Here is a 72,089-nt window from a genome sequence, read left to right as displayed (position 1 = left end):
GGCCAGGATTTGGGGGTCAAGGATCTTACCAGCAGGAACTCCGAGTGGACCCCGCAGAGATAGGCGGATCTCTGGGAGGGGCCCGGGACTCCAGCAGAGGACTGGAGGTGGGGTCAGAGACCAAGCCTGTGGAAATTACGGGTGGTCCTGCGTGGATAGTCAGGTCTCCTTTGTTCAGAATTACTCTGAGAATTCTCCGAAGTAGGGTGGACTGTTGGCTCCACCCTCTGTCCCAGTGCTCAACCAGAGCGGCAGGACCGTGGGTGGGGTAGGACACAGGGTGGGGGGGTAGGCTGGCAGTGGGGATGGGTGGGGGTGTATCAGAGCTCCAAGGGTGCTCTTGATGGGGACCGGAGACAGGAGCATCATATTACTTTTTCATTAGCATATTAAGTATCAGAGACAATAAACTTACAAAGAGGACAGTTTTGCTTGATCTCATACTTCTGGAGGTTTTGATTCATTTAACTGACTAGTGTATTCAACAGATATTTATTAAGGATATAGCATATGCTATACTGGGGACAGGGGACATGGTGGTTAAATTAGTAAACATCCCAGCGACCAGGTACTTTGGTAAGTAATGGGGAAAGAACGGGAAGACAAAGGCAGAAAAGATACAGACAACCTGTGTAAATAAAGACTAGATATAGACAACACAAGACATGGAAGAGAACTTCAGGAGTGGTGTTTAGAATGTGACTTTAAGGAGGCAGCACAATATAAACAAACAGTCCAGGTATAGGGATGTGAAAGAGCATCATACATGAAAAGGTCTTGAGGCCATGAAGAACTTGGTGTGTTCAAGGAATTGAAAGATTAGCATAACTGTTAGATTTCCAGAATAGGAAGGTTGTGCCTTATTATCTAGGCAAGCCTGCAAAGTATGTGCAAATGGAAAGACAGGGAGAGTCTTAATATTGGTAGCCATGTAAAGATGGATTTAATGGGTATAGTTGAGGATGAGGGCACCATTCAGCAGCTCACCCACGATCCAGTTGAGCTGTCATGTTTGCCTGGCATTTAGTGGTGAGTGCCAGGCTCCTTGCACAAAGATGGGTAGAAGGAGATGTAGTTCAGAGGTAGTCTGTGAAAATAAGCTTTCTGATGGAGTGCTGGGCTTTAGGAAAGGGAGGAATCAGTGATGACTCTTTGGTTTCTGTCTTGAGAAACTCAGAAGAAAATGGGTGTGGGGATGGACAGGTTACAGGTAGTATTAATAGCTTTGCTTGGCACATATCTATTTGTTTTTTTAATTGATTTTTATTTAAATTAAAAACAATCTTATTTTACATACTTATCCAAGTTCCCTCTTCCTCCTGCCTCCTAACTCACCCATCAGCCCCCCATCCCATGCCCCATCCACTTCCCAGGGAGGACGAGGCCTCCTATGAGGGATCATCAAAGTCTGTCCCATCATTTGAGGCAGAACCAAGGCCCTTCCCCGTGTAAGGCTGAGAGAATAACCCTCCATAGGGAATGGGCTCCCAAAGCCATTCATGCACCATGGATGAATACTGGTTCCACTGTTAGAGGCCCCATAGACTGCCTAAGCCCCTCAACTGACACCCATGTTCAGGGGGCCTGTTTTGGTCCTATGCTGGTTCCCTAGCTGTCAGTCTGAGGTCTACGAGCTCCCAGTTGCTCAGGTCAGCTGTTTCTGTGGGTTTCCCCAACACTGCTTTGATCCCCTTTGTTCATCACCCCTCCCTCTCTACAACTGGATTCCAGGAGTTCAGCTCAGTGCTTAGCTGTGAATCTCTGCTTCTGCTTCTATCAGCTACTAGATGAAAGCTCTAGGATGGCATTTAAGGTAGTTATCAATCTTATTACAAGGGAAGGACATTTAAGCTAGCCTCTCCACTATTGCTTAGATTTCTAATTGGGGGTCATCCCCAATTAGATTTCCCTAGTGCCATATTTCTTGTGAAGCCTATAATGGTTCCCTCTATTAAGGTATCTCTTTCCTTGCTCTCCTCTGTACTTTCCCCAACTCGACCTTCCTGATCCCTCATGTTCCCCTCCCCACTCCCTTTCTCCCCTCTTTTTTCTCCTCCCTCCCTTCCTCATACCCCCATGCAACCAATTTACTCAGGAGGTCTTGCCCCTTTCCTGTTCTTGGGGTGGGGAGGGTGTTCATGTATGTCTCTCTGGAGGTTCCTCCTTATTTCCTAGCTTCTCTGGGGTTGTATTTTGTAAGCTGATTATCCTGTGCTCTATGAGAGCCCTATCCACTTATGAGAGAGTAGAGCCTTAATAGCACACCTGAAACCTCTACAACAAAAAGAAGCAAACTCACCCAGGAGGAGTAGGCACCAGGAAATAGTCAAATTGAGGACTGAAATCAATACAGTAGAAACAAAGAAAACAATACAAAGAATCAATGAAACAAAGAGTTGGTTCTTTGAGAAAATCAACAAGATAGACAAACCTCTATCCAAACTAGCCAAAAGGCAGAGTGAGAGCATACAAATTAACAGAGCCACATATCTATCTGTAAGCTATGAGACAGTACAAATGAGCACAGTTCCAATCTGCAGTTTAATAGAGAGTTCCAGCCAAAGATCATCTGTTAGCTTACACCTAGAATTTAAGTTAATAGAACAAATAGTACCACCCAGAGAAATAATATGGAAGAAGGAATAATCAAGTTGACTTCAGAGCAGCTTCAACCATTGGAAGTAACTTGAGGTAGAATCAGCAAGCAGGATTAAGAACGGACACCTAGTCGGGTTGGGAAAACCAAAACAGGAGCAATGAGGTGTGAGGGGAGTGGAGCTGTGTTTAACACTGTCTGTGGTGAAAATACAGTGTCGTCTAAGTTAGGCAATGGACAGAGGTATTACCAATGATGCTACAAAGACAGGTTTGGGTGGAAAAATCAGACAGAGTTTAGACTAGAGAGTCCTGAATAGTGAATGGCTTATTAATAAGTGATGAACAAATTACAATAACAATGAGATATATGTCTCTTAAACTGAACTAACAAAACTCATAATCCAAAAGCAAGTATTAGGCAAGGAAGAGTAAAGACAGCTTAGAAGTGTTTAAATGGGAGAAGCCATATCAAAGACAGAGATTTCTTGAAAATAATGTCCCTACTCTCTTACCCCTCTATTTACTCTTCTGTTCTAAAGAAGGCCTTGCATGTGTATGCAAGCTATGCAGATTTTCAAGGAGGTCTTCAGGAATATACTCATTGCCACACTGTTTATGAAACAATCTCCCTGTCTACCTCTGAAAGAATGACAACTGACAACAAAACGAGTTTGTTGGAAACTTGGCAGCAGCAGCAGAGAATGAGCTAAAGTTATCCATACCAGGATAGACCTCTATTCAAACACATGGTTGGGTGGGAAAGTACATGAGTACATGAGTCTATCATACCAATCATAGAAATATATGTAAATAAGTAATACACACACTTACAGACACACAAAGGCAAACAGAGAAAAGCACTGCATATTTTCTTTTTTGTTGTTGTTTTGTTTTATTCAAGACAAAGTTTCGCTGTGTAGCTTTGGAACCTGTCCTGGAACTAGCTCTGTAGACCAGGCTAGCCCCAAACTCACAGAGATCCAGCTGCTTCTGCCTCCCAAGTGCTGGGATTAAATGTGTGCACCACCACCACCTAGCATCATATTTTCATACTGAATGAACCAGAACAATATCAACATATAATAGTGGCTACCTCTGAGTTGAGGGGAAGAGAAATTAGCCTTTTGGGGGATACAACTTAGATTTATTTGCTGAATGCATTCTAATAAAAACTTTCAAAGAGATATTACATTTATTTGTACATGTATGTACATGTGCATGTGTGCAGTGAATGTTTGTGCGTGCCTCTCTCTCTCTCTCTCTCTCTCTCTCTCTCTCTCTGTGTGTGTGTGTGTGTATGTGTGCACCTGCCATACATATGTGTGAAGGTCAGAGGACAACTTGCAGGAGTCAGTTTTCTCCTTCTACCATGAGGGTATTGGGGGTCAAACTCAGGTCCTCAGACTTGGCAGCAAGCGCCTTTACCCTCTGAGCCATCTCACTGACCTGACAACATTTTTAAAAGTGGAAAGAATGAATAGTGTATAAAGAAATTAGCTTTAGCAGAGGTTTGCATTTTCAAAAACTGAGATCCTTGCCATGTGCTTGATGATTGAACATTTTCTAGTAAGATAACTAACACACGGTTACCTAAGCAAGGTACTGGGCAATCATTACACAAACAAGAAACAACAAATGACGATGAGGATGTGGAAAAGTTACACGTTATGCACTGCTGATGGAAATGTGAACTAATCCAGCCACCATGGGAATCAGTATGTAGGGTCTCCAAAAAGTTAAAAGTAGTTCTACCATATGACCCAACTCTGCCTCTCCTGTAGGGCCTAAGTCAACACATCACAGAGACACTTGTGCACCAGTATTCATTGCAGCAATAAGCACAGTACCTAAGTGAGGGAACAAGCCTAAGTGTCCATCAACAAAGGTGTGGACAAATAAATGGAATAAACACACACACATGAATTTTTCAAACATCAGGAATAATGTTATATGATTTGCAGGAAAATAGATACATCTTGAGATAATCATATTAAGCAAATTAAGTCTGTTTCAGAAAGACAAATATTTCTCTAGTTTGTGTTTCCTAGATTTTTATAGCTACATACAGCACATTGCAATATATGTCATGAAAGTAGATGTGAAATAGCCCTTTGAGAAAGAGGTCCAGGAGCAGGTAGTTAAGAAACAGGAAGGCAAGAGAGTAGAGGCAGCATATGACCAAAGTAGATTATATACTTGAGTGAAAGTGTCCTTTTGTAGTGGAGTGCTGTGAGTAATGAATGTATGCTAATAAGGAAAGAAGAAGAGCCATCACTATTCCATTATGCAAGGATTTGACGATCTTGCCTTAGAGAAATAGCATTTTGTTATCACACGTTTTAAGTTGACATGCTCTAATATTCATCTTTATGAGAACACACTGTGATGTCTACATGCATTTGTGCCTTGTGTTATGCCCACTTGTTTCTGGGGCTACTTCTCATCCCTAAAGGTGACCCAAAGGTGGCTTATATCTCTTCAGCATATCCACTTTTCCTCATTCCTCATCAATAGCACAAATGTTTTCTTTGCCTGCTGTTTATATTAGATCATAAAAAAATTCCAGATGCCCTTTCTGGCCCATATGAGTGACAGAGGTGTTCAGTTTTAAGATATAGAGGCTTTAAAATGTATTTTCCAAGTAACAAAGGAAATCAGATCTGAGGAAATGGAAAAGTAGATATAGCGTATGGCAGGAAAGAATAGATGGATGGGAATAAAGAAGCCTATGAAACAGATTAAACAGATTTGCACTCAAGTTGCTGAATAAGAGAAATTCAGGGGGGAACTGGAATATGAGAGTGAAATTCCTTTCTAAACACCCTTGAATAACCAACCATTCAGCATTCTTATGCTTGAATATGGTCACCTTCCTCCAGTTTAAGAAGGCAAAATAGCATCAGCTTTTTTTTTGCAGTATTAAACTATTCCGGAGACTACAGGAAAAAGTTATAAGGACTTGTGATTCGGAGATTAGAACAGGAGAAATTACACCATGCTGTATTCTTTTTTTCATATTTTTTTCCTTGTGCACAAGTACACATACACTAATTCTCTACATGCCACAGGCATGTCCTTCTCCTGCAAATCTTGGAACATAGCTTTATGGAATTGCTTTCAGATATTAACCATGCAGAAATCCATTATCCTTAAGCCTCCTTCTCTGGTCTCAAATACTGAATACATCAACCCAGTAAGGCAAATGGGACATCTGAACACTTTGAGTCTGATGCTGCTTCTTTCTTTTTTCCTCCTTCACCATGGCACTACCCTCACCTCCTGTATCAGACATCAAAGATAGTTCAAGGGGATGGGTTGTCTCTCTCCCATTTATGTCCAATGCCTATGGACCTCCTGGACTATTTATAAGCACAGTCCAGGACTACATTATGTTTTCAGTACCACTGACCATTCTTTCTCTGTATCTCTATGCTTACAGAACTCAGAATCTTTATAGCATGCCCTACTTGCTTTGACCTTCATTGTTGGAAGTCCCTCCTGGTCAAACTTGTTCTTAATCCTTGCTATATCCTAGAAAAATAATGTCTCAATAAATTCTTTGAACTCTTCCTCCTATGTCACTCAGATGCTGTGCATGTACCTAAAGGTATGTGATGGAGGGCGTGTATTTGAACAAAGCAGTCTGTGAGGCAGACAGTGAGCACTACTGCAGGGGGAGGGGCTCCAGGAATATTCAGTTCTGTTCTGTCTGCACCCACCTCTTCCTGAGTGGACATCCTTTCATGGCCACAGTTCCCTGGGGCCACAAGTATCATATGAAAAGAGGAGGGAAAAAATGAAAAGAGGAGGAAATGAGATGTTACTAAGCAACCTTTCTGTGCTTTTCAGCTCCATGTTCGTCGAGGGGTTTAGTATCCACTTAAACACTGCTTGGAGTTAAATGCTGCCCCTGCCCAATACTGCAATGTAAGATCTTGCTGGCAAACGTGAGTGTTGCTTCGAGGTGCACAGTATGCAGTGATAATTTATTTTAGCAATATTTATTGAATTATTGCTCAGTCAACAATAGTGCAAAGCCAAACAGAAGAAATCTGCCATAAGTAAAATTGCTATGACTTCAAAGAAGAAAAGAAACAAAGCACGGCCTCCAAACATTTCAGAGTTAGGATGTTAAAAAGACATAACAGACATTGCAGAACAAAGCAAATGTGTCTTAAAAAGCATAGTGTAGGAGTCTCTTCCATATTCTCTTCCATGTATCCTGCACCAGGCCACAGCTGATGACTTGAAGCAGCCATACAGGCTCAGGGCTTGGTGCACAGATGAGAGATGCTGCTGCTGAGCCAGCGCCCCCTTCCTCCCATTCTCATGCCTGCAATTAGCATTGAGGGGCCAAGATGCTGCTGTCATCACCCAAGCCCCAGCCAGAGCTCTGCCCTGCTGCAGAGAAGAGCATCAGAGAGAAAGGCTGTACCTCCGGAGATGGTGGCTGTCACAGCACCAGTAGGACCACAGAACAATTTGTAGGGAGGATCCTCAGTCCCAACCTTGGGTCAAGGGACCCAACCTGCAGCATAGAGCCTCTACTGCTGTGTTGCTGCATAAGGGCTGCAGGCATGATGGTCATACCACGTGAGCCAGCAGCAGCCTGGAGCTTTAGTGGATCCTGTTCCTGGATGCCCTGCCCAGCCAAAAGTTCACTCAGACTCTGAGCAATAATAGGATGTTCAAGAAGAGTCTTGGCTATAATTCAGTATTTATGTTTCAGAATCCAGAAACCTTGAACTACACCAATGACTCATTATAATGACTATTTGCATATAAAACTGTTTGGACAAATACGTGTGTGTGTGTGTGTGTGTGTGTGATGTGGCACTCTACAGTTTGAAATGCCACTTCAATAAATAATGGTGCAATGGAGAGGTGGGAAGAATGAAAGAAGGGAGCAGTGTGTGCTTGGCAGGAAGCGACAGAACTAGAGATGCAGCAGTGACAGACCTTGGGAGCATGGTTACAGTGGAACAGAGAGCATGTAGTTGCCAAGTAGGGCAGGTAGGATGGGGGGCTGCAGCCCCTAAACACACTTCCCAACCCTGTGAACACCCTGGTTCTAAACAACGAAAGGGCATCCGAGATGGAGAATGGTTCATTTTGTGGATTGGGCCTTCTCAAAAAAACTTCCATGGTCCATGTTGCTACCAGAGGCCATACATGGCCCATGGTCCATGTACATGGTCCATGCTACAGCCTAGGCTGTGCTATTGTTTGTGGTCTAGGCCACCACAGTAGGGTATATTGATGCCTATGTTCCTACCCAAGGCCATGCTAGTGTCTGTAGTCCAAGATATCATCTGGTGCCATGTTGATGTCCATGGTTCCTGTTACTGTCAGAGGACTTGTCAGTCTCTGTGACCTATGCTACAGGGGGAGGCCATGTTGATGTCACTTGTCTGTGCTGTTGCCAGAGGTCATGTTACACAGTTCATGGTCCATGCTGCCACTATGGTCCATGTCAATGTTTGTGATTTGTGTTCCTGGTGGAGGCCATATTGATGTCCTTGCTCTGTACTGCCACCAGAGGTTATATTAGTGTCCCTCATCAGTAATGCCACTGGGGACCATTCTGATACCCATGGTTTGTGTTACTGCAAGGAGCCATGTTGATGTCAGTGATCCCTGCTACGCCAAGAGGCTTTGTTGAGTCCATGGTCAGTGTTTCTACCAGAAACCATGTTGCTGTTCATCATCAATTCTAGGACTGTGTTAATGTCTGTGGTACATGCTGCCTCTGGAGGCCAGAATGAGGCCTCCATGTTACTATTGGAGACTGTATGGATGTCTGTGGTCCATGAAGACATGGAAAACCATGTGGAAGTCCATGAGCCATGCTGCCACTCGCTGTTATGAACAAAGAAGCATTTGTTGCAGTGGTATTGATGACCACAGACTCATAATTGAGAATGAAAGACATCAAAATCTTCTGCAACAACCTCTCTCCCTTTCCAAAGAAAACAGAAAGTATAGACAGGAAACCAAGGAGGAGAAGCCTATAAAATCATAATAAAGATGCTGACTCATGGCTTATCACAGTTATTGGCTTCTAGTAAGAGGATGGTAAAGGACTCAGATATCTTTAAGGGGCTGGCCACTGAGAATTTGACCATGCTCCAATAAGTATGTGAGCAACACAAATGGTACTTGGTGTATTGGGAGAGGGGCACAAGGGTGGGGGGGCAGACCTAGGTGGAATGGGAAGTGAATGGGAATGGGATACATTGTATGAAATTCTCAAATAATCAATAAAAATAGTATGTTAGGTGGGGAAAGAAGAAGAGCTAATAGACCAGGAAGTACTGGCACATACCTCTAATCCTAGCACTCAGAAGACAGAGGTAAGCAGATTTCTGTGAATTCATTGCCAGCCTGATCTATAGAGCAACTTCTAGGTCAGCCAAGGCTACACAGAGAAACACTGTCTTGGAAAAAAATAAAAGACATAATAATTGGACTGTGCAGTGATATATATGCTAGAGTCACTTATGAAGACATTAACAGAAATACAGACAGAAGAAATCCAACACAGGTGCGGATAGTAGAAAAGAGAATCTGCTTTTCCAGGACAGATCCTAGGGTAAAGTTGTGCATGTGTGGAGATGAAAAGTTACTCCAAGGAACAAAAGTTGGAGCTGGGGAGGAGAAGAAGGAAAATGAGAGAGATCAACATGGGGAAGAATTCTTGAGTTCACTGTTTGTGACTCCATCTTACTCCTGCTGAGACCTTCTGAGGAGCAACACAGAGCACATCACAGAATTGTGCTGGTGAGAGATAGAAGAGAATTGCTTTCCCTGCCTTCTCCCACATAAACTGGTCTCTCTCAGATCTATGTTTGTGCATATTTGAGCACCAAGCAGAGCCTGCAACTGTCCTTCCCAGATGTCCTAGGGGAGAGCAAGAGATGACCAATGTGACTGACATAGCAAGCTTCTGTGGTAGGTAGTTTGAATATACCCCATAAGCTCATAGGGTGTAGCACTGTTAGGAGATGTGGCTTTGTTAGAGAAGGTGTGGCCTTGTAGGAGGAAGTGTGCTACTATGGGTGGGTGGTTGAGGTCTCCTTTGCTCAAGCTACATCTAGTTCAGTTCACTTCCTGTAGCTTGCAGGTCAAAGACATAGAATGCCCAGTTCATTCTCCAACACCATGTCTGCCTGCACTCTACCATGTCCCACCATGATGATAATGGTCTGAATCTCTGAACTATAAGCCACCCCAATTAAATGTTTTCCTTTATAAGAATTGCCATGATCGACAGAGGGTGGAGCCAACAGTCCAACCTACTTCGGAGACTTCTCGGAGCAAATCTGAACAAAGGAGACCTGCCTATCCACGTGGGGCCACCTGTAATTTCCACCTACTTGGTCTCTGACCCCACCTCCAGTCCTCTGCTGGAGGCCCGGGCCCCTCCCAGAGATCTGCCTATCTCTGCGGGTCCACTCTGAGTTCCCACCAAAGATCCTTGACCCCCAAAGCAGGGCTTCTGCTAAAAAAGAGGCCTCAGCTGGAGAGTGCCAGTTTCCAGTGAGATCAGACTATCATGCAGAAGCTTCCCAAGTTTCAGCACAGCCTTTGTCCTCTTCCACCAGCCATTGGCTAAAGCCATTGGCTAAAGGCATCTTCTACTGGATCCTCAGCCCTGACCCCATCCCTGGGTCCCTGTCTGCAGAAAGACCTCCTATAGAGCTTGGACCACGGAGCTACATATATTGAACCTCTGACCCACATAAGCTCACCGGGGAAGGACCATAGAGAGAGGGGAAGACCCCATCAACACTTACTGGAAGAAGCTATGGGAAGAAGGCAATACAAGAAAACACCTAACAACAGAAAGACAAGCATGACAACACCAGAATCTAGGGAATCTACACCAACTAGAATGGAACACAGCAACAAAGCAGAGGAAGCAGAAGGGAACGACTGAAAAATTACTATCATAAAAATAATAGAGGCCCTAAAAGAAGATGTGAGAAAATCCCTTAAAGAAATGGAGGAAAAAAAAAACAATCAAAAAAAGTGGAAGAAATGAACAAATTCCTTAAGGAAAGTAAAGAAAGTACAGAAAGCCAAGAAAAAAACAATTAAGCAGGTGAAGGAAACAGTTCAAGACTTGAAAACTGAAATACAGAAAATAAAGGCAACACAAACGGAAGAAATGCTGAAAATGGAAAAACTGAACAAAAAAAAAATCAGGAACTACAGACACAAGCATAACCAACAGTATTCAAGAGATGGAAAAGAGAATCTCAGGCACAGAACATAAACTAGAAGAAATAGATTCATTAATTAAAGAAAATCATAAATCCAACAAATCCTTAACACAAAACATCCAAGAAATGTGGGACACCATGAAAAGGCCAAACCTAAGAATAATAGGCATAGAGGAAGGTGAGGAAGCCCAGCTCAAAGGTGCCGAAAACATATTCAACAAAATCATCAAGGAAAACTTTCCCAATCTGAAGAAGGACATGCCCATGAAAGTACAAGAAGCATACCGAATCCCAAATAGGCTGGACCAAAGAAAAAAGACCCATCGACATATAATAATCAAAACACCTAGCATACAGAATAAAGAAAGAATATTAAGAGCAGCAAAGGAAAAAGGACAGGTAACATATAAAGGCAGACCTATCAAAATTACACCTGACTTCTCCATGGAAACCTTCAAGGCCAGAAGGTCCTGGATAGATGTTCTAAAAGTATTAAGAGAACACGGATGCCAGCCTAGGCTACTATATCCAGCAAAACTCTCAATCAATATAGATAGAGAGAACAAGATATTTAATGAAAAAACCAGATTTTCCCAATATGTATCTACAAATCCAGCCCTACAGAAAGTATTGGAAGGAAAACTCCAACACAAGGAAGGTAACTACGCCCACAAAAATGTAGGCAACAGATAATCCAACTACACCAGAAACCAAGGGTGAAGCAGAACAAATATATTCACAATACCACTGCCAACAACAAACCTAAATCAAAGAAGCATCAACAATCAATGGTCCTTACTCACTCTCAATATTAATGGTCTTAACTCACCTATAAAAAGACACAGGCTAACAGAATGGATACGAAGACAGAATCCATCCTTCTGCTGCATACAAGAAACACACCTTACCTTCAAAGATAGACATTACCTCAGGGTAAAGGGTTGGGAAAAGATTTTCCAATCAAATGGAAATAAGAAGCAAACAGGCGTAGCTATCCTAATATTTAACAAGTTAGACTTCAAAACAAAATTAGTCAAAAGAGATGAAGACGGTCATTTCATATTCATCTCAGGAGAAATCCATCAACACAAAGTCTCAGTTCTGAACATCTATGCCCCTAATACAAAGTCACCCACATTCGTAAAAGAAACACTACTAAAACTCAAAGCTCATATAAAACCTCACACACTTATAGTGGGAGACTTCAATACACCACTCTCAATACTAGACAGGACCACAAATCAGAAACTCAACAAAGAAACAAAAGAATTAACAGAAGTTATGTCTCAACTGGGGTTAACAGACATCTATAGAACATTCCATCCAAAGACAAAAGAATATACCTTCTTCTCTGGTCCACATGGAACCTTCTCTAAAATCGACCACATACTAGGTGACATAACAAACCTCAACAGATACAAGAGAATAGGAATAGTCCCCTGTATCTTATCGGACCACCATGCTTTAAAATTGGAATTCAACAACAACACAAATAGCAGAAAACCTGCAAACTCATGGAAACTGAACAATGTGCAATTGTACCACTTGTGGGTCAAAGAAGAAATAAAGAAAGAAATTAAAGACTTTCTAATATTCAACGAGAATGAGGATACAACTTATGGGACACCTTGAAGGCAGTGCTGCGAGGGAAGTTCATTGCACTAAGTGCCCATATGAAGAAAACAGAGGATAGTCACATAAGAGAATTAACAGCCCAACTGAAAACCTTAGAACAGAGATAAGCGAATTCACCCCGCAGGAGTAGACGCCAGGAAATAATCAACTTGAGGGCTGAAATCAACAAAATAGAAACCAGGAAAACAATACAAAAAATCAATGCAACAACAAGTTGGTTTTTTGAGAAAATCAACAAGATGGACAAACCTTTATCCAAATTAACGAAAAAGCAGAGACAGAACATGCAAATTAACAAAATCAGAAATGAAATGGGGAACATAACAACAGACACAGTGGAAATCCAGACAATTTTCAGGTCATACTTTGAAAATCTGTATTCCACAAAAATTGAAAATTCAAAGGAAATGGACAAGTTTCTGGATAACTATCATTTACCAAAATTAAATCAAGAACAGACAAACAACTTAAATAGACCTATAACCCGAAATGAAATAGAAGCAGTCATCGAAAGCCTTCCAACCAAAAAAAGTCCAGGGCCAGATGGATTCAGCGCAGAATTCTACCAGACAGTCAAGGAAGAACTAATACCACTACTCCTCAAACTGTTCCACAAGATAGAAACAGAAGGTTCATTGCCAAACTCTTTTTATGAGGCCACAATAACTTTGGTACCCAAACCTCACAAAGACACAACTAAGAAAGAAAACTACAGACCAATATCCCTGATGAACATCACAATAAAATACTGGCAAACCGAATTCAAGACTACATCAGAGAAATCATCCACCATGATCAAGTAGGCTTCATACCTGGAATACAGGGATGGTTTAACATACAAAAATCTATCAACATGATCCACCATATAAACAAACAGAAAAAGAAAAACCATATGATTATCTCCCTAGATGCTGAAAAAGCCTTCGAGAAAATTCAACACCCTTTCATGATAAAGGTATTGGAGAGGTCAGGGATAACAGGAACAAACCTAAACATAATAAGAGCAAACCAACTGCCAACATCAAACTGAATGGAGAGAAACTTAAGCCAATTCCTCTAAAATCAGGAACAAGTCAAGGCTGTCCTCTCTCTCCATATCTCTTCAATATCGTACTAGAAGGTCTAGCTAATGCTATAAGACAACAATAGGAGATCAAGGGGATCCAAATTGGAAAGGAAGAAGTCAAACTGTCTCTATTTGCAGATGATATGATAGTTTACATAAGTGACCCAATAAACTCTACCAGGGAACTCCTACAGCTGATAAACACCTTCAGCAAACTAGCAGGATACAAGACAAACTCAAAAAAATCAGTAGCCCTACTTTTTTCAGACGACATAGAAATCAGATAAACATCACCCTTTACAATAGCCACAAGCAACATAAAGTATCTTGGTGTAACGCTTACCAAACAAGTAAAAGACCTATATAATAAGAACTTTGTCACTCTAAAGAAAGAAATTATGAAGATACCAGAAAATGGAAAGATCTCCCATGCTCTTGGTTAGGTAGGATTAACATAGTAAAAATGGCAATCTTACCAAAAGCAATCTACAGATTCAATGCAATCCCAATTAAAATCCCACCACAATTCTTCACCTACCTTGAAAGGATAATAATGAACTTTATATGGCAAAACAAAAGACCCAGGGTAGTCAAAACAACCCTGTACAATAAAAGAACTTCAGGAGGCATCACAATTCCTGACTTTAAGCTCTACTACAGAGCTATAGTTCTGAAAACAGCCTGGTATTGGCATAAAAATAGACAGGTAGACCAATGGAATAGAATTGAAAATCCTGATATTAATCCACGCACCTATGAACACCTGATTTTCGACAAAACAGCTAAAATTATACAATGGGGCAAGGACAGCATCTTCAACAAATGGTGCTGGCACAATTGGATGAGGGTGTGTAGAAGACTGCAGATAGACCCATGTCTGTCGCCATGCACAAAACTCAAGTCCAAATGGATCAAGACCTCAACATCAATCCAGCCTCATTGAACCTCTTAGAAGAGAAAGTAGGAGTTACTCTTGAACAAATTGGTATAAGAGACCGCTTCTTGAACATAACTCCAGGGGCACAGACACTGAAAGCAACAATTAATAAATGAGACATCTTCAAACTTAGAAGCTTCTGTAATGCAAAGGACACAGTTGACAAGACCAATCGGCAGCCCACAGACTGGGAAAAGATTTTCACCAACCCTATATCCGACAAAGGGCTGATCTCCAAAATACACAAAGAACTCAAGAAACTAGTCAACAAAACACAAATAACCCTATTAAAAAATGGGATACAGAACTGAAGAAAGAATTCTCAATGGAGGAAATCAAAAAGGCTGAAAGACACTTAAGAAAATGCTCCACATCCTTAGCTATCAGGGAAATGCAAATCAAAACAACTTTGAGATACCATCTTACCCCTGCCAGAATGGCTAAAATTAGAAACACCAGTGATGACTTATGTTGGAGAGGATGTGGAGAAAGTGGAACACTCCTCCACTGCTGGTGGAAGTGCAAACTCATACAGCCATTTTGGAGATCAGTATGGCGGTTCCTCAGGAAAATGGGAATTAGTTTACCACAGGACCCGGCAATCCCCCTCTTAGGCATATACCCAAATGATCCACATCCATGCAACAAAGACATCTGTTCAACTATGTTCATAGCAGCACTATTTGTAATATCAAGAACCTGCAAGCAACCTAGATGCCCCTCAATTGAAGAATGGTTAATGAAGATGTGGCACATCTACACAATGGAATACTACTCTGCAGAAAAAAATAATGGTATCTTAAAATTCACAGGCAAGTGGATGGCACTTGAAGAAACCATCCTGAATGAGGTAACCCAGTCACAAAAAGAGGAACAAAGTATGTACTCACTCATATATGGATTTTAGACCTAGATCAAATGATCACCAGCCTATAATTCACATCATCAGAGGAACTAGGATACAAGATGTATTCTAAGAGATTCATATAAAGTCCCTCACAGAACTGGGAAGGGACAAGTCCCCCAGAGCTCAGGTGAAGTGGGGGGGGGGGACAGCGAATGGAGAGAGAAGTAGGAGAAAATGAGGGGGAGGAAAGGAAAACATGTGTGACCAGGAAGATTGAGCCTGGTTAGGAATAGAAGATAGGAAAGAGACAGACAGAGAGAGAGAGAGAGAGAGAGAGAGAGAGAGAGAGAGAGAGAGAGAGAGAGAACATAAAAGAAGGATCCAATATTGGTTTGAAGATAAAATTGAACACAAAGAAAGGTTGAGAGAATTATAAGACTGCTCCCAACTAACAATCTCAGCTTCCATGGAAAGGCTATCATAAATGCCCTTCCCGGAGAGTGAGATCAACAACTAACTTCTCCATGGAGCCCTCAACTAATGCCTGTTGAAAATACGAGCAAACACCCATACATAAACACTGAGTCGAACTAGAACCCAGAAGCAGATGGAGAGGACAAGACCATGTGGCAGAAGCACATAGAGTCAGCTTAACTGAACAAGGAGGAGTTAATGGCCACTAGCCTGATAGCTGGGAAGCCAGCATGGGACTGACTCAGGGCCCCCTGAATGTGGGTCTCAGCCAGAAAGACTGAGCAGTCTAAGAGACCTCAGACAGTGGAGCCAGGATGTATCCCTGGTGCACAAAAGGACTTAGGAACATATCCCCCATGGAGGGATAACTGCCTTAATCTAGAGACAGGAGAGAAGCCCTAGTTTCTACTTCACAGAACCTGTCAGATCTACATGATCCCAACTGGATGGCATTCCCCTACATATGGAATTGTGGTGGGGGGATGGGAGGGGAGGGTGTTTAGAGTGCATGTGAGAGGGCAGAGAGGGTAAAAAGGAAGGAAGGAGGGAGGGAGGGCTGGGGGGAGGGAGGGAGGGAGGGAGGGAGAGGGAACTGGGATCGACACGTAAAATAATAAATTAAATTAAAAAAATGCTTTGACTCCAAAATTTAAGTTGAAGGACAAGTTACTGGGGAAAAGGATTTCTATTTTTGTTTCCACAGAAAATGAAAAGATGTGGATTCCTTCCAGACTATTGTGGTTTGTCAAGCCAGACCTCCTGAAACAGAGTACAAGCTAATCCTACATTCAAAACAGCTGGACAAAACAGCCCTACAGATTACAGCCAGGATTTCTGAATCTTCTTTGAATCCCCCCAAGACAGCAGCCCTTACCAACAGGAAGTTTGGAAAGAATGATGCCCAAATTCCCAAATATTGTGTATAAATGTTTGTTTTCATTTAATTGGACTTTGTTATATAAAATTAAACAAAATAAAAAAAAAGAAAAAGTAACATGACTAGCTCTACTTAAAGTAAAATCGGTCACCCTGCTCCCAGACTTTAATCTCACAGAGAACAATGGAGTTGCTATCTGCACACAGCTCCTTTGTAATTACTGACTGATGTCATTCTCAAATGTACACATTATGTGGTCTTATGAGAAACACATTGCATGGCCCAGCTGCTGTCTACCTACTTCCTACTGAGAACCAGATGACAGGAAGACATTCTCCACATTATATTGCTCCTTCATTATTTCCAGTGTTATGAGCACCATCCTCACAAGGCAGAGCACATAGCCCTGCAAAGCCACACAAACGGGTGTGGCTGCTAGCCCCACAGTCTTTCTAGAATAAACCCATATCCTCCATATTAAATTAGTCTATAAAAACTAGCCTTTGTCTTAATTCTCATTTGGTATTTAACTCGATGCTGGGGGAAGGATTCCTACCCCTTCTCAAAAGACTAGAAATTAACATAGCAAAATTCTTGGTCTACTGCACAACTCACTGGTATTAGTGGATGCTTCTCATTCTAGATAGACTTAATATTTGAGTTCAGACTTATGTACCAAGTAGTCATAAGGATCTTGTCAGTGCTGGAGAAGGAGAATGGACTATCAGTTGGGGCAGCAAATGTGGTTTAATTATTCAGATAAAATATCATGGTGCATATTTAGAGTGCCACCAGGGCCCAGTTGTGACAGGCTCATGTCTGATTATCACACTGTCCTCCCAGTAGGGATCTAAAGTCATCAGAAACACCTCTGAAGACCAGCAAAGTCTAACTTTTTGACTTACTGCTGGAAGACATTCATCAGAGGACTTGGAGAACGGTGGGATTTAGGTGAAACTATGTTTAAACACCAAAGCACAGAGTGTGCTGTGGACAGGGTTTGCATCAGGGTAGGAATGTGAAGTTGATGCAGGGACAGTGTTTCCTGAAAGTATAAAGTTAGGAAAGTCATAGAATGCCCTTATCTGGTACTCTAGGCCCAGGATGGACATACTGACTGTGATTGTTTGAAAGAAAATGCCCTCCCCCAAAGTGGCACTTTGGCACTATTAGGAGATGTGGCCTTGTTGGAGGAAGGGTGTCAGTATGGGGGCAGGCTTTGAGATCTCTTTTGCTCAACCTTTCCTCAGCATGACGTTCAGTTGGCTTCCTGTTGCCTCTGAGTCAAGATGTAGCATTCTTAGCTCTATAACCATGTCTGCCTGCATGTTGCCATGCTCTCCACCATGATGATAGCAGACAGAACTTCTAAAACTGTAAGCTAGTCACCTTAATTAAATGTTTTCATTGGTAAGAGTTGACACGGTCATGGTGTCTCTTCACAGCAATGAAAACCTTAACTATGACAGTGGCTGCTTCTCTGTGACTGATTATTATCCTCCAGCAAATTTGGGAACAGATGCCTTATTCTTGGGGCTCCTAAGAATCCAGGCAGTTCTAGTTCTGACTGTCCATAGTGGAAAGGAATAAAATCTCTGTGTGAATAAGACAGTAACAGTCATTCATCATGCTGTTTTCCATGAATAATTAAATCATGTGCTTATTTTTTTTTTTTTTTTTTTTTGTGTGTGCCATTCTCCTCTTCCAGTAAATCCTTGGATGAAGAAATATGGTTTCTGATACTTTGCAGCTAGCTTTATCTGTACCTCGTCAATATAACCTCATAATTAGTGTGCTGATTTTTACCTTGTCCCTAGATGACACAGGATCTTCAGTCTTCCTCAGCCTTAGTCTTGCTATGAGGAACAATGATGATGGCCCCACTAACTCTCTGCTCAATGAGAAACTGTAGTTCTCTTGAAGTCAGAGACTTATCCATGGCTAGAGTTGATTTAATGGTAAGCTTTTTAAGAACAGGCACCAGCTGCCTCTTGATGAACAGAGCTTAGGGGACCAGATAGAGATATCCATGCACTTTGATCTTGATGACTTCTCTTACAGCAAACACTCTATACTTTGACTGCTAAGGTAGAGCTTCTGGCTTTTGGCCAAAGAATCATGTGCAGGCCCTTTCTCTAGAACACTTATTCTTGGCAAGGCTTTAGGAGGGGACATGACAGTGGCAGGTCAGAGAACATCAAGGGAAGAAGATGAGGGAAATCCCCATAATAGGGAAACCAGAAGTGAGACAGCAGAACCATTTGGCAGATTCTACCAAGCCAGGTGCCTGGAAGTTTTCATTTCTGAACATGGGATCTCCTTGCTGTCAGATAAGATATTTTTTTTTTTTTACAGTGAACAGTGAAGTCTTGGTAAAAATGGCTACTTCCAGTAAGTTTCACTTCCTTAGAGCCTAGGGCAGGCCACCAGTGCTCACCCTAGTGTCTGATGATTCCCTCAAATCCCCCTTCCAAGAATCCATAAAGTTCTTCAACCTCTGGTTCCCAGCTCTTTCCAGTTCTTGTTCTTTAAATTCCATTGACTGGAAATAAAAGTATTTCAATGGAGTATGGAATTGACATGAAGCATCTGTGAAACTCCAGACTTCTCTGAATTTTAAAAAGTACCCTGAATGCTGTTTTCAATGAAGACTGATGATTTGTTTTGGTATAATTTGGATAAAAAGAGTCAACTCAAAATTTTTGTTTTATCTCTAATAGGAGTTACTGGAGTCAAAGTTACTCCTAGTCAGACAAAAGGCCACAGGGCTTCTAGGAACCATTAATTCCTGGGCATTTAACATTTGGAATTTGAGTTCATTAATTAGAGTTTTTATGTCTGGTAGGTGTGGTGAATTCTGTGCTATGACACCTAGCCATATGTATAAGAGAAAAATAGTCATCAGGATCAGTGATATGAAATACAGGTAGCTCTAACAGATTAATTCTGATGTCTATAACTTTGTTATAGTTTGACATTTTAAATATCAATAGCAACACAGAAATCAAGTTGGTTGAACCAGTTAATGCCCGCTTTCTATAGGAAGTGTTATTTGTGGCTCTAGGAGTTTGGCTCTAAAGTAGGAGGGCTTCAAAAATGAAAGTTTTTGGGGAAAGGCTTACAATAAGGCTCTGTTCACCTAAAACTTGTATGTTTTATATAGTCTATATTGAATGATAACAATTTTATGACAGTAACAAAAACATGAATTTTAAAAATGTAAAATCTTGGTTTAAATACAGTAGACTGTTGTGTGATATTAGTTTACACTGTGTGAAGATGTGTCACTGTGATTGATTTAATAAAAAGCTGGATGGCCAATATCTGGGCAGGAGAGATAAGGCAGGACTTCTGGGCAAAGAAATGAATTCCTGTTGAATTTAGGCACACAAGAGTGATGCCAGCAAGGATCCTACATTCCAAACAGCTGGACAAAACAGCCCTACAGACTACAGCTAGGATATCTGAATCTTCTTCGAATCCCCCAAGACAGCGCCCCTTACCAGCAGGAAGTAGTTTGGAAAGAACGACGCCCAAATTCCCAAATATTGTGTATAAATGTTTGTTTTCATTTAATTGGACTTTGTTATATAAAATTAAATAAAAAAATTATATATATATATACATATATATATATATATATATATATACATACATATACATATATATATATGTATATGTATGTATATATATATATATATATATATATATATATATATATATAAAGAATCACAATACCTAGTCGGGCATTGGTAGCACACGCCTCTAATCCCAGCACTCGGGAGGCAGAGGCAGGCAGTTCTCTGTGAATTCGAGGACAGCCTGGTCTACAGAGCCAGTTCCAGGACAGCAATACAGAGACACCCTGTCTCAAAAAACCAAAAATAAAAAATAAAAGAATCACAACACCTACGTTGACGATCCACAAATGCCATCTGGATCTTGAAGGACAGGTGAGGCCTGGAAATGTCTGTTACCAGCTTGCTTCCTGTGGCAACAACAAACAAACCTGATCCAGGATCCAAGACCACTTCAAAGCCCAGAAGAAGGGAGTAGACAGCACCTCCCAGGTCAGCGGTAGTTAAGGAGGCCACCATGAGACGCTGAAACACATGGACAAGGCCGCCACCTCCCTAGCTTCTTTCACCAAGACTATTTGCATTCCTCCACTTAGTGACACACTTTGGCCATTCAGAGGACAAGACAAATTCGAAACTGGAAATCAGAGCTCAGACCTCAAGAAACCTTGAGGCCCTCAGTCTACTCCAAAGAGCACATGTCCTGGAGCATACCATATGGGAAAGTTAATTGGACTGCCTGGGAGGGAGAGGCCACATAAAGAAGAAGAAGAAGAAGAAGAAGAAGAAGAAGAAGAAGAAGAAGAAGAAGAAGAAGAAGAAGAAGAAGAAGAAGAAGAAGAAGAAGAAAAGAGTGATGCCAGCAAGACATAGAGGGAGTTGGATATACAGAATGGAGGAGAAGTAAAAAGCTTCATGGTAGAACATAGGTTAATAGACACAGGTTAATTTAAGTTATAAGGCCAAGCTTTCATAATTAATAATATGTTTCCATGTCAATATTTGGGGGCTGGCAGTCCAAAAAGAAAGATAGTCTGTCACGAAAGACCTGTTAGAGTAGACAATCAAGGTAGGAAAGCAGTCATGGGAAAATCTTGACTAACAGATCATATTTGTTGGGCTGGTCCAGATTTTTGGCCCAAGAAGGAGTCACTTAAGACACCAAGATGGGTGACCCATGTGGGATTCAGCCTCTTCAGGGCAATGAAAACGGGCTAAACTACACTTCTTAAGATGGGTGACCCCTGTGGGATCCAGCCCATTAGGCCACTGAAAACAGATTGGTTTGGTTGAGGCTGCAGCAAGCTGGGCTTGTTGGGCGGCTTGCTTCGTTTGAAGCCATTCATGCCTGTTGGGCCAATTCTGCTTGCTGCTGTCTAGCTTTTGCAAATAATTCCTGTTGTCTCAACAATTCTTCTTCAGGAATGCCAAGGCTTTCCAAACGAGAACTGGCCTTCTTTTTGGTGCTACTATATTGCATTCTTGTAAGACTTCTTTTACTTCACTGATGTAAGAGCCAAAAGCCTAAACTTTCTAGTGCTTGTATGACATGTTCTGGTGAAATTGTCTTCTTTTTCGACTTGTTGCAAACCTCATTGGCTTCCGAAGATATAAGGTGAATGAATTCGGTGCAACAGTTCACTACCAGCTCTTGGGAATTGCTGGCCACCAGGACGTTAGGGAGAGTCTCTTTGATCATCTTATTTATAGCAGCTCCAGGAATAGTGAGAGCATCATAGTTGCCAAACGAGGAAGCTATGGTACCTTCCTGTCTTTCAAGCCCCAACTTTGTAAACTCCTCGACTCCGATTCATTACTCTACGAAGATTTCTCAAAAGGTTGCCCTCAGAGAGGGATGTCGGAGTCAGGAAGCTCAGAAAGAGGGTGTAGAAACGAGGAAGGAGCAGGTGCGAGGGGCGGAAATACCCATTGTGTGAGAAATTTTAGTATGAGTCTGAAGGAAAGGTCAGGGTCCTGAGGGGTATGGGAACATCACTCCCAGGACTGGACGTCTAAAGGAATGGAGAGCCACCCTCCATGTGGCTTCAAACGGACTGATGCTGTCGTCTAACCTGACCGAAACAGCACAGGAAAGCACACAAAAGATGCAGAAGTATCTCCTACCCCCTGGGCTCAGTATAGGACAGAAACCCAGCAGACCTGGCCCTACAGAGCTGGCCCTTGTGGCCCCGCCATCTGGGTCAAACCATCCTTCAGGCACCTGCGCTGCTGCCTCACAGCTTGTCTGCCACTGCTGAACCACTGTGGCTGTCACAGTATAGAAAAGGATAAATCTTCAAAAACGAATATGCTCACCATACACAAAAGCCAAGTTAGTTTATGGTTGATGAGTTTGAAGGAAAAACTCACAAGATGCTTACAGAAACTCATTCCAGGGTGGGGCTGGAGATTTTCAGTCAGTTATTTATCTACATCATGCATTGAAATATAGAATACAATTTTTATTAATGGAGCCCTGTTTGCCTAGCCACCCTATATTTGGGCCTTGAAGAACCTGGTTTTAGAAAAGACCACCTTCCTAAGGAATCTTGCTAGTTCTAAAAGAGACTTGGGACTAAGGAGAAGGAATAGAGGGTAAAGTAGTTGCTGCTTGAGTGTGAGAACCAGAGTTCAAATCCTTACACATGTAAGGGCTGGGCAGGCATGGTGGCTGAGTTAGTTTGCTGTCTATTGCTCTTATAAAGATTATGGCCAGGCAGTGGTGGCTCACACCTTTAATCTGGAAAAGATTTATTTGTTTATATATTCTGGTCATAGGCTATTACTGAGGGAAACTATCTTGGTTACTGTTGTATTACTGTGAAAAGACATCATGACCAAGGTGACATTTACTAAGAAAATCATTTAATTGGGTACCTGTTTCCAGTTTCAGAGGATTAGTCCATTATTATCATGGTGGAAAACAGAGAGATATGGCTCTAGAGCAGTAACTGACAGCTTTATATCCTCTCAGATCCTCCGGTAGCAGGCAGAAAGAGTGACACTGGGCCTGGTGTAGGTATTTGAAATCTCAAACCCTATCTCTAGCAACATACCTCCTCCAACAAGGACACACCTACTCCAACAAAGCCACACCTCCTAATCTTTCCAAACAGTTCACCAACAAGGGACTAAGCATGCAAATATATGGGTCTATGGGGACATTCTCATTCAAATCACCATGGAAGCCAAGGCAAGAACCAAGCAGGTCAGGAACCTGGAGGCACACTGAAACAGAGACCATGGAGGGGTGTTGCTTACAGACCTGCTCCTCATGGCTTTCTTATACAGCATAGAATCACCAGCACAAAGGTGATACTTCCTAGAGAGGATTGGACCCCTTCCCCCACATTGTCATTAATCAAGAAGATGCTTTAAAAACTTAGCAATCTATTGGGGGGCATTTTCTCAACTGAAGTTTCTTCTCAGATAACCCTTACTTGTGTCAAGTTGTCCCATTTGTAATTCCTGCCCTCTGAAGGTAGAGATAGGGAGTGTAAGGGAAGCAGCAATAGCTGGAAGGCAGATTAACAAGGGAGTTCTTCATGAGCAATCTGGCTGGCTGCACTAGCTGAACTGGCAAATGAAAGAGCCTACTTCAACATAAAAGGTGGGGATGATTAGGGAAGACACCTAGCAACAACTTCTGGCCTTCACATGCACATACATGCACATGTGTACATACATATGTACATACATACATACACACTCATACACCCAAGGAAAAGAGAGAGAGAGAGAGAGAAACTTCATGTCAACCTGATTTACAAACTATAACTTCTTATAAATGCAGAAATAACATGGCTATTTTATTGCACTAAAATGACTGTATTCAACAAAGCAAGTGAGATAAATGATTTTATTCCACAAAGTTCACTCTTTATAAAATCCAGCAGTAATGCTATGGATGAAAACATGGTAAGATGTTCTGCATCTGATTCAGCTGTCACAGAGAGGGAAGCCAGCCACTGAAGGGCTCAGCTTTCTTTTCAGTCTTTTACTTTGTTGGGTGTATATGGTTGCTTCTTCTTGTCAGGATCTGAGAGATCTTGAGAGAGTGCCACAGAACAATGTGTCTGAAAACCCAGAAGCATGGACACAGGTGGTCACCATTCACATTTCTTAGTTTACATATTAGCAGCTATATAACAGATATATTATATTTATATATACTATTTATATATTACATAGCTAGAGCTCACTTTGTCAGTTTTGTGATGGTGTTATGATTTAACGATACCACTATGGCAAAGACACCCAATATACCTCTGCCATTTCCCCAAAAAATGTACACCAGCATTTAGATCAACCTTGAGTGAAAAACCCAGCAACAGATTCTTTCTTCATATTCTAGGCTCAGACTCTATCACCTTTTAACCTGTACTTGGATATGTGTGTTAGTTTGTGTCTTTGTTGTCATGATAAAACATTTACCAAAAACAATTTGGCAAGGAAAAGGTTTATTTCATTTTACACTTCCAGGTACCAGGTACCAGTCCATCACTGAGAAAGTCAAAGCAAGAACTTAGGACAGGTACCTGGAGTCTGGAATCGAAGCAGGGACCATAGAGGAAAGCTGCTTTCTCTATGTGGCTTGCTCAGCTTGCTTTCTTATATACCCCTGGACCCCCCACCCAGGTGTGGCATCAACCACAGTAGTCTGGGCCCCTCCCACATCAATCACTAATCAAGACATGCCCCACAGACTTGCTGATAAAGCAATGTAATGGAGGCATTTTCTCAACTGATTTTTTTTCCTTCCCAGCCGAGCCTAGCTTGTTGTAGGTTGATGAAAACAAACCAGCATAGCATGAGCAAACCTGCCTCTGTGTAGAAGATGGGCCAGGATGACATTGTTCATGAAAGGAGAAAGAGCCTTGAGGCAAAGGCAGGGTTCTCTGCGTGGTAAAGACTGACATTATAAGACTGACCTTAATGCACCATAGTCATCTCAAAGTCAGTGATGTGGGTTTTCCCCAGTTCTTGGGTCAGAAAAAGTGGACAACTTCCTTTGGAGCAGACAGCAATGAACCAACCAGGGAAGGCTGCAGACTCAAATGTTGAGGTTGTGCCACTCTTGTTGTGATAGAAGAGGGAGGGTTTTACAGGCTCCCTTTGGCGGTACAGTTCCAGTACATTTCCTTTCTGGTGGGTGAAGAGAACCCAGGAATCAACATCACCACCTCAACCGTTCACTTGTCTCTAAAACCAGTCCCCATCTGTTAAGGCAGGCCTGGAGACTTCTGTTTCTTACTACACCCTAAATACGTGTTAAGAGTACAGTAGAAACATTAGGACACAAATTTCAGTTTTGTTTGGTTGTCTGTAGTTTGGTATTTCTAATATTTTGAGACAATTCTCTCTGTGTATCCCCAGTGCTGAGATGAGAAGCAGGCTCCTCAATGTCTATGTGTTACAGTCATCCTCCTCATCCCCCCTCAGCCAGCCTAGCCTTGTTGGTGAGTTCCAGATTTAGTGAAATCCTGTCTTAAAAATAATGTAGGGATGGTGGTGGCACACACCTTTAATTCCAGCACTTAGGAGGCAGAGTTGGGTGGATCTCTGAGTTCAAGCCCAGCCTGGTCTACAAAGTAAGTTCTAGGCCACCCAGGACTATTTCACAGAGAAACCCTGTTTCAAAAAGTCAACAACAACAACAACAACAACAATAATGTGGGGAGGGGCAAAGGAAGATATCCAGTGTCAACTTCTGACCTATATCCACATGTGCACACACATACACATGGTCCTGCAAATGAACACACACATGCATATGCACACATGCATACACATGCACATGCATACACACATGCATATATACATGCTACACAGGCACATGCATACACACACACACACACACACACACACACACACAACTCTTAAAAACCTTCTTCCTTGACAAAACTTACTTTTGTAAATAAAACAAAAAGTTATTTTGGAAAGCTACTTTCAAATACTGTTACATTTTTTTTCTTATTCTTTGGTGCTGCATGCACCCTTAGGGGAACAATAAATTGGTATGAGGACAATCTGTGAGTTGCCCTTTAAAAGATTTGGAAATCAGGGTTTCTGTCAAGTGGGAGCCTTATGGGCCAGATGGGCTCCTCACCCATGGCCAATCAAGAGCAGACCCTTCCTTCCTGAACTCACCTTAAGGTGCAGCACCGGCTGCTCTCCTTGTCTTGTGCAGACCAGGCAGCACTGAGGCTCTCTCAGTCCCATATACATGGGATCCCCCCTGTCCTTCTCAAGAATCTCTGGATATTGGTATGGGAGTAAGGTGACAGTGACTGGGAATGCAAGGGCAGAAAGAGGGGTTCAGTTCATACTTCCAAAGCAACACTAAACTAGAGACAAAGAAACAGTGGCTGGAATCTCCTTCATGTCACCTGTCACTCATCACCTGGCTCATATAGGCATCGAATTTGGGTGACTATTTCCATTAGAGAAGTCAGCCTCTCATAGATTCAAAGATTAATCTCATAGAGCTTTCTCTGTTATTTGACTCTGAAACTTCTCAAATAAAAAGTTTTCCATTTCCTCAACCTCCCACTCCCCCCTGGACCCATCCCACAGGTATCCAAGCCTATGATGACCCTCTATTCTAAACTGCCCATGGAATTCTATCCCTGGTAAGGGCAGCTAACACATGTGAAATGAAAGACTCAGGACAGACCCACAACATTAGCCAGAGGGGCTGCCTCAAAGGGCCTGGGCTACTCACCTGGAACCGTCTGTTCTTTCCTAGGAACTACAGTGAGGATATCGTTATGAAGAACCCACACACGACTACTAAGGTCCTGAACATGTCTTAGCCATGGTGTTACTGTGCTTAGTTCTGTAAAGAAATTAAAAATGCGGATATGTAAGGACGAAGGCACAGACCCCTCCCCCACTCCCACTTTCCAGTCTTCTATAAAGATATTTACGTTTGCCCTTATCCATTATGGTGACGTTGTTTCTGAACTTCCAACCTAGCTCCAGTGTCATATAAGTGTAGACTGATCCTAGGGGAGAAACAGAGTTAATCCTAAATTCCAGGTTGACCCCAGGTCAGAGGAACTGCTGATCAGCCTAACAGCCAGTCACACTCTCCTAACCCAAGTCTCACCAAGATTCCTCTACATCCTTAGACTCACTCAGCTTATTTCCTAAGAGAAGAAGCTACTCTAAACTTCCATGCAGGCCTGAGGTCTGGGAGGACCAAGAGTACCAAGGCCAGGGTTAAAACATCAAGGGATCAGGGTGACTGAAAGCCAGAGGCTGCCTCTCTAACCTGATTTCAGAGGAACTGTGTCTGCCCACCACAGTTCTATGGCTGCTGCTGTACTGATGCCTACCAACTGTGGAAGGAACTGAAGTTCCTACTGTGCTCAGCTTCTCTGACAGGCTCGCTGGGGCCCATGCCTTTTTATCCACAACATGAAGGAAGGAAGTTCTGCCTCAGTGGATCTGGGACTGCCCGGCACCCTAGATAATTGTTGGTTCCTTGTGCTGGAGGACTTGCTAAGTATTTATTTGGAGTAAATGTCAATGTCAGCACGTTTGTGACTTATCAGAGTGCCTTGGAATGGGAGGGCATGCTGAGCGACAAGCAGGAAATACAGTTACAGATTCTGACAGACTGAGGAAAGAAACATGGGATTTCCCCAGGGTGGATGACTGGACTAGGAGATATAACATGAGGTACTAGAATATTGCTCATACAGTAGGAGCCTGTAGCAAGTGCAAGGGTCAGTGGGGAGAAGACCATGTCCTAAGTCCTATGTAGCTTCTAACCTGGTACAAGTCACCTTGGCTGACAGGAGGGGGTGCTCCACTTTCTCCCAGCCCACATGCATGCTGCTTCTCCACCAACACACTTTACCCAAAGCATTGCCAGCTCCTGGACTGCCTGCCCACACCTCAGCATATTTAAGTCATTACCTTGTTATAGGATAAGGAAGCCTGAAGGAACCTGCACTTCTTGGGATGCTCCCTTCCAGACCCCGGATTAGGCACAGACCACACCCAAATACCGATTCCCAATACAAAGAGATTCTTTATTAAGCAAGACAAGTTGACAAGGCAGATGATGGAAACAGTAGTAAATGGTTCTGCAAGGGTGATTTTTTAAACAGGAAAAAGGGAAGGTCTGTGTTAAGATGAGCTAGGAAGAGTTGTTAGGTTCTGATTGAGCATGGTGGTCAGTGTAGCTAAATAGGAAATTCCGATAGCTGGAAGGAGGCAGGCATAAGGAAGTGGCCAAATAAGGGAATGGACTTTGATGGCCAGCTTTAGGAATGCAGAATTGCCTAAATAAGGGAATCTAATGGTTTAGCAAGAGAGAAGGAAGTGGGGGAGGGGTGGGGTGGCAGGGCCTGACTATGCCACCTTTGTCATGTTTGGGCCTGTTAGAGTCCTTCAAAGCATAGTTGTCAGATGGTCGGAGACAACAGTGACTGTCACTAGGTCTTTCCTAAAGGAAACCGAGGCAATGATTTTGATGCTTTGTCCCAATTCTGAGTTCACAGTCTGACTCCAACAGGCCTGGCACATGTCACCTTCATATCTCATTGGCTTCCATCTCAGGGACAAATGCTACTGATGAGTTAAAGAATAAGGTTTCAGTCTCTCTGTGCCCTGGTGGGGCAATGTTCAGGCTTCTCAGGGGGCCCCTACTTGCCCCCCCCCAGCCAGTTACCTGTAAAAGTAACTAGTATGCACTGCATTTCCTGGAGTCATCTCCCAATTAAGTCAGTAGTTCAGTGTTCAAAGGGAAAATATTTGTATTCAAATGATAAATATTCAAAATAAATATTTCAGCATTCCTAATTGTGCACACACTGAAGTGAAGACTATTGGTGATGTTTTGGCATCATCTGGCATCTTGTCAGAAATAGAGAAACTTTACTCCAACCTATGGATTTAAGATCTGAAAGAGAAGAACATTAAAATTGCTATGCCACCGAGAGCGGTGGTATATGACTTTAATTCCAGCACTCATGAAGTGGAGGCAGGTAGATCTCTGTGAGTTTGAGCTCAGCCTGGTCTACATGGTGAGTTCTAAGGCAGCAAGGACTATATAGAGATACCACCACACCTTCTGTGTTTATAGCCCACAACCATGGTTAGTAACACGATCAAATCAACACACAAAAAAAAGAGTTGGGGGTTCTGGGCATGCCTTGGGCTGGGAGGGAACATGCTCAGAGCCCTGAAGCCATTTTCTTCTCTAGTCTATGAAAACTATGCAAACAGGAGGGGAGAGAGGAAGACGAAAATAAGCCATTTCTGGAGAGTCATGGGCACAGGTACAAGGATTTTGGATTAGACAAAAGAAATGCACTCATAACTTCATCAGGATGAGATTTCATAAGATTAAAACAAAAGCCAATTAGTAAAGCTAACATATATAAAAAAATGTATCTCCTTTAAGGAAACACAGGCCTGACAATAATGGGAGTGAGAAGACAGTACAATGACATCCCCAATGCTGAATTCAGCTGGACTTTTGGGTAAGATGGCTGATTACATACAGGCTGAATCTGTGTGAGGCAGGAAGGAGTCACAATTTGAAATAATAAACTTTATCTCAAAGAGAGAAATAGAGGAAGAGCCTTGGGAATCCAAGAAGGAAGTAAAAGGATTCCTGAAAAAGCAAAAACAAAGAGAAGATGTAAAAGTAACCTGAGTACAACCTCAGCCATAGAGTTCCACAACCAGGGAAGGGGAAATAGAAGCAGTTTCCAAAAGGTAAATGATCCTATGCTTGGGACAAAGCACAGTCCTCACGAGCTTCAAGTGCAGTTGCAGGTTTCGGTGAGAAGTTGAGACAGCAGGGGAGAGAAAAGCCTAGGATGTGAGCTATGTTTCTTAGAGATCCTTTAGCCATATCAATTTCTGTGCTGTTTGCTTTTCATACTTTTAATACACTTGGGAGACATCCCAGCTAAAATCTTAGCCAGACCCCACAATCTGGGGAGAATTAGGAGACAGTATGCAAGACCATGCAATGCAAAGCTAAGCACTGCCAGTAGAGGCTCCTGTTATATGGAGAAGTAACGCTTCCACTGTAATGACAACTCAACTCTGGTGGACACCAGACACTTGTATATAAAATATTTATAATAAATAATTTAGAAAAAGGGAGTGTCATTATAACTGGCTCCAAAGAATACAGAACATCTGTAGACATTGCTATTAGAATTTATATGCCAGAAAGCTGGCTAAACCAGAAAATATGGAAGAATTTCTATGTGCATATCACCTACAAAAGCTAAGCCTTGAAGATATAAACAACTTAAACAGACTCACTACAAGCAATGAGATTGAAGCTGTTATTAAAAATCCTCCTCCTTTCAGAGAAAATTCCAGAACCAGACAAGATTCAATGGAAAAAAATAAAAATGCTGAAAATGAAAAATTTAATGAACCAAGTAAAAGACAGAGTAGATAGCATCACCAGTGGTCCATATAAGCATTGGAAAAAAAATATCAGGGATGGAGGGGATTTATAAAATGCTACATTCTAACAACAATAAAGAAAAATAAATAAACTAGCATGACTACAATATCCATGAAATTGGAGTTACTGTCAAAAGACCACATCTGATAGCCACAGGGTAGAAGGAGCTGACACAAACACCAAAGTCATGAAGACTATGTTAAACAAAAGAACAACAGAAATTTTCTCAAATCTAGAGATATAAGCAGACATTCAAATGTAAGAGGATTTATAAATCCAAATAGACAAGACCAGAGAAAAACCTCCCCATAACATATTATATTAGGATGTCAAAAATACAAAGTAAAGAAACATTAAAAGCTGTGAGAGCAAAATGCCAACTCATCTATACAAGACAGAGACATAAGAATAGCAACATTTTTCTCATCACCGACCTCCGAAGACAGAAAACCATGGGATGATACACTTCAAACCCTGGAAGTAAATAGCTGTCAACCAACAGTGCTATATCTAACAAAGACATCCTGCTGTTATTGAAAAATAGACTCTTTTCTCATATAAATGTATCCTATTTAGAGTTTGCCTTTCCTCTACCACTTGCACCTCTCCTGCTCTCCCCCTTTCCCCTTCCTCGCCTCCCATATGGATCCACTCACTTTCTGTTCCTCATGAGAAAAGAATAGGCTTGTAAGAGACGACAACAAAAATAACAAAATAAAGCACGTAAAATAAAACAAAAGCCACCACATCAAAGTTGGACAAGGCAAACCAAAAGTAAGAAAAGAGCCCCAAGAGAAGGAGCAAGAATCAGAGACTCTCTTGTTCCCATACTCAGGAGTCCCATAAAAATACAAGACTGGAAGGTATGATACCTGCTGAGAGGACCTGGTACAGACCTGAGTAGGCCCCATGCTTGCCGCGTTAGTCTCTGAGTATATATGAGCTTTGCTCAGTTGGTTTAAAAGGCTTTGTTCTCCTGGTGTCCTCCAATCCCCTCTGGCTCTTATACTCTTTCTGTCTCTTCTTTTTACAGAGTTTGGATATGCTCTGTATAATTTTCATTCAATTCTTGAAAGTCTTTCATTGCAGTCTTGACCCATTTTTCATTCAGTAGGGTTATTCGGTTTCCATGAATTTGTAGGTTTCTGTTCTTTCTGTTGTTGATATCCATCCAGCTTTAATGCATGGTGGTCTGATAGGATGAATAGTTATTTCAATTCTTGTGTCTGTTCAGACTTGCTTTGTGTCTGAATATATGATCAATTTTGGAGAAAGTTCCATGAAGTGCAGAATAGAAGGTATATTCTTTAGTGTTTGAGTGAAATGTTCTATAAGCATGTTATGTCCATTTGGTTTATAACATTAGTTAGCTCCAGCATTTCTTTACTTAGTTTTTGTCTGGGTGATTTGTCTATTGGTGAGAGTAGAGTATTGAAGTCTCCCACTATCATTATGTGAGGGTCAATATGTGATTTAAGATATAGTAGTGTTTCTTTTAAAATCTTAGGTGTCCGTGTGTTTGGGCATAGATGATAAGAATTGAAATGTTCTCTTGGTAGATTTTTTTCCCTTGGTGGATTAGTTTTCGTTTGAAGTCTTTTTTGTTAGATATTACAGAGGCTATACCAGCTTCCTTGTTGGGTTCATTTGCTTTACCTTGAGGTAGTGTCTGTCCTTGATATTGAGGTGTGTTTCTTGGTTGCAGCAGAAAGATGGGTCCCATTTTTGCATCCATCCTGTTAGTCTGTGTCTTTTCATTAGAGAATTGAATATACTGATAATGAGAGATATCAATGACCAATGATTATCTATTCCTTTGTTGTTGTTGTTTTGTGTGTGTGTGTGTGTGTGTGTGTGTGTGTGTGTGTGTGTGTATGTGCATTTCCCTTCTATTGATTTTGCTGGTCTGAGATTATTTATTTCCCATGTTTTCATGATTGTAGTCAAACTCCTTAGGTTGGAATTTTTCTTCTGGCACCTTCTGTAGGGCTGTATTTGTAGATAAATATTGCTTAAATTTCACTTTGTCATGAAATGTCTTATTTTTTCAGTCTGTGGTGATTGAAAGTTTTGCTGGCTATAGTAGTCTGGGCTGACGTCTGTGTTCTCTTAGAGTCTGCAGCACATCTTCTGTTCAGGCCCTTCTGGCTTTTAGAGTTTACATTGAGAATATAGGTGTAATTTTAACAGGCTAGCCTTTATATGTTACTTGGCCTTTTTCCTTTGCAGCTTCTAATAGTCTTTTTTTCTTCTGTGCATTTAGTGTTTTGATTATTATGTGCTGAGGAGATCTTCCTTCCTTTGTTAAATTTATTTATGTGTTTTATTTATTTATGTATTATGAGTGTTCAATCTGCATGTACTCTTATACAGAAGAGGGCATCAGATCCCATTATAATGGCTGTGTCACCATGTGCCCTATGATTGCTGGGAATTGAACTCGAACCCCTGAAAAAGCAGTCAATGCTCTTAACCACTGAGCTATTGCTCCAGCTCCGGGGGCCTTTCTTTTCTGGTCCAATTTATTTGGTGTTCTGTATGCTTCTTGTACATTTACAGGCATCTCCTTATTTAGGTTAGGATTTTTTTTTCCCCTAGGATTTTGTTGAAAATACTTCCTGGGCCTTTGAACTTGGTTTCTCCTCCTTCCTCCATTCCTATTATTCTTAGATTTGGTCTTTCCACAGTCTTACAGATTTCCTGGATGTTTTGTGTCATGAGTCTTTTTTATTTAACATTGTCTTTGACCAATGTATCTATTTCTTCTAGCGTGTCTTCAATGCCTGAGATTCTCTTTTCTATCTTGCATTCTGTTGGTGAAGAAGTTTGTTTCTATGGTTCCTATTCAAATACTAACTTCCCTCAGTTTGGGGGTTCATTATTCTATTTAGATTTTCAGCTCTTGAACAGTTTCTTTCAGTTCCTTCCACTGTTTGTGTTTTCTTGGATTTCTTTAATGGATTTGTTTTCTCTTTATGGCCTCTACCATCTTCATACAGGCTGTTTTAAGATATTTTTCTTATACTTCAGCTATCTTGAAATATTCAGGGCCTGCTGTATTACGGTTGCTGGGCTCTCATGGGGTTATACTATCTTGTTATTGATTGTGTATTTATACCAGTGTCCAGACAGACATCTGGAGTTGGGAAGATTATAATTCTAGGTGCTGGTATCTGGTTTTCTCTTTGTTGGATTGTTGTTTTGTTCTTTTTTTTTTTTTTTTTTTTTTTTTTTTTTTTTGATGTAAGTGTTACAGCTCTGTAAGGAAAGATATCCTGGCAGTTGGAAACCAAGAAACACCTACAGCTCTGAAGGGAAAGGTACCCCAACAGAAGTGTTATAGCTCTGTTAGGACAAGGGACTCTTTCCCTATGTTTCCTCTCTAGATATTAGGAATGTGATGACTGGTAGGAAATTTTCTGTGAACCTGATAGGTGTGGCCACTGGGGGGTTCCAGGTGTAATATGCTTCTGGGTAATGGGAGCTTCCTACTTAGGAATGGAGATAGGCCAAGGGTCTGAAGGGGTTAACAGGATTGAGGAAAGCAGAAAGTTCCATCAGAATATGCTTATTTAGTCTCTTTGTAATAGGGGCAGAGAGTAAAGAGAGAGGTTATCCTAGAAGTTCTGCTACAGAGCTGGAGATGAGACAGGGACTGGATATGGAGGAATAGAAGGAGAAGGGAAGATCTACAGTCAGCCTACTTACTTTCCAGGCAGGAGCTGCCTGTGGATTAGCAAGGGATGTCTGTTGGAGTTGGGGTCTGGGATAAAGCAGCAAGTGGAGGGTGGAGGGTTAGAAGGGGAAGAGCTGTGGGATCTATTTGAGATGGGATTCGGGAGGCTGCTGCATGTGTTCTGCTGGGGATTGGATATGAGGGACCAGAAGGAGAGGTGAAGATCTGCCCAAAGATAAGTTTTTTAAATGACATACTAAAAATATTTCAAGGCAAGTACACATTAAGGCAACTCAATACTATCAAGTCAGCACTGCAGAAGATACCTAGGAATATTATATATAGAACAGGAAGAAAAACAGCTTCAATTATGAGAGCATAGAAAAGAATAAATTTCTTGAGAGGAATGCTAAACAAATGAAATCTAAAAAAATCAATCCATTTTGTCAGACATAGTAAATTAGTAAACCCTTGATATTATTGGGGAATAAAGAACAAATAATAATAATCCAAACCCCAAACCAACTATATTACATAAATTAATGAAAATATCTCAATAATAGCATTAAATGCAAATGACCCTAACTTACCAATAAAAATCAGTGTAAACTGTCTAACTTGGTTAAAAATCCATATCTGAATATCTGTTACCAGCAACAGACACACCCCATAGTCAAAGATAGAAAACTAGAAAATGAACAAAGTGGCATAGCTATTCTGATAAAGTAGACTTCAAACCAAAATTAATTAGAGGAGATAAAAAGGTACTATATATTACTAAAAGAAACACTTCGTCAAGAAAATATAATAATCATAAAAATATATGTATCAAACACTAGTATTTTCAATTTTATAAACATGAATACTTAAAAGACATAAAAGATCCTAATATAGTAATAGGGGTGATTCCAATACCCTATTCTCATCTCCATGTAGTGATTCAAACTAAAACCTAGTAAGGAAATCCCAGAGTTAAAATGTACCATAGGGCAAATAGATTTCACAGGTATCTATGGAACATCCCACCCAACAGAAATAGAATCATAGAATCTTTTCTAAAATATATCACATTCTAAGCAACAAAACAGCTCTTACTAAATATAGAAGAATCATAATCATCCCTTGTATCTTTTTAGATCATAGTTCAATGATACCAGAAGTTAATAGAAAGAAAAACTACATAAGCATATGAAAGCTAAGCATTTTGCTATTGAATAATGAGTAAGTCACTGAAGAAATCAGGGAGGGAATTTAAAAGTTTCCAGAATACAATGAATTCCAAGGATGGGACATTATCCTTCAAGATGTAAAATATGAAAGGGAAGTCCCTCACTGCCTACTCTTGACTACTCCCTCCTGGGCTTTTCTTTAGTATCTCCCCTACTGAGTTTCTGGGCATCTTCTCTGCTAAACACCTTAACTCACATGAGTGATTCCCAAGAATGTGGGCTGTAGATGAATGCATACTTTATGACCTCATCTCCATAAAAATTTAAAACAGTACATATTTTAGAGATACATATATATATATGTAGTAATATTACAATATATATATATATTGTAATATTACAATAAAGTCTAAAACCAAATTTAAAAGAAAAACCAAAACCAAACCAAACAAAAACAAACAAACAACAAAGTCAAAGTAAGAGAATCTTGTCTTGGAAGCTGTAGTGTGGCCTGTTGAATCACATAGTTTACCTTTTACTTCATTCATTCATCTTTACTTACAAGTTCATTCATTTTTACTTGCAAGTGTTCATTGCCTGAGTCATTGGTCTGTCTCAAGGCCTCTGGTTTCTGCTACATCACTGATAATGGGCTCCCACTGGGGTTCTTCTTGGATATCCTACTGTTGTGTCATGGAGGTCTTGCCATTTTTGGATCTGTAGGTTTTCTCCCTTCACGTGCTCCAAAAGTTCATAGAGTTGGTGGATGTTGGGTTGGGCCAACTCATAGCCTTGGTTCTGGGTCTGAGTAGTAGCTAGATTGGTCAGCCTGCCAGCTTTCCCTCGTGGTCACTACCCAGTCTAGCTCTCCAGCACTGCCTTGGCTAGCTCACTCAATGCAACCTGAAGCAAGGGCCAGGTCTGCTCTCAGAACCTCAGATGGGGTCACCCACACTCACATCGCAAGGGCCAGCTCTTTTATTTTACCCAGACAAAGTTAGAGCCCTCTCTCCCGATTGCTGTAGTGGACATGCAAGGGGTGGGGTGGGGTCAACTCTGGTACTCTCATGCCCTCAGAGCTGGCTCACCCGAGCCCCCAACAACAGCTCTAGTGTGCTGCCCAGGTGAGGTGCAGGGCATGTTCTCCTGTGTGCTGCAGCTGCTGAAGGGCAGGGCTAGTTCTCTCACTCTTTTGTGACCCCAGTGCTAACTCTCTTGCCTGACAAGGGGTGCAGGGGGGGGGAGAGACCATCTTTAGCCATTTCTCAAGCAAAACATATGGAAACAAATCATTTTTAAACTTTAAAAAATTATTTATTGTACAGTGTGTGTGTAAGTGTGTGCACGCACACACATAAATGGGTGTCATGGCAAATGTGTGAAGGTCAAAGGACAACTTTTGAAGGTCAGTCTTTACTTCCATTGTCTCACTGTGGGTTCCAGAGATGGAACTTGGTTCATCAGGCTTGGACGGCAAGCATTTTCGCTCACTGTGAAAATAAACTTATTTGAATTGGCTCATTCTGCTTTTATTCTTAATCAATAAAGTATGTGCATAAGGACTTCTACCATGGAAATGATTTCCCTCTACAAAGTATTGCTCCAGTGGCCTCTGGTGCACTTTGCTGCAGTGGGTAAAGTGCAATGCTTATATGGTTCTTCCATCCTTTGAAGGGACCAGTTTTAATTCTCTAGCCACTTTTAGAAATTATCACTGTCTTCTCTTTCTCCAAAGCACTAATGCTCTGATTCCTATCATCAGAATTAGTCTCACCTGTTCTTGAACTTCTTACAAAGGAACCCATACATCACATCCCTCTTGTGCCTGCCATCCTCCGGACATCCATGGCATCCATCTAGCTGGATATCAGTAATTTCCTTTTACTGGGTATTATTGAATACACAGTGTGTATCACTGGTTGACAGAATTAGAGGTTCTTTCTATGCTTAAAATATTATGAAATTTGACTCCAGGAACTGAGCATTTTTATACAAGTCATTTTGCACAGCTTACATTTAAATCACTCAAGAGGCAAAGGCCTTAGAGAAGAAAATTTCAAAATCAGCAAAGAAATACACATTTAAAGATAACTTGATTTCTATAGAAGCACAAATAGAGTTCTAACTATGATTAATTTGATTATATCTACATAGAAAATTACACTGAGAAGATGTAGGAAAGCATTAGTCAATCAGCAATCCCTAGGCAGCATATTGCAGTGTCTAGAAACCTGTAAATTACTAGGTGTGGCATTTCTAAAGGTTCAGCACATGGTTTAGCACATGCCCCTGGTAATTCTGATGTTGTTTCAAGTTTGAGAAATGCAGTTAAATAAGTACATTTCAACCCTTGTGTCATTACATAATCATATTAGATGGCCAGAGATATGGCTAGAGGAACTGCATTTGGGTGAGACATGGACTGACATCCGGCAAGATAAAGCCAGCCTCAAGGATGGGAGTGAGATTGCCCGAATTTGCCATATGTAACAGTTTCTGATAAGATTGAAACATTCTATCCTCCAGAAAAGCAAACAACTACAAATAGCTTTGGAAATCCATGAAACTGACCAGATTCACTAGGTTCCTCCCTGTAGGAGTCAATAGTAAGAGCTGAGAGTTCCTCTCCGAGGAGCTAAACTGTAAACAAAATTGAGACCAGACCATCTGCCTGAAAGAGCAGAAATCAGTGAGCTGGCTGGAAGAGGTTTAGACCAACTGAGTCACCTGGAAAGGACATACTTCAACCTGTTGAGTGCCTGCCGGCTGTACAGTGTGCTCCAGGTTCCCAGCTTGTGTAAGCTATCACTCATGCTGGCATGGGTTTTGGTGATGCATCTGCCTTTGAGTCATTTCTGCTTCTGTAAGTAACCCCAACAAAATTCATTGATTTACCAATGAACTTTGGTGGTATTTGTAATTTGGTCTGTCATAGGATCCCTCTCTGGAGTGAGTAGATACATGTATTGTGTCTCCCCAGAAAAATGTTTGTCAGATACACCATACCATCATGAAATAACTAAGGTAACACTATCTTATCCCAACATTATTTTGTGGCTTCCTGGTCACTTCTCAGCTGTCTACTCTCAATAGCCACATTCACCTTGGCAATACTTCTAGGACAATCCATGACCTTGACCATGGTCCAAACATACTATGTAGTGTCTGGAAGATACTGCTGAGCCTTGTTGTAAAAAAAAAAAAAAAAAAAAAAAAAAAAAAAACCAACCAGATGTTACTAGGCAACTCCCAATCCCCCACTAATGTAACACCTCCCTCCTAGCACTGATGTAATTATGGTTTTAGCTTTAAAAATGCTGCACCTTTGAGCTTGGGAACCAAGGGACTCTCCAGAGATGTGAGTCCACTCTTGGTCTGGCCATTAACAAAGAACTCAAAACTTTTAATTGGCTTATTCAACATGATTGTTATTGACTATCTCGCGTGGATCATTTCAGTCTCACTCAGGGTCATTTCTATTGATTTCTTACACTGAGTTTTATAATGACTCAACTCCAGCAGACAGAAATTTAAAGTTCCCAAATCAAGGATGTCATTATTTCCAGTTATAGTACTCAAAGTCAGTGCCGTCCTTTACATTTCTTGTTCACTCCATGTGCCTTCCTGTCCTCATTCATAAAATAAAAAGTCAGGAGGAAATGGTGCCATTTAAAAATTTATCTGTGGACTGGAGAGATGGATCAGTGGTTGAGAGCATGTATAGCTCTTGCAGAAGACCCAAGTTAGGTCCCCAGTACTCATGGCAGGCAGCTTACAACTACCTGTAATGCCCAGCTCCAGGGAATTCAATGGCCTCATCTGGCTTCCACAATAAATCACCCAAGTCCTAAAAACAGGCAAAAAGATCATTCTGGGCCATCATATTACAGGCGTTCCTAGTCTCACTGTGGGTAGGTACCTCTTTGTGTGACTCAGTTCTTACTCTCATGTGTATCTGGGTGTGTGGAAGCAAGCTGTAAGGGGGAAAGAACTGAAAAAGAGGAAGTCCTGGGAGAGACAGGACTAGGATGGGATACTAGTGCTTTAAACTACAGATGCACATTACAATGGAAAGAATATTAAAATATTTATGGAAGTCTAAAATAAAATAAAAGTTAATGTTTTATTGGCATGCACAATTACTCATATACATTATTCTTAGTGTTCATTTCTACTGGGATGATTCAGGAAAGGGTTGCTTAAGCTGAGTTAATTGAACTAGCTATTCCAGATCTATCTAGTCACCAGGAAACATCCTCACTCTTGAAGGAGCAGCCACTGTACTCCAACATAGTTTGCACAGCTCTAGTAATTTTAAAAACTCTTTATTCACCTGGGAACCTAAGCCCTTTCCTGGTGTGTCCAGTCCCACACAGCAGTCAGCTGCTAAAGGATCAATGCAATTGGCTGTTGCAGTGAATGTTATCGTGAAGCCTCTGCTATTCAAATGCAAGGTTTTGATACTACAAGTGTGTAAAACCTGGTATGAATAAGGGCAATGGCTGGGAAACAAGCATGTCATCACTCACAGGGAATTCCAGATTTTACACACTGTGACACAGCACCCTATTTCTTAGGCATGATGACACATGACTTGGACCACTTCAGCCATGGAGGACAGCCTTACACCATTCCCATCCCACCTACTTTGGAGTACACATTTTGCTTTATTGCCCATTCATCTATGAAATAAGATAGTGCTGGTGCTACTCACCTCTCAGGATGTAAATACCACAGATCAAACAAAAGTTTTAAGACAAAGACTTCTAACCAACCCTCTATTGATATGCTGAGTTCAAGGCCCTATTTGTAAATTGAAGTTAATATTGTAGTATTTCCCCTGTTCCGATGTGAGGAAGATAGGCTGGCCATTCTTGGAGGAGGCGATGAAGCTGCCAGGGAAAGCCACTGACTCAAAGGTAGATGTTCTACCAGTCTGGGTGTGGTAAAACAGGAAGGGTTTCTTGGGCTCAGGGTGCTTGTACAAATCCAAAATATTCTCCTCCTACATGTGAGAGAGAGTACTTGTGAGCAAAAATAGACATTGCTTCTGATAGGCAGAGCTATTTTTATGCAACAACAACAACAAAATATTCCCAATTTCAAGCCTCTCTTAAAACAGGACAAGGAAGGGGCATTTCAGGGGTTACAAATTGAGCTCAGTGGTAAAGCATAGCTAGCAAGTGCAAGACCATAGGTTCAGTTTCCATGAACAACATTCCCCCCCACAAAAAAAAAATAAGAAAAAAAATAAAAAAGAAAAGTAGAAAGGCAAGAGAAAGAAAGGACAGGACACGGCAGGCAGGCAAGCATCAAATGTCCCTGCCTATCATGATCTGTCCTGGTTTTTTCCTTCAGTAGTAAACATCTCTACACTTAGCATTTTTGCTCACTAATCATAACTGTTTATCAGACTTTCTCACTATTGTCCTGACATTCAGCTTAGCCTAGATTTGCTGACTGTTCAAATAGTAAAGATCTGCCTTCTTATTTGGAACTCCCATACCTCTATTGTCATCTTCACCCTCAGTTTCCAATTCCTCCAGGAAGCTGAAGTGCCTGAATGAGAATGTCTCCAAACTACCCACTGACGGGCACATCTCACCCATACCTGTGTCTCCCTAACCGAGAAGGACTAGACAATGGCTGATCTCCACTCACTTATCCACAGACATTCTTCTAGTTTCCTGCTCACTCATGCAGCAACCAGTTTTGCTTTCTTTGCTCAATCGTTCTTGTCTGCATATTTGCTTTATTTTTGAAAAACATAGGCATGTCACTAAATGACAGACATACTCTGCAAGAGTAGTCATTGGTGATTTTACTATTATGTCAACACTGCAAATGTGGTTATACAATCTAAAGCAGTGACAATGTCACTGGATGGCATGGTCTTAGAAGACCACTGAATATGAAGTCCATTGTTGGCCAAAACATTGTCATGTGTCACATAATTGTATTTTAATGTCCCAGCACTTCTGTCAGTTTTTGCATTTCAGAAAACCCCTTGCAATAGCTGCCAATGTTTGCTGTCTAATTTATCTCTTTAAACTCACTCCATGTAAGCAAGATTTTACCTCCAGCACTATCTCATTAAGATCCCCTAAAATCCATATATTATCAATGACCAATTTGTGAGTCCAAAAGTCCAACAGAAGAGCAAATTAGCAAAGACAGGACAGAGCTTGGAATGTAGTCACCTTTACTCTGACCCAAATCTTGTTGATAACACTTAAACTCTTTTTAGAATCTCTGCACCTACCCACTCCACTGCCACCCAGAGCCATCAACTTACACCTAGCTCCCCATAGAGCCTCCCAAGGCCTTCCACTCTTGTCTCCTGCAATATGTGATCTCAGTTCACTGCAACACAGCTGCTTTCACGGGTCCTGGGACTCACCCCCACCTTCTGACTAACTTCCTTGCCTCCTAAACTCTCCTAGAATTCCATTTACACAATGACACCTACCACACAATTTACACCCACACCTGACTCCATTCCTGTTTCTGCTACTCCCAAGCTCTGTCCTAATCTGCTTTTTTTTGTTGTTGTTGTTGAATTTGTTTTGTTTTTTTCTAAGACATGTGATACCTTTTGGCATATCAAAAATGTACTATTATATTATCACTTGCATGATTCTCCTCCTTCTAGAAGCCAGGTGTACAAGCTCAGAGCTCTTTGCCATTCTGTTCAAAGATATCTCATGTATTAAGTTCCTGCACTTTTTGCTGAGTTAAATTGGGTTGAGTTGAATTAATCTAATTAAAGTGAAGTTCATGGATTCATTGAGCAAGAATATATATATATATATATATATATTTCACAAATGAAATTATATTTATGTATATACATTTCTATGTGTATCTATATAACAAATACAGCTACCTTGAGAACTTAGGCATTGGAATAGCACAGATGAACCTTTGAGAAGAGGTTAAGGAAGGGTCACTTTAGCAGGTAAGACAATAGTATAATTATAACCTGGCTGAGAAATTCTCTTAGAATGCAAAGCTAATATAGAAATATAGAAATAAACAAACAGTGGAAGGACAGAAAGCATGGCAATGGCATAAGATAGTATAAAATACCAAGGTGAGGCCTCTGATTGGTGACTTCAAATTCTAAAATGAGAAACACAAGAGAATAAGGGAGAGGACACATGTGAGGCCATAATGACTGAAGATATCTGAAAAATTTAAGAAAGACCAAAATACTCAAGGAAAGAAGGGCAAGATAAGTTAATGTTTATTTTTTATGTTACTCCAGGGGAGAAAGAGTTTATTTGGCTTATGGTACCAAGCTAGTGTCCATCGCTTCTGGTAAGTCAAGGTAGGGCCTTTGAGGCATCTAGTCACATCACATCCAAGAGCATGCCTACTTGCTTGCTTGTTTTTGGCAAGATACCTCCATTCACCTTCAGTTCAGGACTGCCTGCCTAGGGAATGCTACTGTCCACAGTGGACTTGGTCTTCCCACATCAATGACTTAACATAGTCTTCTGCAAAACATGCCCATATTTTAAAAGGCTAAATTTAAACATGCTGAGGAAAATAACATTCTTCATTTATTTTAAAATTTGATCTCCCGCCAAATGAACCATTAAAGACACATGGGCTTTTCTTAAAGACCAGAAAGGAAACCAAGAGAGGGAGGAAAGTGGCAATGAAGTGGCAGAAGGACAAAGGACATGTGTGACATGAAGCAGAAAGGAGGCTGGTAGAGAGTTAGATGTGAGGGTCAAGGAGGGAGCTGGGGTATAGAGAATCTACTAAAATGTGCTTTGCTTAAAAAAATAAAAATATGCCACATGCAACCTAATTCATTATATGCTAACTTAAAAATGAATAGTATAAGAAAAAATGAATAGTATTAAGAAAAGAAACATAGGGTTTTTTGTTTTGTTTTGGTTTGGTTTTTGTTTTTGTTTAATCTTTATGTTATTTTTCTGGGTCACTGACCTTGAGCTGCAAAGTGGGCTGTCCATCAACTTCCTCACAGAGCATGCATTTGTCTGGATCCTGGATTCCCATGTAAATGGGAATCCCTTTGTTCTGCTCAAGAGACTCTGGATACTTGCATGGAAGGACAGTGATGGTGACTATAAGGATAAGAAAATAGCAATTTCATTCTTAGGCTGGAAGACAGAGTGCTCTAATTGTTCTGATTTATCAGAGCAGCATTTGCCAAGCGAGGCCAGAAGATACTTGAAGAGTGTAACTGCTGTTACCCAGACCAACCAAGTGGTCATTCACCCACTTATCCATCCATTCTGATAGGCAAGCAGGGTTATAGCTGTTGGGGCACAGAGTTAAGCAGATGGTAGGATTTAGATTTTTACACCTATGCTTAAACTCCTGGAAGCAAAAAATCCTACCCTAAGCCATTCCTGTGATCTTTGAAGAGCTGTAACCATTAACAAAGTTTGCCTAATGGGATGCTGAAATTTACCTGTTTGTGTTATTTACTCATTTAATCCTTTTAGGATGCTTTGATGTCATATAGGCAGACACCTTCCCCTTCCATAGGACAGATCTGCTGCTTCATATCTGAGTGCAAGTCCCTTATGCCTAAGGTTTGTCCACCCCTGTGACTGCTTCACTCTAGTCTAGGACAAACTTCTTCCTGGCTTCTCTTCCCAGGCAGGTGTAACATTCTGCCTCTTCCAGGTGGCCCCCATGAAAAGTTAAGGTTGTTTTTGATACATAGTTAAGCATATTTTGGAGGTACAAAGTATTGATTTAATACATCTTTGCCAGCAACAACAAAGAAATCAAAGGAGTCAGTATATCCTTCATTTCATATGCTTCACATTTATTTGTGGCCAAACACCCAAGAAGCTCTCTTCTAACTACTGTTAGCTGTGGCCACCCTGCTGCACAATAGGTACTGATACTTTAACAAAAGTCTGTGTAGTGTGAGGAGCAAAGCAGTGACAGATGACTACTGACCTGGGACTACATTATTACTCCGTGGAACTGACACAAGGTTCTGACCACGAAGGATCCACACCTGCTGGTCCAAGTCAGAAATCTCCCCAGACTGAGGGGTACTTCTTGCTGTTTGAATGAAAAAAAAAAAAGATAGACATGAAGATTAAGTCTCAGAATAGGAGAAAGATGACCCTTTCTGTAATGAAGGTTTACATCCAGGAGTTTATATCCCCAAACTGGCAGCCTTCCTGTAACCCATCAACCTAGACTTTCTTTCAGTAAGTCAGTGGTAAACAAAGGCTGCCAAGACTTTGTGATTACTGTTCTAAGATGACAAACCATCAAGGCAAAGTGACAACTAGCTCCACAGTTTCTATGTGTTGAGATCCAGCTGCTCTTGTTTGTGCATGCTCTGTGCTTGGCCGGATGCTGATCATAGCTAGAACAGTAGAAAAGTAGTGTTTTCCACACTCCAGAAAATGAAGGCTAGTGGCATATGGGCACCTTGCTGTGTGCCAAGAGCCATGCCATGCCTGAGGGGTGGGGTGTAATTCTTGGGTTTCCAGAGGACGTAGCTGAAGATATAAATAGCCCAGCTCTCTAGTGTCTCATCCAAACATCACCTCCAATTCTGGTGCCTCCATTGGTTTTCATTGTGGTCTTGTCCTGGTACCTGAGGGAGGAGACATCAGGAAGAAAGACAAACCTCAGGAGACATTTCTAAGACTTTCCAAGACCCTGGATGTCCAGGCTTTTTCATTCAGGACAGAGCAGAAATGTATAAACAGACATGATTATGTAGTCAGAAGAGTTAAGCTACCTCCTGGGACCATACCTCAAGGCACAGGAGACAGAACAGGCAGAATTCTTCTCTATTCAGAAATCTCAATAACATCATTCCCCTACATGTTCCAAGGCCTTAACTAACATTCAGCTTTAAACATTCCCCAGCATCCAATTCCTTGTACATCCATTTCCCAGAAGTCCTTCCTCTTCACTATCATCTCTTTTTTTCCTAAGGCAAGGCAAATCTTCATGTTGGGCAGTTTGACCTGAATCCCACCAATTCAGAAGTGAAAGACAGAGGTTCATACACAAGGCAGGGACCTGAGTTATTGCAACATGGCTTTTTTCTATTCACTGAGCCACAAAGTACAAAAAGCTCCAGAGTCAGGGGGTTTTGTATGAATGGGATATACCTGGCAAGAAGAGTCTTTATGGAAATTCTGGGAGACCAAACCACAGCAGAGGCAGCTCACTGGTGCGGTGATGGGCTTTGACCCAGCCTGGGTCATTTATCTAGGTGAGTTCAGGAAGCTCCAACCTCTTTTGTGGGGTGTGGCAAATGTACAATGTGGAAAACATCCAGTTCCTCTTGCCAGAACTTTGCTCTTGGGAGGCACAGGTGAAGAAATCTCAGAATCAGCATGAGTGTGACTTGTCTGAGCTCCTCTAGAAATGTTAGGAGCCCAGCACCATAGGTCAACCACCAGGAGACAGAGCTCGTGACAAACCTTAGATTACTCAAAACAAAGAGACTAAGGGGCTTCCCCAGAACTCAGATGGCCTGTCTTGACCTGTCAGCTGTGGTTAGATTACAAATTCAAGGAACACAAATGCTAGGGTTGGAGTCTGGAACCCAGACCTCCAAAATTCTACTTCAGAATCCTAATAGTCTCTCTAGTCAAGCTCTCTTACTTTTCACCTGGACCCTTTTCTGGCCTTGGAAGAATGTGCTCTATGTACCTTGGGAGAAAGTGTAAAAAAGAACTGAGAATCACTCTTACCCAATATCAGGTTTGGTGCCTGTCACCTCTCAGTCAAAATGTGCTCTTCCTTGGAATTTTCATCACAAAACAGTATTAAAAATGTACCATCTGCTATTCAAATCCCTTAGTGCTCTGTTTCAGACCCATATCTGGAAAACAGAATCTACTAAGACAAAAAATTGGGCTCACCTCTACAAAAAGGCTCAGGGAGGCTAAAGAATGAAAGGAATTGTGGTATTGTAGATAGTAGCAATTGTGGTTATGAAAACAAAAACAAAAACAAACAAACAAACACAGGAGCTCAAATGAAGGACATTGAGACTGATGCTTTAGGAAGTAGGAAATCCTATACCAAACTGATAGTCCATAGAAGAGTATGCAAAGAGCATACCAATGGGTTGCCCCATGTCAAATGGTCAGTCCTGAGATCATGCATACAAGCAACATTATATGACCTGAACGGGTTATATTTAGGAATATATGTGTATGTACAACAATTAGTAAAAAAAATAGGTCAAGAATTTGAAGAAGAGCAGGGAGAGATATAAGGGGAGGTCTGAATAGAGGAAAGGAAAGGGAAAAAGGTTGTAATTGTCATCTCCCTCCAAAATTAAAAAGAATTTGCTATCTGGTGGATGCATGGATCTTGGAGATGTAAGGGAAGGGTCAGCTAGCAGATTCTCAGAGGGCCTGAAGAACACAACTCAGAGGGAAATATTTTCATGTGTTTTAAAGACTCTTAAATTCTCCAAAGCTAGAAGATTGTAAAACCTTATGTAGTCTGGTGCTGTGTATCTTTAATTTCAGCCTTATGCTCCACTTGTTTCTGACCTGTCCACAGCTTCCTAGCTTTTAGAGAATATAGCCCCTCCCCAGATTGCCATCCTTGAGTCACTGGCTTAGACTTCAGTGTGACTTTCAAAGGATAGAGACATTAGAGGAAATGGGAGTATGTAAACCTGTTTCCTGGTGCTATAGAAACATTTCAGGCTAGTAGAAAAAGAACAAATCAGCAGTGAGAGTGACAATATGTATGGTGAGAGAGGAAGCCAAAATGGAGCGAGGAACTGATCTGACTTTTGTAACAATGTTTTTTTTTTTTTTTTTGTTTTTTTTTTTTTCAGGTGAACTAACTGGAGTCCCTCTATGTTAAATTAACATAATCTTATTATATTAACTATGCTAATCTCCTCTGAGGTTAGGATGCCCAATGATATAATTCTCTTTTTTTCTAGACTCACTGAATGTGGTCTAATTAGCTCCCAATATGATCACTTTGGCGACTAGTCTCCCAATGCATGAGTATGCTTGTGGGCCATACTCAGGCCATATCCAAACCATAGCAGGAATAATGAAGATAAAGAAGAGCAGAGAAAGTTTTTGAGAATTCTTATCTGAACATGAAATGGGTAGATATTGTGAGTATAAGGTCTGCTAACTTCATTTGAGATGATTACCAGTATTGACACTAGTTGTTAGACCATGAACATATTGCTTTAAGATGAGGCCACTTAAGGAGATGTGGCAGCCTGGGAGAGATCTAGTCCTATCTCCCTGAAGCTCTGGTCCCAGTTCCTCTATAGGTACAAGTAGCAATGGCAATAACAAGGGTCCCTCTTCCATTTGCTGCTGCAGGCAAACATAGTTCTACTGTCCAGCCCAAGACAGACATGCCTTAAGTTATGTTAGACCACAAATCCTCTAGTTGCCAAGCTGTCCTCTTTCCCCTAAAACTCAAGCCACATCCTCCACTGTTTCCCTCCCCCTTCTCTCCCTCCCTGCCTTTTTTCAGATAACTGATAAGCAAAGTTCATTATGGCCTTGCAGTCTCCTTCTTCATTGCCCATTGTAACTATGTGCAAACCCAAGTTAACCTTGAATTGTAACTTTACTTTCATCTAGTACCCTCCAGCCTGTGATTCTTGGCACGTTGGCTAGGTCAGACTAGGTCACAGAATGTAGATTCATCCCTTCCACTTTTAGAAACCCAAAAGACAGAGAAATTCCCTTTGTGTTGTGGAATCGAAGGGTTCCTTTTCCCTATGGCATAGTGCTGTGTAGTTGTAGCCATTCAAGGGACTGGAAGAGGACCGCTTTCAGGACCTATGTTGAACTGTCTTCCCAAATGAAGCTCTTTCTGGGACCCAAAGGCTTGCTTTTCCACTTCAAACCATGATGATGTAACTCCCCCTCTCAGCTTTCTATCAGCTGTCATAATGTCCTTTTTTAACAGCTGATAAAAGCAGAGCAGAATTTTTCTGTTAAAATCATCTAGTTGCTGATGTTTCCTATTAATATGTTGCATAATATAAAATAGTGACAACAATGGACATTAAGTGTGGTTTGAGTTTAATCCCAGTTAAGTATGTACAAGGCTAAATGTCTTAGATGTGGGAATAATCCCAAGATTTCTATTAGTCTAGATTCTAATTTTCAGACTTTAAGATGCTACTTTGCAATTTTTATTTATTTGTTTTTTTTTGTGTAGAGACAGGGAGTTAGAGAGGGTATTCATTAGTCCTACAGATTTATTCATTTAGCAGGCCTATGACCATTTTAGATTGAGGAAACTGGGTAGCGTGAGAGAACTTCAGTATCATGAAAGTCTCTAGAACCACTTCCCAGGTATCCATTATATAACCTGTATTCATATAATCAGGATGACAATCAAAACTTAAATATCAGGGATCATGAAACAATAAGGCCATCCAATCCTCCTCCAGTACTTACTAATGATATAGGAACACTATAGTACTGGACTAGAGACTCAAAATAAAGTCTAGAATTCTCCAGTGACACATTCACCAGAAAACTAAATCCACATTGCTTGTAATCTGTCAAAACCAATCTACAAACATGGCTAGGATTCTGTTCAGGAAAGCTACTGGAATGGAACTGTCATGTATCCCTGATAGAACATCAGGGGTATACCATGTATTACAGAAACCACCATAGGTTCACTTATATGCTAATAGTCTTGAGGAAGTGCCAAGGAAATTTCTGGGGCAGCCTCTGTATATAGAATAATAGGATGGACATATTTGAAGGCTTCTTCTCTGTTAAGAAGCCTAACCCTGTAATCTAAGATATGCTTCCATCACATTCTCCCAAAGCTGGTCTCCACAAAACCCCCATTCTATGACATGAGCCAATATGCTATTTAACTTCATCCCTTCCTTGAATGAAAACAAAGGTCAAATTTACAAAAGTAACCCCTAACCTACTCAATAAAATATTAGAAATAAACATTAACAGAATTTTTACAAAAGAATGGAACCATGTAGGACCACCACGAAGATGTTTCTCATAATTTTCAGCAGTTGTGGATCATTGTGAAAGCTAAAGCAACAAAAGCACTAATTTAAACAGACAGAACATACACAGCACCACTTAAAATTGGTCAAGTGCCTAACATTCAAATTTCTGAATAAAGAACCAATGGCGGAGGATTCTTAGTCATTGCCCAATGGGCTACATCCTACAAACTGCAAAAGAAAAGCTGAAACATTAGGTGCCACTGAATGTTCAAATTTGGAAGAAAATGTGGATCAAAATGCCATGAAAGAAAATGAAAAAGACAAGCTACTCAGGAAAAATTATTTGCAATACACTGAAAAAAGAAGCAATTTATACTCAGTTCTTGGTTACTACCTACTAACTGATAGGGAAAGGCAAATTTAAAAGCATTTATACCAGATATAAAATACAAATATCCAATAAATGTAAGTAATTATAATTACCTGTAATAGTTATTAGCAATGTGCAAATCAAAGTAATAAATGAGGTTCACTTTCCACCCACCGGGAAGTCATTAATTAAAAAGACAATACACAATAGTGTGAGGAAACAGATTCTGCCTCTCTCCATGTATAATGTATGAGTCAGCATAAGTATTTTTGGGAAACAAATTATAAAAAGCGTTAAAATGTTAATGTGTGTGACCCTGACTTGGTAATTGTGCTTACAAGAATGTATCATTTTGGGGACTTCCAGCTCTAACAGCTGGAAAAGCCATACTGAAGACTAACGGCACCAAAACATCCTTAAGTGTTAGTGAAAAATTGGAGCTTGCTTTTACAGTACACTTGAAAACAGGTTCCATGTTTAAAATGACTATTAGCAATTCCAGATACAACCTTTTTAGTTATGATCTTTCCTTCTACATTCTTGGCTGCTGCCATTAATTTAAAAAAAAAGTAGAATTTATTGACTTCTAGGTACTTTATAAGGACTCTGAGTGCTCTTATTTTTCATGGGAAAATTCCATTAATACATTCTCCACTATTGCAGCCAAATCACCAGTTACAGGCCCCTACAAGGTTTCAATGTTTTATTAATACCCAAGTGTTGCCTGTACTTGCTAGCTTTTGCCAACCAAAACTAAATGAGTTAGCTGGGAAGAGGGAGCTTCAGCTGAAGAGTGATCTCCATCAGATTGTCCTATGGGCATGCCTGTAGGAATTGCCCAGCCTCTATTGAGCTTGTTATATTTGGGCCCTACAGACATGACCCTGAGCCATGTGAGGAGAAGGGGAAGGGGAACTGCAAACCAAGAGGGGCAGCCTCGGCCAAGAGACTGACCTAGAGAATAGATGAAAAGATCAGGTAACCAAAATGGTTGGATTATACAGGGAAGGTCTCAGTGCCAACTTTTAATGCAAAGCATTTAAGCAAGTTAGTTTTCATCCGAACGCAAGCTCTTGCACCATTCCTTTCTGTTAGGAGATGAGGCCAGCGTCTGCTCTCCCCAATCTCTCTATGTTGACTCCTCCTTACTACTTCCTTGAATTTTCCTTGTCTCCTAGCCCCGCCTATCTTGTTTTCCTATTGGCCAACAGTGCTTTATTCATTAATCAGTATGAGAAACATATTTACAGAATGACATCTCCTATCATCTAACATCATTTTTCTGGGTTGGACTCTGTTTTGTGTGAGACAACAACCAGCTAATTGTAACAGAGTAAGTAAAGATGAGTTCTAATAAAGCCTTTGCCTATTCCGGAAAAGAGACTTCAGACCACCTTGTTGAAAGGTGTTAACTAAGAAACACAACTTCTTCTTGGTAGCTATGAGAACAACGGGGAATTCAATATAATTATTGAGACAACTTTAAGATCAGAAGGAACGATACCAGCAAATGACTCACCAAGCGAAAGTCAAGTACAGACATAGGTGAGGGGGTCTAGCCCTTCTTGTGTAGGCAGCTCTTGATCACTTCTAGGTGGACCAGTCGAACAAGCAGAGTGTGTGCATCCTCCATTGGCTCAGCTCATGATGGTCTAGAGAACTAATCAATGTCACAGCAATTGCCTCAGTCTTTGTCTAATTTTTTTTTTTTTTTTTTTTTTTTTTTTTTTTTTTAGCCATAGCCATAGCCATAGCCAAAACCCCCAGATAAGGAATTTCAGTTTTTTTTTCCCTCTGTTGGGTACCCCTTCTAACATTTGGGTGTTTTCCTTTTCCTTAATTTCTTATTTGTCCTTAATATCTCTTAATATTGCTTCTGCTTTGCTTACTCATGGGAATACCTATGTTTTTTGACTATCATTGGCATGAACAACAAACTCTGGAGTCCCTTGCCCAAGTCAGTCTTTGGTGACTGAATGTTTGGATCCCTAGATCCTTGGGTTAAGCACAGCAGAGACAATAACTGTTTTATTGTGCTAAAAACAAAACAAAAACGAAACCAAACCAAAACAACCAAACCAAAAACCCTGCAGCAGTCCTATTGACTTTTTCAATATTTTTTTTTCATGTAAATATGATATTTGGGCTAAAGAATAAATTAATGAATGAGGTGGTCAAATTGAAACTGAGGTATTCTATGATATAGCACATGATTGGTGATTTTTAATTTTTTTCTTGTCTTACTTGAAAGTAAATAATGGTTGCCTTGGGAATCTGAGACTTTCTAGCTTTAATTAAAAGGTATGCATGCTATTGACTGTAAAATGAGCCTCTAATACAGAAAATCTATTTACATGAAAAACTCATAGACATCTTTACAGCTTCAGAGAATTCTTTTTGTTGTTGTCTGTTTTTGTTTTGTTTTGTTGTTATTTTTTGAGAAAGGATTTCTTTGTGTAGCACTGGTTGTCCTAGAACTAACTTTGTAGATCAAGCTGGCCTGCCTCTTGAGAACTGCCTGCCTCTACCTTCCAAGTGCTGGACTAAAGGCATGTACCTACCACCATACCCATCTAAGAATTAATTCTTAAACAGTTGTTATCTTTAAAAATAATTCACCAGAAGTCCCACAAAATAACTGAGAAGCCCCAAGTTTGTTAACAAATTAACTTAATTACACAATGGAATTTCCAGGATATTGGTAAGATGTAAGCAGTAGAGAGCTTGCCTAGAGTGGGCTAACACATCTAGATTTCTCAATTCTTATCCCAAAGTATTATCCATGACTGAATTGTACTACTAAATAGGGTCTGTTGTCTTATTACTGATTTTAAAGAGAATCAACACATAAAGAAATATTCTCCCATTATTTCTAATTTGTAAAGTTTTTTTTAAGTTGGAAATAAATGTTAAAAGCTATCAAGTGCTTTTTTGTATCAAGTGAGATAATATTATAATTTTAACTATTAATTAATGTAATGATTTTTCTAGTGAACTTTTTTGTTTGTAGGATAAACCATATATGATTACAAATGTTTTAATATATTGTTAGATTTAGAAAGATACTGGTATTTTGTTCACTTGTTTTCAGTTTTTGAAACTTTCATTAGCAACAAAAGATGGTATGATATCTCATTGCCTGCTACTGTTTCTAAAAAAACTATCCTCATGAATCTTAATAACTTTTTATTTTATGCCTAGAATAACTTGGGTACAATAAGAATTAATGTTCCTCAAAAGTTTGGTAGGACCAATCCATAAAATTAGCCTTATCTAGTACTTTTGGGAAAAAGAACTCCTAGAACGTCCTTCCATTTTCCTGCCATATTGACTGGCCTATTCTATTTAGGATATCAAAAATTGGATAGTATTTATTTTAGTATAGCTTCTTTTTTCTTATTTCCTTCCCCCCTTTCCTCCCTCTCTCCCTTTTTTCCTTTCCTTCCCTCCTTCCCTACATCCTCCTTCCTTCCTTCCTTCCTTCCTTCCTTCCTTCCTTTCTTCCTTTCTTTCCTTCCTTTCTTTCCTTCCTTCTTTCTTTCTTTTGAAGACAGGATTTCTCTGTGTATCTTTGGAGGCTGTCCTGGAACTCACCCTGTAGATCAGGATGGCTTCTAACTCCCAGAGATCTGCCTGCTTCTGCCTCCTGAGTGCTGGGGTTAAAGGTGTGCACCACCACTGCTGGGCTTGTTTTCTAATTTCTTTGTTGTTTCTATGATATTTCCACTGTCCTAATGTGGAATATACTGTGTTGGCAAGTATTTTTTGTTAATGACACTTATACTTTCTCCATTGAAGACTGACACTGACATAGGCCCAACAAGAGTTGGCCCATGACAGTTTAAACTGTCAAAATCCCTCTTTTGCTTAAAAAACTTAGTGGTACTGTGGCTGAGCCAAGCCATATTTCTTCTCACAGACTAGACTGGAGGTGTAGCTAAATGGTAGAAGAGCTGCCTACCACACCAAGACTGGTTCTAAACACCAGAAAAGTACAAAAATAATCTAAAGAGGAAATGAAAATGGAGAAAACAAACAAAAGAAAATTTAAAAATAACAAATATTAACTTTTTAGCTTTATGTATTACCTCAATGAAATGAATAACTTTCTATGGGAGGATGATGTATCAAACTGTATCAGACTTTTTGTGGGTTTATTTTGTTGTTTGTTAGTTTACTTTGTTTTAGAGATGGAGTTTCTCTGTGTAGCTCTGGCTGTTCTGGAACTTGTTGTATAGAATAGGCTGACCTTGAACCAGAGATCCACCTGCCTCTGCCTCCTGACTGCTGGGATTAAAAGTGTGCCCCATCATGCCTGCCTGATCTTTGTGGGTTTTAACAAGACATGATTCACCTGCAGAGGTGTGGGAAATACTGCATACTTCACAGTATATTAGTCATTATGAAAGGAGTTAAGGTGCAGTGTTGGGAAGGCAAGCTCCCTTTGCTGAATGAGTCATGCTTCTCCCTGAGGGACAGAGCCAAGGTTTACTAGGAGTGTGTCACCTACTCCACACCATTGCTGATTTCATCACTTTACCTTTCAACATTCAACTTCAGGAAGCAAGGAAGACAGGCCAGAAACAAGAGACCCATCTTTTAGCTCTGGTTCTGCTGTTGCATGACATAAAGGCCTCTAGAAATTGCTCTCTTTTTCTGTGACTTGGTTTAAATATGACTTACTCATCTTTAACTACATAATCCTCCATTTGTCAACGATTCCAAAATACAGAGACTCAGCTCTCAATAAGGTCACTTTGGTCTTAGTCTTTATCAACAGAGAAAAAAGGTCATGATGGAAATTACTGTCTGCAGTACCAGGGAAGTAGTTCAGTTGATAAAGTGTTTTGCAAGCATGTGGACCTGAGTTCCTATCTATAGTATCTACATGAAAAGAAAAAATCTAGGTAGTATGGTATGCATTTGGAACCCCAGGACTCATGGGGCAGACATAGGAGATAGGAGGACCCCTGGAGCTTGCTGATTAGCTAGTCTACTGATTGGTGAGCTTTGGGTTCAGTGAGAGCCCCTGTCTCAAAAAATAAGATTGAAAAGTGATGAACAAAGACAATTAGAGACCTCTGACTTCTCTATGTACACAAAGAACAAATATGTTCAATGAACAGAAGTTGATGCAGCCACAAAAATAAGAGCTTGTTACCAGCTGAGCACAAAGATGTGTGGACATGTGAACAGAATTCAGGAGTGGGTTGCAGATGGCAATGAAGTGGTCATAAGCCATGGCTGCCAGAAAAAAATCCTTCAGCCACAATGAAGAGTGCCAAGAGAAAGATCTGGGCCACACAGCCTGAAAATGAGATGGACTTGTTCTCAGTCCAAAAGCTGCTCATAGCCTTCTGTGCGACAAACAGATGAATAGAAGAGATTGATGAAGGAAAGGTTGCCTAGGAAGAAATACATTGGTGTGTTCAGCTAGGGATCAGTCATAATAATGGTCATCATCCCAATGATCCCTAGAAGGATCATGGCATATGTAAACAGAAACAGCAGGAAAAGGAGGATATAGAGCTCAGGGCCAACCTGGAAGCCTACAAGGATGAAGTCAGTCCCTTCTGAGTGATTGCTTATTCCCCTGTCACCCATGGAAGAGATCTGATGAGAAGCACAAAGCAAAATAAACAAACTCGTAGCTTGACCTTAATGTTACAAATAGCTTCTACAATCTAAAAAATCTTGAGAAACTCTGCCTCTTGATTTGTGTCCCCAGGCTCAGCAAATGTTATTTTAATTATGATTTTTCCCTGTGTTTTGTGATTTCAATATACAAAGGGGCCTATAGCCTAATAAGAGTATAAAAACAGTAATATGGTATGTTATATCCATGCTTGTTTTAAATATTGAAAGTAGAATATTCAATAACTTAGTAAGTAATTAGGCATGTAGATAATTAAAAGTTAGATTATATTTTTCAGGCCAAAGAAGAGTAAGATTTCCAAGTAGAGAAAGAGCCTGAACTATTCATAAACTAATTTTAAAAATAATGTATTTTTCATTTTTCTTTAATATTGCCTATAGGCAAAATGAATACTATTTTAATTTTTAAGATTTATTGCTGTAAATCAATAAAGATTTATTGCAATAGCTGTTTTAACATAAAAAATAATATGAATAAGTGTCATAATGGAGACTGCAAAAACACAAACATTTAAATAAAATACAAAATGAGACATGAAAAGGTATTTAATAAGAAGAGAGAATTTCAGAAGAAAAACCAAATCGAAATAAAATAAAGTGAAAAGTTTCTTAAAGCAAATAAAAAGCTCAATGAAAAATCTCCGCAATAGAATGGATCAAGTAGAAGGAAGAACACATTGCTTTATGTTATGGTTGTGTAGCTTAGTGTTCTTGTAGGACTCCCAGCAGTGGGATTGGGGGGGTGTCTCTGAATATTTTGCCTATTCTTGGAACCCTTTTCCTTCTATTGGGTTGCTTTATCCGGACTTGATATGAGGGTGTGTGCTTAGTTTTATTTCATCTTGTTATGCCGTGTTTGGTTGATATCCATGGGAGGTGTCCTCTTTCTGAAGGGAAATGGAAGAGAAATGGGTCTGACAGAGGTGAGAGTGGAGGGCTGGGAGGAGTGGAGGGAGGAAAAACTGCTGTCAGGATATGATGTGTGAGAGAAGAGTAAATACAAGTAAAAACAAATTAATAAATTAAAAAACAGCATTGCTTTAAGATCAACAACAAATATTTCAAGATGTAACTAAATAATCCATTCACAACAGCATAAAAATAGTATCTTGACTCCAGAAGGGAGGAGTGATAATATGAGCAAAGGGGTCAAGACCATGACAGGGAGACCTATAGAAACTGCTGACCCGAGCAAGTGGAACTCATGGACTCCAAACTGACAGCTAGGGAACCTGCATAAGACAAAATAGGCCCTCTGAATGTAACTGTCAGTAGGGAGGCTTGGGAAGTTTGTGGAGCCACTAATAGAGGAACCAGTATTTATCCCTAGTGCATGAACTGGCTTTTTGGAGTCCATTCCCTATGGAGGGATACCTTGCTCAGACTAGATATTGGGGGTGGTACTTATTCCTGCCTCAAGTTATGTGACAGACTGTTGATTGATTCCCCACGGAAGACCTCACCCTCTCTGAGAAGGCAGGGTGATTGGGAGGCCAGGAGAGAGAGGGTACTAGAATTGGTTTGTAAAATAAGATTGTTTTAAAAATAAAAAATAATTTAAAAAATCTTGGAATAAATCTAACAAAGGAAGTTGAAGATTTGACAACAACTGAAGAAAGAAAGTGAAGAAGATATCAAAAGATGCACAGACTTCCATGTTCATAGGTAGTATTAATATTGTGAAAATTGCCATCCTACCAAAAAGCACCCAAATAGAAATTCCAATGCAATTCTTTATGGAAATTGAAAAAATCTTGCATTCCATATAGAAAGTTAAAAGACTCATGATATGAAAAATAAGCTCAAATAATAATAAAATAATGTTGGAGATGTTGCTGCCCCTGATTTCAAGTTATATTACAAAGCTGTAGTAATAAAATCAGCATGATACTGGCATAAAAATGTGTTGATCAGTGGACTAGAATTGAGGGCACAGATATAAGTCCATACACAGCAATCTGATTTTTGATTAAAAAAAAAAAAAAAAAAGTCAAAAATACCCGTGGTTGGAAAAAAAAAAAAAAAAAACCAACCAGAATTTTCAACAAATGGTGTCAGTCAAACTGGATATCTACCTGTGTAGAAGAGTGAAACTTCATCCTTATCTCTCACCCTGCATAAAACTCAACTCCAAATGAATCAGGGTCTTCACCATAAGACCCGATATCCTGAATCTGACAGAGAAGAAAGCAGGGTCTATGTTTGAACTCACTGGCACAGGGATAGACTTTCTGAACAGTACTGGTTAGCATAGACATTAAGGCCAACAATAGATTAAAAATAATCTCATGAAACCAAAAAAGGTTTTGTACAGCAAAAGCCTGCATCATTTAACTGCCAAATAGGGAAAAAATCTTTACATCTGACAGAGGGTAAGTATCTAGAATATACAAAGAATTATGTTTCATAGCAGTAGCAAAATTACAGTTATGAAGTAGCAATGAAAATAATTTTATGGTTGGGGGATCACTATAACATGAAGAACTGTATTAAAGTGTAGCATTAGGAAGGTTGAGAACCACTAAACTAGACAGAGAGTTCTCAAAAGATGAACTAAAGATGGCTGAGAAACATTTTTAAAATATTTAACACCCTTAGCTACCAGAGAAACATAAACCAAAATTACATGGGAGATTTTACCTTACCCAAGTCAGAATGGCAAAGATAGGTAGAGAGAGGGAGAGGAGAGAGAGAGAGAGAGAGAGAGAGAGAGAGAGAGCGCAAATGTGCAAAAGTTGGTGAGGATGTGGAGAAAAGGAAACACTTGTTCACTAATAAAAGGAATGAAAACTGGTACAGCCACTGTGGAACTCAATGTGCAGGTTTCTCAAAAAGCTAGAAATATATCTACCATATGATTCAGCTGCACTACTCTTAGGCGTAAACACATAGGACATTATCTCCTACTCTAGGGAAACCTGCTTACCCATGTTATTTGTTGCTCTGTTCACAACAGTAAGAAAATGCAAAACACCTATCTGTCCATAAATAGATGAATAGAGAATAATAATGTTGTACATTTACATAATGGAAATTTATTCAGATGTTAAGGAAAATGAAATTATGAAAATTCAGATGTTAAGGAAAATGGAAATAATCATCCCAATGCAGTTAACCCAGTTCCAGTAAGACAAGCGTCACATGTTCTTGAACATATATGGATATTAGCTTTGAGTTTAGATGTGTGTGATTAATTGGAATACTCATGGAGCTCAAGGGACTATCAAGGAGTCATTGGGGAGGATCTTTTAAGAGAAAGTATACAAGATGCAGGTGGTATAAATAAAGCCAAATGGGGAATAATGGACCAAGAAGGATTAAGTGGGGTGGGGCTGCAAGTGCAGGGTGGAGAAGGAAGAATGGAGAAAGATAACTAACACTAAAGACCTTTTGAAAAGCTGTAGTATAACCTATTACTGTAGAAGTTTCCTAAAATATATTCATATACACATGTAAAGGAATTTAAATGAAGTTAATCTGTAATAGGGGAGGGGCAACACTCCTTCTAGATATCATAGGCTAACAAAAATCCTAGTACAAGGAGTGGGTTCTGGATTTTGGGGTTGTTGGTCAGTGAGATATTGACAGCATTTTTAGTCACTATGGTAATTTGAATGAGAAATGTTCCCCATAGGCTCAAGTGTTTGAACTCTGGGTTCCCAGGAATCCAGTTTAGAGAGTGTTCATTATCTTCTTTTCCTACTAACACCCTTACAACAAATTGCTGGTCTTTCAGCATTAAACACTGCCAAGATTTGAATATTTGTAACTCACCCAAATTTGTTCTGTAAGTTAATTCTCAACATAATGGTATTAGGCAATAGTGCCTTTGGGAGCTAATTAGGTGAGTGGGATTATTGTCCTGATAAAAGGGCTTGAAGATACATACACAGTGGTTGGTCAGGTGTCCCTTTTTGCAAACATTCTATGAAACAGAGGGAAAGCACTCTAGAATTTCCAGCCTCTAGAATTATGGGATTTTTTTTTACTAGGTATAAGGTACTCATCTAAGGTAAACTGACTTAAGGCAAATACCCAGAGTGATTTTACTGACTTCACAGTAAATTATTCAAATGACAGACACTCAGAGTTTATCCTTTGAGCCACTGCATCTTTGTTAGGCATAGTCCAAACACATCATGTCTGAGAAACAGGGACATGTGGGTCGGGGAAAGTACGCCTCAACTCAGGATTCTCCTGATCCAATTTACAAATGACAGTCAACTGGAAAGTCAAAGTGAATCAGGAGGAACTGGAAACATGTGGGCATTCCAGCCTATAGCATTCAGATACCCAGCCTAAGAAAACTACTGCCACAAGGTGGTGCCGAAGTACAGCAAGGGAGAAGACACACACACACACACACACACACACACACACACACACACACACACACCACAGGATAGAGAGATAGAGATAGAGATAGATAGATAGAGAGATAGAGATAGAGATAGAGATAGATAGATAGATAGAGAGAGAGAGAGAGAGAGAGAGAGAGAGAGAGAGAGAGAGAGAGAGAGAGAGCTGCTCACTGGCTAACTGGAGACATTCCCCAAGTCTTTTTTTGTTAATTTTCTAAGAACAAACCCTGCATTTTTTTTTTTTTTGGTTGTTTCTGTTCACATATGTGCATTACTGTGTCAGCATTTTTCTTTTTTCCTTTACTTTTATTGATTCTTTGTAGAGTTCACATTTTGCATTCTGACCCTACTGATCTCCCTGTCCCTTTGAATCCACCCTCTGTCCTTGCAATCTCCACCCCCCCCCAAATAAGAGTAAATTTAAAGAAAAACCAAGCAAAACAAAAATTGTTTTTAAAAAAATCTTGTTGTGGAAGCTGTAGTGTGGCCCATTAAGTTTCCACTTTAGTCCATACATCTTTACTTGTAAGTTTTCATTTCTGAGTCATTGGTTTGGTTTGAGGCTTTGTCTTTCTGCTACACTACCAGTGATGGGCTCTTACCAGGGCTCCTTTTGGGTATCTTGTTGTCCTGTGTCATGTAGTTTTTGCTGTTTTGGATTGATATGTTTGTCTGCTTCACATGCTCTAACAGTTCATAGATTTGGTAGATGTTGGTGTGGGCCTACACATAGCCCTGGTTCTGGGCCTGGGTAATAGCTAGATTGGTCAACTAGCTAGCTTTTCCTCATGGTCACTACCCAAATGAGCTCTCCATCACTGCCTTGGCTAGCTCACCCAATGCAGCCTGCAGCAAGGAGCTGGGCTAGTTCTGTTCTCAGGGCCTCAGATCTGGGTCCCACTCCTATCACCAGAGCCATCTCTACTGTTTTGTCCAGGCAAGGTGCAAGGCCCTCTCTCCCAATTGGATTGCTGTAGGGGACATACAATGGGATGTCAGATCTCTTGCTCTCATGTCCTCAGGGATGGTCAGCTCTAGTGTGCTTCCCAGAAGGGAAGCAGAGACTACTTTCTCCACAGCCTACATTTATTCAAAGTACATTTTAGACTTAACTTATTACAGGAGTCTACTGTGGTAAAACCTCAAAGCCTACAAAAGAAAGGAATGGATACAGATAAAGGAAAGTGAAGGCTAAGGGGCTAACATTTTAATCAGAATTTCTCAGTGTATATACTTGACCTTTGGAGGATTGACCTGATCTTTTCAGTATTTCCATCTTCTATCCACTAGTTGCCAGCAGCAACACTAGGAACCATGGTTGCCAATTGTCTCCAGGTGAAGAAATAATTTTGGTTGAGAAGCAAAGCATTACATAGCAGAGTGAGAAAAGTCAGAAATTAAAATGATCAACCAGAGGAGGAGGGAAGCAGAGCAGCATGGATTGCAGAGGACTGTGAGAAAAGCATCCCAAGGAGAAGAGGTTTCTCTCTCATGAGAGTGCCAGAGGTAAGTGGCTATTATGCCTCTTGTACAGATAGGAGTATTATTATTTTCTTTTCTTAGATATGTTTCAGAGCAGATAATATATAAAATAACCTGAGAGATAGATCAAATGAGAGAATAAAGTTTCCCAAAAGATACAGCAACATGGAAGTTGGAGGCAAAGTTGGCAAGATAAGTTTAAGTGCAGTGATGAATGCAAAAGTCACTCTCAAGTGGCTCTGGGTGATGAGTTTAAAGGGACCAAGAGAGGTCATAGACACTAGCACATCAGGAGTCTTTCTGCGCTTAAGAGAAGGTGGAGGAGTGATGGAGTAGAAAGAGGATGTGAGTGTGCAGGCAGATATGATGCACAGATCAGGTCAGGAAATCCTGATGATGTTGGGTAATAAGTGGAGCTGCTGCAGCCTTTCTTGAATAGATGAAGGGGGGTGGGTGGCCTGCACAGTGGAAAGAATAGTCTTAGGTGGGAGCATGGGCAGCTTACTCTGAACAATGGAGGGAAGGGACTGAGAGCATGGGGACACTGTCATGGACAGTAGGTATACATGTGTGGGATTTGTCTTCTGGCTGCTTCTGTGTTCTTAGTGAATCAGAAAATGAGGTCATGGCTGAAAGTGAGAAGGAGGTGTTGGGGTTTAGAAGAGAAAAGGATGAAATAGTCATCAAGCAATCCAGAAGACAAAAGTGTGTGATAGTCACCAAAGTACAGTGACACTTCAAAGTCTGTTCATGTGTATGTATGCATATCTAAGTTTTCAATCTTCATTAGGGCTCAACTTAGCCAGGGCTGTATGTTTGATACATATGGACAATGCAGTAAAGACTAGAAAAGGAAGAGGTATTGAGAATGATAGTGATGCAAGGCAATGAGTGTGGTGATGGGTTTTGGAAATTAAGCTGGACAATAAAGGAACTGAGAACATGAGTAATGAAGGATTGAAGGATAAAAGATTAAGTCAATCCTTGTTGGCCAAAGAACATTCTTAGGAGATGAAAGTGAAGGATCTGAAATGTGAGTACACAGAGGCTTAATTCTGAAACTTATGAAGGGTTGCTGTCACCTGACAGGAAGTGGCTAAGCTAGGCAGAACCTTACAAAACCATTGAGAGAAAGGAAATAAAAGACCCAAGAGGTTAATCTACTAAAACAATGCCCATGTGTATATTGAAAGCATCTAAGAGTCTAGGCTTTCATTTCAGAAAATGGCAGTAAACACCAGGGGAAATGACAGGTTTCTGTAGCACCAAAGAACGTCAGAAGGTGGTAAGAGCTGGAACTACAGCTTTAGAGAAGGGAAGAGAAAAATCGGGGAGAAACAAAAGTTTTAATTCAACTGTTGCCCTATTGTATGAAAGTTGTGGGGGGAAAAGAAACAGTAAGTTAGGATTGGAAACCAGGTGTTAGAACATGGTTCAGGAATGGAGCTGTTGGAGGAGAATTCTGAGTGTTTGTGAGAACACACCAAGAAAACAAGACAAGAGTCTTGAGATCTCAGTTCCTTCAAAACACTGGTTTGTTCTTGGGATGTGTTTTATGTCCCACCCAAGTGTAACAGACAGATATCTGAGATGAAGATTGGTTCATTTTCTGGACTGGACCCATTCAAAAGACCTCCATGGTTCATACTTCCCCTGGAGGCCGTCTTGGTATCCATGATCCATACTGCTTCCCCAGGTTGGGATGAAGCCTGATGTCCATGTGGATATCTGTAGTCTGTGCCACTACTTGAATCATGTTGAAATTTGTAATTCATGCTGTTGCTGAAGGCCATCCCTGAGTCCATGGTCATACTGCAGGCAAGGGCTGTGTTGATGTCTAAGGCCCATGTTATCACTGAAGGCCATATGGATGTCTGTGGTCTGTACTACTGCCTAAAGCCATGTTGAAGTTCATGGTTGTGCTGCCACCAGGGGCCATGTTGATGTATGTGGTCTGTACTGCCACTTGAGGCCATGTTGATGTCCATGAGGCAGGATGCCATCAGGATCCATATTGGTGTCTATGGCCCATGTTTTGCCAGAGGCCATGTTGATGTCCTTGGCCTATGTTGCTTCAGCAGAAGGTTGTGTTAATGTTCATGAAATGTACTGCCACCAGAGATCAAGTAGAGGTCCTTGACATGTGCTGATGCTGAAGACTATGTGGATGCTCATGGTCTATGCTGTCACTAGAAACCATGTAGAATCATCCATGTCCCCATTGACCGTATAGGGCAAGGAATACTTTTGCAGTGGTATCAGTGACTGAAGACACACAGTTGAGAAAGAGAGACATAGAAAGCTTCTGTGACAACCTTACCCCCCAAGCTTCCCTCCAAAGTAATAGCCTAAAAAGGAAGCCATCAATGAGGACTCTTAAAAATTGTGATAAGGATGCTAAAATATAGTTCTCCACAATTGATGGCTTCTGGTAGGGGTGAAGATGGATTAGGACTCAATTTTTTAAAGGGACTGGCCACTGGGTATATGGACAACAAACATAACAAAAATTGGGCTTCTTGTCTTCTCCTCCTCCTCCTCCCCCTCCTTCTTCTTCCTCTTCTTCTGTTCTTCTCTTCCTTCTCATCTTCCTCCTGGTGGGGAGAGGTTACAAGGGTAGGGGACAGACATGGGGGGGACTGGGAAGTGAGTGTGATTGGGTCCTCCCTGATTCACTAATTGCCTCAGCCCTCAGGGTCAGTTGACAGGGACCCTGAGGGAGGGGACAAGAGATGAGAGAGATGGAGACAAGACAGTATTCTGATCAAGTCTTTTTTATTGAATATAACCACAGGGTTTAAGTAGTGGAGAAATGAGGGAATGGGCCAAAGGGAGGATGTGAGGGAGGCTGAATGTCCTTCCAAGCATAATGCAGCTGTCCTGCTATAAGATAAGTTGCTATATGATAAGACTGCAGTTGGGACTCTTTCAGGGTCAGGCTGCATCATATGCTTAATAGGAGAACAGTCATAGGGGAATGGAAAATTACCAGTATCTAAGAGAGTGGTTGGAAAGATGGCTGTTCAGATGCTAACTTTGCTCTGGGGTTCCCCACAACTAATTGAGCAAGGAGAGTAAGGTAAATGATTAGTATTTTCTGGCCCCAACAGTGAAAATAAAACCATTTGAATGGTTTATCCTCTTGTGCTATAATACCAATAGGAGACAATGTAGTAGGGAAAATAAGTAAGTTTAAAAGAAGTAAAGGATCTACCTGATACACATATGTAATTCTTCCTTTGCCTCTTAAGGTGGATAATATGAAAGGACTGTCCGGTGCTGCCTCTCCTCCTAGAATTTTAAATAGATTGGTTAGTGTAAAATTAGGTATTTTAGAAGTGGGATGTAGCCAATCAATGCCTCCTAATAATTTCTGAATCCATTAGCTGTTTTAAAATTGTCTTCTTTAATGGACAATGTGGTGTGTGTATGTGTGTGTGTGTATTAACAGTTGTTTTAGTAACTAGTTGTCCCACATATTTCACAGTGTTGACATGTGTTTACAGGGGAAATAATAATCCCCCTTTTATGTAGCATATCCTGAGTCATGTCATATATAGATTGTAACTCTTTCTCTTTGGAGGTGACTAAACAGGATATCATTTATGTAATGAATAATATAAGCCTGAGGGAAGGCTTGTCTCACAGGCTCTAAAACCTTTCCTGCATAGTATTGGCACATACTAGGGGAGTTTGTCATATCTTGAGGTAATACAGGCATTAATATTGAGATTCTTTATGATTGACTGAGGGAATGGTAAGATGCGCCTTATTATTAGGATGAATATGTATAGTATTAAATTCCAAACTATTAAAGGCCAATCTTTAGAAACAGCTGTAGGCATAGGGAAACCAGGATGTAAAGCTCCTTTTTGCCATATGGTGGTATTAACAATATGTAAGTTAATAAATAGTCTCCATTTACCAGATTTTAATTACAAAAAAAAAAAAACAAAAAAAAAAAAAAAAAAAAAAAAAAAAAAAAAAACAGGGAATTCCGGGGAGAAAAAGCAGGTTATATGTGCCCATTTTCCAACAGTTCTTTGACTAACTGGTAAAGAGTTTATACATTTTCTTTAGACAAGGGCCTTTGAGGTATCCATACAGGCATACTGAATCTCAATGTAAATTTTAGAGATGGCATTTTTTTTCATTGAACCCTCCCCATAAACCATAGTTATGATTTTGTCCTGGAAATAGTTTCAGGAATCCCTTGCAACTCTTTCTAGTCCTTTTCTTTTTTGACACCCCATTCTTTTCATTAGCCTTGTACTTGTGAAGAATGGTAAGCATTAGCGGTAGAAATACAGATTTCTGCATTCGTTTGTTGTAGAAAATCTCTTCCCCTTGTATCTTAGTTTCTCTGACAGTGTGAATTATAGGCTGGTGATCTTTTTCTCTATGTCTAAAATCCATATATGAGTGAGTACATGTTCCTCTTTTTGTGACTGGGTTACCTCATTCAGGATGGTTTCTTCAAGTTCCATCCATTTGCCTGAGAAATTCAAGATTTCATTGTTTCCCTCCTCCCCGAAGAGCAGTATTCCATTGTGTAAATGTGCCACATCTTCTTTATCCATTCTTCGTTGAGGGGCATCTAGGTTGTTTCCAGGTTTTTGCTATTACAAATAATGCTGCCATGAACATAGTTGAACAGATGTCTTTGTTGCATGGATGTGGATCACTTGGGTATATGTCTAAGAGTGGGTACATCCTGGGTCCTGTGGTAGACTGATTCCCATTTTCCTGCGGAACCACCATACTGATCTCCAAAATGGCTGCACAAGTTTGCATTCCCACTAGCAGTGTAGGAGTGTTCCCCTTTCTCATCCTCTGCAGCATAAGTTGTCATTGGTGTTTCTAATTTTAGCCATTCTGACAGGAGTAAGATGGTATTTCAGAGTTGTTTTGATTTGCATTTCCCTGATAGCTAAGGATGTTGAGCACTTTCTTAAGTGTCTTTTAGCCTTTTCGATTTCCTCTATTGAGAATTCTCTCTTCAGTTCTGTACCCCATTTTTTAGTACGGTTATTTGGTGTTTTGGTGACTAGTTTCTCGAGTTCTTTGTATATATTGGAGATCAGCCCTCTGTCAGATGTAGGATCTTTTCCCAGTCTGTGGGCTGCCATTTGGTCTTGTCAACTGTGTCCTTTGCCTTACAGAAGCTTCTCAGTTTCAGGAGGTCCCACTTATTAATTGTTGATCTTGGTGTCTGTGCTACTGGTGTTATGTTCAGGAAATGGTCTTCTGTATCAATTTGTTCAAGGGTACCTCCCCCATCTCTTCTAAGAGGTTCAGTGTAGCTGGGTTTATGCTGAGGTCTTTGATCTATTTGGACTTGAGTTTTGTGCGTGGCGATAGACATGGATCTATCTGCAGTCTTCTACACACCATCATCCAGTTGTGCCAGCACCATTTGCTGAAGATGCTTTCCTCCTTCCATTGTATACTTTTAGCTCTTTTGTCAAAAATCAGGTGTTCATAGGTATGTGGCTTAAAATCAGGATATTTGATTCCATTCCGTTGGTCTATTTTTGTGCCAATACCTGGCTGTTTTCAGGACTATAGTAGAGCTTGAAGTCGGGGATGGTGGTGCCTCCTGAAATTTCTTTATTGTACAGATTCATACATGGTCCCTCAGAGAAGGGGAAAGGGACAAGATCTCCTGAGCATATTGGGAGTTGGAAAGGGGGTGCAGTGAGTGGAGAGGGAGCTAGGAGAAAGAGATGAGGAGGAGAGGAAAGCACGTGGGATTAGGAAGATTGAGTCAGGGGAGGAATAGATGAGATGAGACACACACACACACACACACACACACACACACACACAGAGACACACACACACACACACAGAGAGAGACCATAAAAGAGGGAGCCATTATAGGTTTGAAGGGAAAACTGACTCTAGAGAAATGTCCAGAGACCTACAAGACTGACCCCAACTAACAATTTGGGCAACAGTGGAAAGGCTACCTTAAATGCCCTTCCCTATAATGAGATCAATGACTAACTTATCCACCATTATGGAGCCCTCATCTAGTAGCTGAGCAGAACTGCAATCCAGATGCAGAGAGGGAGGATAAGACTAGGCTACAGAATCACATAGAGACAGCTGACTTGAACAAGGAGGAGCTAATGGGTCCCTCCCCAGACTGATAGCTGGGAATCCAGCATGGGACTGACTCAGACCCCCTGAAAATGGATCTCAGCTAGAAGGCCTGGGCAGTCTAAGGGACCTTGGGCAGTGGAACCAGGATGTATCCCTGATGCACAAAAGGACTTTGGGAGCACATTCCCCATGGAGGGATACTCTCTTAACCTAGAGGCAGGAGGGAGGGCCTAGTCCCTACTCCAAATGACTTGACAGATTTAGATGACCCCTCCTGGAAGGCATCACCCTACATTTGGAGGGGGAGGTGAGATGGGAGTGTGGGGGGCATGGGAAGGTAAAAGAGAGGGAGGGAGAGGGAACTGGGATCCATATATAAAATAAGAAAAATAAATTTTAAAAAAATTTAAAAAATTAAATAAAATGCTGAATATAAAAAAAAATCCTTTGAGATGAGAGAATCCAAACAATAAACCTTTTTTTTTTAAAGATTTAATTAGAAAAAAAGAAAGTCTCTTCCCCAAAGATTGATTGGAACACAAGTAATCACACAAGTAATAGGACTGTCATTATGCCTTCTGGACTTTGGCAGTGTAATTTTGCAGCACTTTGTTTAATCTCTCAGGAGCTCATAGCTCCCAATACTTCCATTACAGACCAATGTGGGAACATTCTTCCAGTTTATACTCTGAGTGTTAAGAAAGATCACCTGAGTAAAGTTCTCATGCTTTCAAGCTGTATACAATCACACACACACACACACACACACACACACACACACACACACGGCAAAAACATGGTTTTCTTCTGAGGCATATAAAAGATAGTTAGAACATTTCATTGGTTAATACCAGCAAGTGAGTAATTTGAAGCAAACTTACTGGTATCTGTTACAGCTGAGAGGAACACAAAAACACACTCCAAGAACATTCTGTGTTTTGAAGAAACTGAGGTCACAAGACTTGTCTTACTTCTTGGAGTCTTCTCACAAGTAGTCAGAATTCTAACATGACTCCGCTCCTGGACCATGTTCTGATATGCTACCTTGATGAAGAATTTTGGAAAGAATAGAGATAACCATATGTTACAATCTGAATATGAAATGTACCCTACAGGTTCATATATTGAGGGCTTGGTTACAGACTGATAGGCTTTGAAGAAGTTACTGGGTCTTAATGGCTCTGATATAGACAGTGGCCTGATCCCTTGCTAGTTTTACAGTATGATACATTATTTGAGTGTGATGGAAACTATGAGGTAGGACCTATATAGAGGAAAATAGGTATGTATGTATGTATGTGTATCTCCTCCTGGCCACTTCCTTTTCTTAGCTTCTGTGAGCAATAGTTTTCCTGTCCTGACACAGTGACTTAACATTATTTATAAATGTTTGGCCAATAGCTCAGGCTTATTACTAGTTAACTCTTATATTAAATTAATCCATTTCTATTTCCGTGGCTTGTTTCCTGGGCCACTGGCTGGCATCCCTTTGACTCTACCCTCCTTCCCATTATTCTAAGTTTGGCTTTCCTGTATAACTTCCTGTCCAGCTACAGGCCTGTCAGCTTTTTATTAACCAATGAGACTAATAGATATTTACAGTGTACAGAAGGATTATTTCACAGCAGCTTCATGGCCATTAGGTAAGTATTCTATGTGAAATGCTCCTACTGCTGTGATCACCACACCCCTGGATCAAAAGTGAATTCTCTGAAACTATAAGCTCAGTTAAATCTTTACTCCTTTAAATCATGTCAGGATTCTGTTACAGTTAGAATGTGTTATCCAACATTTCAGCTGAACTAACAGAAATATATCCATTTCTAGAGATATATCCAAAGAAAAGAATATTAGCATGTCAAAGAAATAGTCCTCATTTTCATTGCAAAATATTTCACAATAGCTGAAATACTCCCAGTGTCATAATTCTCCCAGTGTCCTGTGGCCTGCTTATCAAGATGTAGCCAACACCAAGTCTGACTGCACATGTCGCCATGCTCCCCATCATGATGATAATGAACTGAACTTCTGAAACTGTAAGCAAACCATCCCAATGAAATGTTTTATTTATAAGAATTGCCATGTTCCTGGTGTCTCTTCACAGCTATAAAAATCCTAAGACAGAAGCTGGTACCAGGGACTGGGGTGTTGCTGTGATAAGTCAGTTGGACCATGCATTTGTTTGGAGGAATTTAGACTGCGGTACTTTGGGTTTGGAAAGTAGTGGGAATCTTTGAGCGCTGCTTAAAGGGCCATACTAGTAGGAGCACAGAGGACAGAGATACTAAGAGTTATTTGAACTATGGGCAGGGGGGTTACTCAAGAGGTTTCAGAGGAGAAGATTTTTAGTATGTTGCCTATGATATTTTGGTGAAGAAAGTGGCTGCTTTTTGTTCTTGTCTGAAAAGTTTGCCTGAGGCTAAAGTGAAGAGTTTTGTATTAATTCCCTTGGCAGAGAAAACCTCAAAACAGTCTATATCAACTCTGTTTTGTGGTTACTAATGTTAACTCTGATGAAGATATATAATGGACAGTAGCAAACTAAGCAAGGAAAACTATTTGAGGTAAAAAGTAGTGCCAAAAAGTGGAATGGAACTAAACCCTGTGTTCAGGGAGATAAACAGATTAAGAAGTGGAATAAAGGGAGTGTTGACCTCAACACAAGATGCTTAGAGCTGGGTGTGATGGCACATGCCTTTAATCCCAGTAGTGGGAAAGCAGAGGCTGGCAGATCTCTGAGTTTGAGACCAGTCTGGTTTACAGAGCAAGTTCCAGGACAACCAAGCTTAGACAGGGAAAGACAGAAAGCTGGTGAAGATGTAATTGAAGAGTGGGGCATTTTCCAGCCCTAGCAAGCATCAGAACTTGGAAGCTTCAGCCACATGGTTCTGGCTTTAGAGTTAAGGATCGAAGAAAGGAGTGATGGAGTAAAGCCACTGAGGCCAGGCATATGTCAGGGGTTCCTTGAATAGAGGCTCAGAGAAGCCATTGCCTGAAGCTGTGAAGTTGAAGCCTGGATTGCCTTGGAGACCCCAAGATGTGTCTTCACAGCAATAAAGCCCTGAGACAATAGCCATGGTTGATAATGGATATTTCAATTGATTGGATTATGGCAATCATTGCACACAGTCTATATTTATCAAGTAATCCCACCATAGATCTTGGGCATATTTGATTTATTTTCAAATTTAAAAATAACTAGCACAAAAATGTAAAAACATCTTAAATGTATAAATTACAACTTGAACTGGTAATGTTCTGAATATTAAGTTGTATTAGTTTCTTTTTGGTGTCATGATAAAACACCCTAACCAAAAACAACTTATAGAAGGGAGAATTTCCTTTGGCCTATAGTTCTAGAGGGGGAGTCTCCAATGGCAGTGGAGGCATGGCAGCAGGTGGCTGGAGCTGGGATCTGAAAACATGATGCAAACTGGATGTGGAGTGAGGCTATGGATTCTCAAAGTTTGCCACCAGAGATGTGCTTCCTCCATCAAGGCTGCACCACCTACCCAAACAGTACCACTAATGGGACGGGATGCAAGTGTTCAAGTTATCATTCAAACCACCACAGAGATTAAGTGAAATACTTTTAAAATTAGTTTTACCTGTTTACTTTTTTTAATTTTTTAGCATGACTATTAAACATTGATTTTCAATGTAATTATTTACAGTGAATGAAATTTCACTTATTTTAAATTGTGTATGCGTGTCTGTGTGTTGTGGGGTATGGACAAATGAGTACAGGTGTCTGTGGAAGTGAAAGGCATGAGATCATGTAGGAGCTGGAGTTACAGGTAGTAAATAAACTGAGGTCTTCTGAACATCATGTAGTCAATTTCTACAGTCCCAGGTGACTACAAGAAAATTTAAGTTACACTTATGTATTGTAGTTGTGGGGGTAGTTAGAAGTGCTGTCCTTGCTTAGGCAGAAGGATCATGAGTTTGCGACTATTATACTATTGATATTCTTGATCCACATTCATTTCGAAGAGGTAAATTACCAAGAAATGTGTGCAACCAACATCTTCATCTAATTTCAGGCTTCCCTTTTCCCTTCTGGACCCAAATTTGTGAGGTACGTTCTCACTACCTCTCATCGATATTCCTACTGTTGTCCAATCATGTTTTGCTTAACTCTAGCTCAGACTATCCAATATTTTATACATTCATGTCTCTTCAAGAAATACATAAGCACTTTGGTCTAAAGTTGAAATGTGAACAACCTATTTCAACCCCTTAAGCATGACCTACATCCTGACAATGGACAGAACATACACTCAAGAGGTGTATGGGAGGGACTGCAAAGTTGAGGGTGTTTGTAATTATGACAGCAAGATATGACAAGGGAGCACAGGTGGCTGCTTTTGGTTGAAACCCACCATCTCTAGAGGAGAAGGAGCAGGGGACTGAGCAGTAGGTGGTTGTGCTGGTTATTTTTGTATCAACTTGACACAAGCTAGAGTCATCTGAGAAGAGGGAACCTCATTTGAGAAAATGCCTCCATAATATTGGGTTGTGGGCAAGCCTGTAGAGCATTTTCTTAATTAGTGATTAATGTGAGAGGGCTCAGCCCTTTGTGGGTAGAGCCATCCCTGGGCAGATGGCCCTAGATTCTATAAGTAAG

General features: G+C 40.6%; 2 protein-coding genes and 1 pseudogene across 2 annotated transcripts; all 3 read right to left on the bottom strand.

The window, feature by feature from the left end:
• Positions 1 to 18,490: 18,490 nt before the first annotated feature.
• LOC127221910 (protein Dr1-like) lies at positions 18,491 to 25,091 on the bottom strand (annotated as a pseudogene).
• Positions 24,213 to 27,642, bottom strand: Il36a (interleukin 36 alpha). The gene is made up of 6 exons (XM_051183858.1): positions 27,606 to 27,642; positions 27,167 to 27,244; positions 26,962 to 27,075; positions 26,388 to 26,527; positions 25,169 to 25,382; positions 24,213 to 24,313 (listed from the first exon to the last, which is right to left on the bottom strand). Exons 1-5 carry the CDS (start codon positions 27,640 to 27,642, stop codon positions 25,170 to 25,172), a joined length of 582 nt encoding a protein of 193 aa, XP_051039815.1. The 3' UTR covers positions 24,213 to 24,313; position 25,169.
• A 12,506-nt stretch (positions 27,643 to 40,148) lies between these two features.
• Positions 40,149 to 63,159, bottom strand: LOC127221908 (interleukin-36 gamma). Its single transcript, XM_051183857.1, has 4 exons — positions 63,003 to 63,159; positions 44,479 to 44,586; positions 43,489 to 43,628; positions 40,149 to 40,534 (listed from the first exon to the last, which is right to left on the bottom strand). Exons 1-4 carry the CDS (start codon positions 63,157 to 63,159, stop codon positions 40,325 to 40,327), a joined length of 615 nt encoding a protein of 204 aa, XP_051039814.1. The 3' UTR covers positions 40,149 to 40,324.
• Between the last annotated feature and the right edge of the window lie 8,930 nt (positions 63,160 to 72,089).

This window comes from Phodopus roborovskii, unplaced genomic scaffold, assembly GCF_943737965.1.
Source record: "Phodopus roborovskii unplaced genomic scaffold, PHOROB, whole genome shotgun sequence".
Taxonomy (NCBI): Eukaryota; Metazoa; Chordata; class Mammalia; order Rodentia; family Cricetidae; genus Phodopus; species Phodopus roborovskii.
Note: the sequence above shows the minus strand (reverse complement) of the source record. Positions and strands in the feature narration are given on the sequence as shown.

Bases quoted from the DNA above. Each gene is read 5' to 3' on its own strand.
- Il36a (XM_051183858.1), bottom strand. From the start codon at position 27,642: ATGGGCCCCAGCGAGCCTGTCAGAGAAGCTGAGCACA. The intron at 27,245-27,605 runs GTAGGAACTTCA...TTTCTCCCCTAG, and splicing joins TGTCAGAGAAGCTGAGCACA to GATCAGTCTACACTTATATG. The intron at 26,528-26,961 runs GTGAGTAGCCCA...TTGCATTCCCAG, and splicing joins GAAAGAACAGACGGTTCCAG to TCACTGTCACCTTACTCCCA.
- LOC127221908 (XM_051183857.1), bottom strand. From the start codon at position 63,159: ATGGACTCAGGGATGGCCTTCAGCAACAGCATGAATTACAAATTTCAA. The intron at 44,587-63,002 runs GTATGAACCATG...TCATTCAAACAG, and splicing joins CAAGACGGCCTCCAGGGGAA to CAAGAAGTACCCCTCAGTCT. The intron at 40,535-43,488 runs GTCAGTGACCCA...TCTCACATGTAG, and splicing joins AGCCCACTTTGCAGCTCAAG to GAGGAGAATATTTTGGATTT.